The sequence below is a fragment of the Mustela nivalis genome, assembly GCF_964662115.1.
Source record: "Mustela nivalis genome assembly, chromosome: 2".
Lineage (NCBI taxonomy): Eukaryota > Metazoa > Chordata > Mammalia > Carnivora > Mustelidae > Mustela > Mustela nivalis.
In genome coordinates this window covers 112,550,066-112,622,154 of record NC_139021.1, presented here as the reverse complement: position 1 = coordinate 112,622,154, position 72,089 = coordinate 112,550,066, and the positions used below count along the sequence as shown (strand labels likewise).

Below are 72,089 nucleotides of genomic sequence, written 5' to 3'. Positions count from 1 at the left end.
GTTTTTGCAGTCATATTCTATCCCTTCATTGTATTTAACCTCATTTTTTGTGTATATATATATAAAACATATTATATATATTTTGTATCTATATATAATAAAAATAAATATTAAAAATATAAAATATTTTAATAAATATATTTAATAAATTTTAAAAATATTAAAAATATTAAAAATAAATAAATTATATATATATGTTTTTCTTTTTAACTCTAGTGTATCACTTTGTTCTAGTACTATGCATGATCACTTTCTCTCCCTTTTTAAAATTTTTTTCTTTATTTTTTCAACCAACTTCTTATCAATTCATTTTTTATAATCTTTTTAAATTTTACATTTACAGTCATATTCCATCCCTTCATTGTATTTACCCTTTGTGTGTGTGTGTGTGTGTATTTTTCTTTGGAAGGCAGTTACATCTAACAGACCAAAATACACCCAAAATCTAGTGTGTGGCTTTGTTCTATTCACCACCCTGATCATATTCCCCCCCGCCCAATTTTCCAACAGTTCTGCAACAGGTCTCTTCTGATTCATTTAGTTTATATTTTTCCTGGATTGTTTTTACCCTTTTAGAATTTCATTTTCTCATTCATCTATGCTTCTCTGGACAAATAACAAAACAGAAAAACTCACCTTAAAATAAAAAAAAAAGAACAAGACACAATACCAACTGCCAGGGACCTAATTGATACAGACATTAGTAAGATGTTGGAGCTAGAGTTCACAATGACGACTATAAATATACTAGCTGGGCTTGAAAAAAACATAGAAGATACTAGAGAATCCCTTTCTGGAGAAATTAAAAAACTTTAATCAAGACAAGTTGAAATTTAAAAAGCTATTAATGAGGTACCATAAAATATGGAGGCTTTTACTGCTAGGATAAATGAGGCAGAAGAAAGAATTAGTGATATAGAAGAACAAATGATGGAAAATAAAGAAACTGAGCAAAAGAGAGACAAACAACTACTGGATCATGAGGGGAGAATTCAAGAGATAAATGATGCCATAAGATGAAATAAAAGTACAATTGGGACCCCAGAAGAAGAAAAAAAGAGAGAGGGGGGCAGAGGCATATTGTAGCAAATTATAGTGGAGAACTTCCCTATTTGAGGGAAGGAATCGAGCAACAAAATACAAGAGGCACAGAGAACCCCCCTCAAAATCAATAAAAATAGATCAATACCCTCTCATCTAATAGAAAAACTTACAAGTCTCAAAGACAAAAAAAAAAAAAAATCTTGAAAGCAGCTAAGTACATGAGGTCTGTAACCAAAATGGCAGAAATATTAGATTGGCAGCAGACCTATTCACAGAGAACTGGCAGGCCTATAAAGACTGGCATGATATATTCAGAGCACTACATGAGAAAAATATGCAGCCAAGAATACTATACTCAGTTAGGATTTCATTGAAAACAGGAGAAGAGAGAAAGAGCTTCCAGGACAAATAAAAACTAAAAGAATTTGCAAACATCAAACCAGTCCTACAGGAAATATTCAAAGGGATCCTCCAAACAAAAAGAGAGCCTAAAAGAAACATAGACCAGAAAGGAACAGATACCATACACAGTAACACTCACTTTACAGGCAATGGCACTAAATTCACATCGTTCAATAGTTACCCTGAACGTAAATGGCTAAATGCCTAATCAAAAGACACAGGGTATCAGAATGGATAAAAAACAAGATCCATCAATATGCTGTCTGCAAGAAACTCATTTTTTACCCAAAGACACTTCCAGATTTAAAGTGAAGAGGTCAAAAACCATTTTCCATGCCATTGGACATCAAAAGAAAGTTGGGGTGGCAATCTTTCATGTCAGAAAAATTAGATTTTAAACCAAAGACTATAAGAGATGAGGAAGGACACTATATCATGCTTAAAGGGTCTGTCCAAGAAGAAGTTCTAACAATTCTAAATATCTATGTCCCCAACATGGGGTCAGCCAATTATATAGGCCAATTAACAACAAATAAATACATTCACAGATAATCAAATAATCAAAGAAACATTCACAATAATACAATACTAGTAGGGGATGTTAAAATCCCCCACACTGCAATGGACAGATCATCTACACAAAAGATCAACAAGGAAATAAAGGCTTTAAATGACACACTGGACCATATGGACATCACAGATATATTCAGAACACTCCATCCCAAAGCAATAGAATGCACATTCTCCTCTAGTGCACATGGAACATTCTCCAGAATAGATTACATCCTGGGTCACAAATTAGGTCTTAACCAGTACCAAAACATTGGGATCATTTCCTGCATAATTTCACACCACAGCTTTGAAACTTGAACTCAATCACAAGAGGGAAATTAGAAAGAACTCAAATACATGGGGGCTAAAGAGCATCCTACTAAAGAATGAATGGGTCAACCAGTAAATTAAAAAAGTATTAGGGGCACCTGGGTGGCTCAGTGTGTTATGCCTCTGCTTTGGCTTAGGTCATGATACCAGGGTCTTGGGATCAAGTCCCATATCAGGCTCGGGAGACTGCTTCCCACCCCACCCCCTGCTTCTCTGCCTACCTGTGCTCTATCTCTCTCTGTCAAATAAATAAATAAAATCGTTAAAAAAATAAAGAAATATTTTTAAAAATTGTGGAAACAAATGAAAATGGAAACACAACTGTTCAAAATCTGTGGGACACAACAAAGGTGATCCTAAGAGGAAAGTATATAGCAATACAAGGCTGTCTCAAGAAATAGGAAAAGGTCTCAAATACACAACCTAACCCTACACCTGAAAGAGCTGGAGAAAGAACAGCAAAGAAAGCCTAAATCCAGCAGGAAAAGAGACATAATAAAGATCAGAGCAGAAACCAATGAAATAGAAACCAAAAGAATAGTAGAAGAAATCAATGAAACTATGAGCTGGTTCTTTGGAATAATTAATAAGATTGATAAACCCCTGGCCAGACCTATCAGAAAGAAGAGGGAAAGGACCCAAATTAATAAAGTCATGAAGGAAAGAGGAGAGATCGCAACCAATACCAAAGAAATACAAACAATTATAAGAACATAGTATAAGCAACTACATGTCAGCAAATTAGACATCTGGAAGAAATGGATACATTTAGAGACATATAAACTACCCAGACTGATCCAGTAAGAAATAGAAAACATGAACAGACCTATAACCAATAAGTAGACTGAAGCAGTAATCAAATATCTCCCAACAAACAAGAGATGGGAGACGGGCCAGACAGCTTCCCAGGGGAATTCTACCAAACATGTAAAGGAGAATTAATGTCTATTCTCCTGAAACTGTTCCAAAAAAAAAAAAAAAAAAAAGGAAAGAAATGGAAGGATAACGTCCAAACTCATTTTATGAGGCCAGAATTACCTTGATCCTAAAACCAGACAAAGACCCCATCAAAAAAGAAAATTACAGATAGGGGGGAGGAGTCAAGATGGCGGAGAAGTAGCAAGCTGAGACTGCTTCAGCTAGCCGGAGATCAGCTAGATAGCTTATCTAAAGATTGCAAACACCTGAAAATCCATCGGCAGATCGAAGAGAAAAAGAACAGCAATTCTGGAAACAGAAAAACAACCACTTTCTGAAAGGTAGGACCGGCGGAGAAGTGAATCCAAAGCGACGGGAAGATAGACCCCGGGGGAGGGGCCGGCTCCCGGCAAGCAGCGGAGCAACCGCACACAAAATCAGGACTTTTTAAAAGTCTGTTTCGCTGAGGGACATCGCTCCAGAGGCTAAACCGGGGCGAAGCCCACGCGGGGTCAGCGTGGCCTCAGGTCCCGCAGGGTCACAGAAGCATCGGGGGTGTCTGAGTGTCGCAGAGCTTGCGGGTATTAGAACAGGAAAGCTGGCTGCAGAGACAGAGCCGACAGTAAGCTCACAGCTCGGTGTTACCTTGAACCAGTCGCAGGCTCGGTGAGCTCGGGGTACGGCCGGAGGTCAGGCAGATGGGAGTGACTGGGCGCTGTTCTCTGAGGGCGCACTGTGGAGTGGGGCCCTGGGCTCTCGGCTCCTCCTGGTCGGAGACCAGGAGGCCGCCATCTGTATTCCCGTCCTCCGGAACTCTACGGAAAGCGCTCAGGGAACAAAAGCTCCTGAAAGCAAACCCGAGTGGATTACTCACCCCGGCCCCGGGTAAGGGCGGTGTAATTCCGCCTGGGGCAAAGACACTTGAGAATCACTACAACAGGCCCCTCCCCCAGAAGATCAACAAGAAATCCAGCCGAGACCAAGTTCACCTACCAAGGAGTGCGGTTTCAATACCAAGGAGAGCAGCAGAATTCCAGAGGAGGAGAAAGCCAAGCACGGAACTCATGGCTTTTTTCCTGTGATTTTTTTTTTAGTCTTGCAGTTAATTTAATTTTTTCTTTTTCATTATTTTTTTTTCTTCTCGCCTTCGGGTAAAATTTTTTTTTTTTTAACTGTTACCTTTTTCTTTTTTAACGATTTTTTACTAGTTTATCTAATATATATATTTTTTCTTTTTTACATTTTTCTCAGGTGTTTTCTTTCTTTTAAAAATTTTTTTCTTTTCTTTTTTTTCCTTTTCTTTGTTCTTTTTTTTCCCTTTCTTCCTTTTTGAACCTCTTTTTATCCCCTTTCTCCCCACTTATGATTTTGGATCTCTTCTAATTTGGTTAAAGCATATTTTCCTGGGGTTGTTGCCACCCTTTTAGTATTTTACTTGCCCCTTCATTTACTCTTATCTGGCCAAAATGACAAGACGTAAAAATTCAACACAAAAAAAAGAACAAGAGGCAGTACCAAAGGCTAGGGACCTAATCAATACAGACATCGGTAATATGTCAGATCTAGAGTTCAGAATGACAATTCTCAAGGTTCTAGCCGGGCTCGAAAAAGGCATGGAAGATATTAGAGAAACACTCTCGAGAGATATAAAAGCCCTTTCTGGAGAAATAAAAAAACTAAAATCTAACCAAGTTGAAATCAAAAAAGCTATTAATGAGGTGCAATAAAAAATGGAGGCTCTCACTGCTAGGATAAATGAGGCAGAAGAAAGAATTTGTGATATAGAAGACCAAATGACAGAGAATAAAGAAGCTGAGCAAAAGAGGGACAAACAGCTACTGGACCACGAGGGGAGAATTCGAGAGATAAGTGACACCATAAGATAAAACAACATTAGAATAATTGGGATTCCAGAAGAAGAAGAAAGAGAGAGGGGAGCAGAAGGTATACAGGAGAGAATTATTGGGGAGAATTTCCCCAATATGTCAAAGGGAACGAGCATCAAAATTCAGGAGGTTCAGAGAACGCCCCTCAAAATCAATAAGAATAGGCCCACACCCCATCACCTAATAGTAAAATTTACAAGTCTTAGTGACAAAGAGAAAATCCTGAAAGCAGCCCCGGAAAAGAAGTCTGTAACATACAATGGTAAAAATATTAGATTGGCAGCTGACTTATCCACAGAGACCTGGCAGGCCAGAAAGAGCTGGCATGATATTTTCAGAGCACTAAACGAGAAAAACATGCAGCCCAGAATACTATATTCAGCTAGGCTATCATTGAAAATAGAAGGAGAGATTAAAAGCTTCCAGGACAAACAACAACTGAAAGAATTTGCAAACACCAAACCAGCTCTACAGGAAATATTGAAAGGGGTCCTCTAAGCAAAGAGAGACCCTACAAGTGGTAGATCAGAAAGGAACAGAGACTATATACAGTAACAGTCACCTTACAGGCAATACAATGTCACTAAATTCATATCTCTCAATAGTTACCCTGAATGTGAATGGGCTAAATGCCCCTATCAAAAGACACAGGGTATCAGAATGGATAAAAAACCAAAACCCATCTATATGTTGCCTCTAAGAAACTCATTTTAAGCCCGAAGACACTTCCAGATTTAAAGTGAGGGGGTGGAACAGAATTTACCATGCTAATGGACATCAGAAGAAAGCAGGAGTGGCAATCCTTATATCAGATCAATTAGATTTTAAGCCAAAGACTATAATAAGAGATGAGGAAGGACACTATATCATACTCAAAGGGTCTGTCCAACAAGAAGATTTAACAATTTTAAATATCTATGCCCCCAACGTGGGAGCAGCCAACTATATAAACCAATTAATAACAAAATCAAAGAAACACATCAACAATAATACAATAATAGTAGGGGACTTTAACACTCCCCTCACTGAAATGGACAGGTCATCCAAGCAAAAGATCAGCAAGGAAATAAAGGCCTTAAACGACACACTGGACCAGATGGACATCACAGATATATTCAGAACATTTCATCCCAAATCAACAGAATACACATTCTTCTCTAGTGTACATGGAACATTCTCCAGAATAGATCACATCCTAGGTCCTAAATCAGGACTCAACCGGTATCAAAAGATTGGGATCATTCCCTGCATATTTTCAGACCACAATGCTCTAAAGCTAGAACTCAACCACAAAAGGAAGTTTGGAAAGAACCCAAATACATGGAGACTAAACAGTATCCTTCTAAAGAATGAATGGGTCAACCGGGAAATTAAAGAAGAATTGAAAAAAATCATGGAAACAAATGATAATGAAAATACAACGGTTCAAAATCTTGGGACACAACAAAGGCAGTCCTGAGAGGAAAATATATAGCAGTACAAGCCTTTCTCAAGAAACAAGAAAGGTCTCAGGTACACAACCTAACCCTACACCTAAAGGAGCTGGAGAAAGAACAAGAAAGAAACCCTAAGCCCAGCAGGAGAAGAGAAATCATAAAGATCAGAGCAGAAATCAATGAAATAGAAACCAAAAAAAAAACAATAGAATTAATCAACAAAACTAGGAGCTGGTTCTTTGAAAGAATTAATAAAATTGATAAACCCCTGGCCCGACTTATCAAAAAGAAAAGAGAAAGGACCCAAATAAATAAAATCATGAATGAAAGAGGAGAGATCACAACTAACACCAAAGAAATACAAACTATTAGAAGAACATACTATGAGCAACTCTACGCCAACAAATTTGACAATCTGGAAGAAATGGATGCATTCCTAGAAACATATAAACTACCACAACTGAACCAGGAAGAAGTAGAAAGCCTGAACAGACCCATAACCAGTAAGGATATTGAAGCAGTCATTAAAAATCTCCAAACAAACAAAAGCCCAGGGCCAGACGGCTTCCCGGGGGAATTCTACCAAACATATAAAGAAGAACTAATTCCTATTCTCCTGAAACTGTTCCAAAAAATAGAAATGGAAGGAAAACTTCCAAACTCATTTTATGAGGCCAGCATCACCTTGATCCCAAAACCAGACAAGGATCCCACCAAAAAAGAGAGCTATAGACCGATATCCTTGATGAACACAGATGTGAAAATACTCAACAAAATACTAGCCAATAGGATTCAACAGCCAATAGGATTATTCACCACGACCAAGTGGGATTGATTCCAGGGCTGCAAGGTTGGTTCAACATCCGCAAATCAGTCAATGTGATACAACACATCAATAAAAGAAAGAACAAGAACCATATGATACTCTCAATAGATGCTGAAAAAGCATTTGACAAAGTACAGCATCCCTTCCTGATCAAAACTCTTCAAAGTGTAGGGATAGAGGGCACATACCTCAATATCATCAAAGCCATCTATGTAAAACCCACCGCAAATATCATTCTCAATGGAGAAAAACTGAAAGCTTTTCCACTAAGGTCAGGAACACGGCAGGGATGTCCATTATCACCACTGCTATTCAACATAGTACTAGAGGTCCTAGCCTCAGCAATCAGACAACAAAAGGAAATTAAAGGCATCCAAATCAGCAAAGAAGAAGTCAAATTATCACTCTTCACAGATGATCTGATACTATATGTGGAAAACCCAAAAGACTCCACTCCAAAACTGCTAGAACTTATACAGGAATTCAGTAAAGTGTCAAGATATAAAATCAATGCACAGAAATCAGTTGCATTTCTCTACACCAACAGCAAGACAGAAGAAAGAGATATTAAGGAGTCAATCCCATTTACAATTGCATCCTAAACCATAAGATACCTAGGAATAAACCTAACCAAAGAGACACAGAATCTATACTCAGAAAACTATAAAGTACTCATGAAAGAAATTGAGGAAGACACAAAGAAATGGAAAAATGTTCCATGCTCCTGGATTGGAAGAATAAATATTGTGGAAATGTCTATGCTACCTAATGCAATCTACACATTTAATGCAATTCCTATCAAAGTACCATCCATCTTTTTCAAAGAAATGGAACAAATAATGCTAAAATTTATATGGAACCAGAAAAGACCTCGAATAGCCAAAGGGATATTGAAAAAGAAAGCCAACGTTGGTGGCATCACAATTCCGGACTTCAAGCTCTATTACATAGCTGTCATCATCAAGACAGCATGGTACTGGCACAAAAACAGACACATAGATCAATGGAACAGAATAGAGAGCCCAGAAATAGACCCTCAACTCTATGGTCAACTCATCTTCGACAAAGCAGGAAAGAATGTCCAATGGAAAAAAGACAGCCTCTTCAATAAATGGTGCTGGGAAAATTGGACAGCCACATGCAGAAAAATGAAATTGGACCATTTCCTTACACCACACACAAAAATGGACTCAAAATGGATGAAGGACCTCAATGTGCGAAAGGAATCCATCAAAATCCTTGAGGAGAACACAGGCAGCAACCTCTTCGACCTCTGCCGCAGCAACATCTTCCTAGGAACAACGCAAAAGGCAAGGGAAGCAAGGGAAAAAATGAACTATTGGGATTTCATCAAGATCAAAAGCTTTTGCACAGCAAAGGAAACAGTTAACAAAATCAAAAGACAACTGACAGAATGGGAGAAGATATTTGCAAACGACATATCAGATAAAGGACTAGTGTCCAGAATCTATAAAGAACTTAGCAAACTCAACACCCAAAGAACAAATAATCCAATCAAGAAATGGGCAGAGGACATGAACAGACATTTCTGCAAAGAAGACATCCAGATGGCCAACAGACACATGAAAAAGTGCTCCATATCACTCGGCATCAGGGAAATACAAATCAAAACCACAATGAGATATCACCTCACACCAGTCAGAATGGCTAAAATAAACAAGTCAGGAAATGACAGATGCTGGCGAGGATGTGGAGAAAGGGGAACCCTCCTACATTGTTGGTGGGAATGCAAGATGGTGCAGCCACTCTGGAAAACAGCATGGAGGTTCCTCAAAATGTTGAAAATAGAACTGCCCTATGACCCAGCAATTGCACTATTGGGTATTTACCCTAAAGATACAAACGTAGTGATCCAAAGGGGCACATGCACCCGAATGTTTATAGCAGCAATGTCCACAATAGCCAAACTATGGAAAGAACCTAGATGTCCATCAACAGATGAATGGATCACGAAGATGTGGTATATATACACAATGGAATACTATGCAGCCATCCAAAGAAATGAAATCTTGCCATTTGCGACAACATGGATGGAACTAGAGCATATCATGCTTAGCGAAATAAGTCAAGCAGAGAAAGACAACTATCATATGATCTCCCTGATATGAGGAAGTGGTGATGCAACATGGAGGCTTAAGTGGGTAGGAGAAGAATAAAAGAAACAAGATGGGATTGGGAGGGAGACAAACCATAAGTGACTCTTAATCTCACAAAACAAACTGAGGGTTGCTGGGGGGAGGGGGTTTGGGAGAAGAGGGTGGGATTATGGACATTGGGGAGGGTATGTGCTTTGGTGAGTGCTGTGAAGTGTGTAAACCTGGTGATTCACAGACCTATACCCCTGGGGATAAAAATATATGTTTATAAAAAATAAAAAATTAAAAAAAATAAAGAAAATTACAGACCAATATCCCTAATGGACATGGATGCAGAAATTCTCACCAAAATACTAGCCAGTAGATTCCAATAGTACATTAAAAGGATTATTCACCACAACCAAGTGGTATTTATTCCTGGGCTGCAAGGCTGGTTCAACATCCACAAATCAATCAATGTGAAACAATACATTAATAAAAGAAAGAACAAGAACCACATGATACTCTCAATAGATGCAGAAAAAGCATTTGACAAAGTACTGCATCCTTTCTTGATCAAAGCTCTTCAAATTGTAGGGACAGAAGGTACATACCTCAGTATCATAAAGGCATCTATGAAAAACCCACAGCAAATATCATCCTCAATAGAGAAAAACTGAGAACTTTTCCCCTAAGGTCAGGAACATGGAAGGGATGTCTACTATCACCACTACTATTCAACATAGTAGTAGAAGTCCTAGCCTCAGCAATAAGACAACAAAAAGAAATAAAAGACATCTGAATCTGCAAAGAGGTTAACCTCTCACTCTTCACAGATATGATACTTTATGTGGAAAACCCAAAAGACTCCATCCCAAAACTATTAGAACTCATACAGGAATTCAGCAAGGTGTCAGGATATAAAATCAATGCAGAGAAATCAGTTGCATTTCTAAACAACAAGACAGAAGAAAGAGAAATTAAGGAGTTTATCTCATTTACAATTACACCCAAAACCATAAGAATACCTAGGAATAAATCTTACCAAAGAGGCAAAGAATCTGTACTCATAAAAGTACAAAATACTCATGAAAGCAATTGAGGATGAGGCAAAGAAATAGAAAACGTTCCATGCTCATGCATTGGAAGAACAAATACTGTGAAAAAGTCTATGGTACCTAGAGAAATCTACACATTTAATGCAGTCCCTACCAAAATACCACCAACCTTTTTCAAAGAAATGGGAACAAATAATCCTAGAATTTATAGGAAACCAGAAAAGACCCCAAGTAGCCAGAGGAATATTGAAAAAGAAAAGCAAAGCTAGTGGCATCACAATTCTGCACTTCAAGCTCTATTGCAAAGCTGTAATCCTGAAGACAGTATGGTACTGGCACAAAAACAGACACACCGATCAATGCAACAGAATAGAGAGCCCAGGAATGGACCTTCAACTCTAAGGTCAACTAATTTTTGACAAATCAGGAAAGAATCTCCAATGGAAAAAAGACAGTGTCTTCAACAAATGATATTGGGAAAATTGGACAGCCACATGCAGAAGAATGAAACTGGACCATTTCCTTATACTACCCACAAAAATAGACTCAAAATGTATGAAATACCTCAATGTGAGAAGGAATCCATCAAAATCCTTGAGGAGAACACAGACAGAAACCTCTCTGACCTCAGCCACAGCAATTTCTTCCTAGAAACATAGCCAAATGCAAGGGAAGCAAGGGCACAAATGAACTATTGGGACTTCATCAGGATCAAAAGCTTTTGCAAAAGCAAAGTAAACAGTAAACAAAATAAAAAAATAACTGATAGAATGGGAGAAGATATTTGCAAATGGCGTATTGGGTAAAGGGCTTGTATCCAAAATCTATAGAGAACTTAACAAACTCAACACTTACAGAACAAGTAATCCAATTAAGAAATGGGAAGAAGACATGAACAGACATTTCAGCAAAGAAGACATCCAGATTGCCAACAGAAACATGAAAAAGTGCTCAACATCACTCAGCTTTAGGGAACCACACCGCACACTTGCTAAAATTAACAAGTCAGGAAATGTCAGGTGTCGGCGAGGACACAGAGAAAGGGAAACCCTCCTACACGATTGGTGGGAATGCAAGGTGGTGCAGCCATTCTGGAAAACAGCATGGAATTTCCTCAAAAAAATTGAAAATAGAGCTACCTTATGACCCAGAAATTGCACTACTTCATATTACTCTAAAGATATAAATGTAGTGATCCGAAGGGGCAAAGGCACCCGAGTTTATAGCAGCAATGTCCACAATAGCCAAACTATGGAAAGAGCCTAGATGTCCATCAACAGATGAATGGGTAAAGAACATGTTATATATATATAGAGAGAGAGATAGATATAGATATAGATGATATAGATATAGATATATAGATACACACACAGATATTATACAGCCATCAAAAATGAAATATTACTATTTGCAATGATGTGGATGGAACTAGAGGGTATTATGCTAAGCAAAATAAGTCAATGAGAGAGTAACAATTATCATATGCTCTCACTGATTTGAGGAATTTGAGAAATAAGACAGAGAATCATAGGGGAAGGTAGGGAAAAATGAAACAAAATGAAACCAGAGAGGGAGACAAACCTTACGAGACTCTTGGTCTCAGGAAACAAATAAGGGTTCCTGGAGTGAAGGGGGGGTGGGAGTAATGGGTGGCTGGGGGATGGACATTGGGGAGGGTATGTGCTATGGTGAGTGCTGTGAATTACATAAGACTGATGAATCACAGACCTGTAACCTGAAACAAATAATACATTATATGTTAATTTTTGTAAAATTCTAGCAGATGGAAATAAATAATGAAGTTTAGAGCAGACATAAGTAAAATAGAGAAATAAAATAATAAGAAAAATAATCAATGAAACCTAAAATTGGTTCTTAGAAAACACTAACAAGTTTGACAAACCCTTAGGAGATTGACAGAGTATAAAGAAGAAGAAGAAGAAGAAGAAGAAGAAGAAGAAGAAGAAGAAGAAGAAGAAGGAGGAGGAGGAGGAGGAGGAGGAGGAGGAGGAGGAGGAGGAGGAGGAGGAGGAGGAGGAGGAGGAGGAGAATAAGAAGGAGAAGAACAAGAACAACAAGAAGAAGAAGAACAAGAAGGAGGAGGAGGAGGAGGAAAAAGAAGAAGAAGGAGAAGAAGAAGGAGGAGGAGGAGGAGGAGGAGGAAGAGGAGGAGGAGGAGGAGGAAATTAAAAAAAAAGAAGAAGAAGAAACACAAATGAAATCCATCACAATGACAGTCATGGGGTACCTGGGTGGCCCAGTCTATTTAATGTCTGCCTTTGGCTTGGGTCATGATCTCAGGGTCCTGGGATCCAGCCCCGCATCAGGCTCCTTGCTCAGTGGGGAGTTACCCTGCTTGTGTGCTCCCTTTCTCTGTTAAAAACACAAATAAATTATATAACTAAATAAATAAATACTTTCCTTCCCAGTTGGAATGATGGTAAGCTTTGGCAGTAGAGCGCTCTGGAGTGCTCTAAAGAGACATTGCAAGAAGAAGGGGTTTCCCCTCCCAGTTATTGTATGCTCTTTCACCAGCCTAACTCTAACAGTGCCTACAGTCGTGCCCCATGTCCCTGGTTATGTGTGCCTACAAGCTTCAGCTCACCGGGACTCCAGAATTATTGCTGCTTTCCTCATGGTTTGAGGCCAGCTCTAGCTGGGATGATCCCACAAACCCCTCTGCCATCTAGGGGTCTGGAACTACACCTTTATTTTTTGTATTTTTTTTTTCAGTGTTCCAAGATTCATTGTTTATGCACCACACCCAGTGCTCCATGCAATACATGTCCTCCTTAATACCCACTACAAGGTTCACCCAACCACCCACCCCTCTCCCTCTAACACCCTCAGCTTCTTTCTCAGAGTCTACAGTCTTTCATGGCTTTTCCTCTCCCTTCAATTTCCCCCAACTCACTTCTCAATCTCCCAATGTCCTCTGTGTTATTTCTTATGCTCCACAAATAAGCAAAACCATATGATAACTGACTCTCTCTGCTTGACTTATTTCACTTAGCATAATCTCCTCCAGTCCCATCCATGTTGCTATAAAAGTTGGGTATTCATCTTTTCTGATGGGGGCATAATACTCCATTGTATCTATGTATCACATCATCCTTATCCATTCATCTGTTGAAGGGCAGCTTGGCTCTTTCCACAGTTTGGCGACTGTGGCCATTGCTGCTATGAACATTGGGGTACAGAAGGTCCCTCTTTTCACTCTGTCTGTATCTTTGGGGTAAATACGCAATAGTGCAATTGCAGGGTCACAGGGAAGCTCTATTTTTAATATCTTAAGGAATCGCTGCACTGTTTTACAAAGTGGTTGCACCAACTGGCATTCCCAGCAACAGTGTTAGAAGGTTCCCCTTTCTCCACATCCTATCCAACACACGTTATTTCCTGTTTTGTTAATTTTGGCCATTTTAACTGCTTTAAGGTGCTATCTTGGTGGGTTTTTTAAAAGATTTTATTTATTTTTTCGACAGAGAGAGATCACAAGTAAGCAGAGAGGCAGGCAGAGAGAGAGAGGGGAGGAAGCAGGATCCCTGCCAAGGAGAGAGCCAGATGTGGGGCTTGATCCCAGGACACTGGGATCATGACCTGAGCCGAAGGCAGAGGCTTTAACCCTCTGAGCCACCAGGAGCCCCTCCCGGTGTGGTTTTGATTTGAATCTTCCTGATGCCTAATGATGATGAACATTTTTTCATGTGTCTGTTAGCCATTTGTATGTCTTCTTTGGAGAACGGCATCTTATTCAACAAAGCCCAGATTCCCCTTCCAAGTTTGTACTTCCTTGGGTCCTCTCCCATAAGCCCTAAAGTACCATTTAAGGTTCTTCTTCCACCTCTAGAATTACTCTCCTATACCAGCTTAATACTTCTGTATAGTATCCCAAGTTTAAAAACTATGGTTTCTTTCTCCTGATAGCACTCAACTTGATAGCAAGAGTAGTTCCAGAAGATGGACCCATACAGAGGGGATCAGTGAGTTAGCTTTCTCGTGCCTTCAGGCTCAGTGCAGTGCTGAGCTCCTACCTCATGGAAGACAAGGTACTAGTAATCCATGGCATGCAGGGCATAAAATTTAACCAAGCCACACTAATTATCTGTGTTGAATGATGAAAAAGCACCAAGTGACACATACACTTTGGGAGCCCAAGTGGCTGCTGCCCTTGACTAGTACAGCAGTGTTGATGGCTGCAGTGTGGGATGAATAATTTTTAGTGTAATTAAATTTTTATAGAGAGAAAAAAACACGCTCAGGTCTTTTAAGTCTCAGATGACAGCCTGAGAACCAGAGGGGTTTCCACATAACCCTTAAAAAATACCTATTTTTTGCAGCCACAGGATTGACATTGCTGCAAATTAAACACAATTCTCGTGTTCTGAGTAACACAACAGTGGAATTCACAGTTTCACCCATAGTCCTCCCAGGGAGTAGTAAGGGCAGACATCACCCTGTTCCTTATCAGATGGGGAAAATACTCAGCCTTTTACCATTAAGTATGATGTTATCTGCAAGTCTTTTTGTAGATCTTGTTCATCAGCTTGAAGATATTACCCTGTATTCCTACTTGTTGACAGACCTGCTGTTGATTATTGTGAAATGGTTGTTCTGCATCATTTCATATAATCATCTAGTTTTTTCTTAGACTGTTAACACAGTAGATTACATTGATCCATCTTTGTAAGCACAAAGGAGAACAGCTAAGCCAGAAGAAGAGGGAAGGAAAAATTAATAGAAATAAGAGTGGAAATCAATGAGGGAGAAAACACACATATAGTTTTAACACTGCAAAAGTTAATTCTGAGAAAGACCAGAACATGAATAAATCCAGTGGTATTTGCTCAATTTTTCTTGTACTCCATAAACCTTCTACCAAGGGACATAGTCAGTCTGGATCTGAAAGAAGAGACACCCCCCCATCATACATGGGGCTCACAAAAGTACATACTGCCCCTTGCCTCATACTGTTTTCCATCCCACAATGTATTATTTTAGAATCAATTAATTATGGAAAATTAAGTTGCAACTCATTCATTCTGGGTTTATAAATACAAATTAGAATGTCTCAGCCACCCAAAGTAATTAGTTGTGGAGCTAGAAATATAATCCATTCCTCAAACATTCATCAGCAGGCATCACAACATTGAAGACATTCTCTTAGCTCACAACCTCTTTCCAGGGCACTCTTCCTGGTTCTAGTTTCAGCAGCTATGGCACATTTTTTTTTTTTATCTCTAATAACTGTGTCACTTAACATAAATCCTCCAACAATAACAACAACAACAACAAGGTAAATAAAAACATAAATTTAGTATATCAACAAAGCTTTTAAGTACAAAGCTATTTACTGTATTTTCCAAACCTGAACTATAATGCTGTTCAAATTAGTATGGTTTCTAGAATGAAAACTTACCTTTCTGAAGCCACTTAACTGATAGAACAAGAAAAAATGACTTTTAATTCAATAAGAGCTGTCAACAAATGGAATGTTGTTAGTCCAATGTATAACTCAAAGCATGTGTTTTGCAACTTAATTTCCGCCAGTCAGCATGGTGCAGGAAGTTGACATTCAGTGTTCTGAAAACACAAACATGAAAACTTTGCCTTTGTAATAACTGTCACATTTGTCGCATTTGTCACAAAGAGTTACAGACACACATATACGCACAAACACACTTACTTACACAAGTACACTCACATATGCATGAACGTGCATGCAAATACATACAAGTACAAATAAGGAACATACACATGCATAAACACATACACACATAAGCACACAAACACACCCACTTACACACCTACACCCCCATTTATATACATGCATGCATTTACACATATACACACCAACTTACACACAGATACCCATGCATGCATACACATACCTACACACAAACACGCATACCTACAGTCATACATACACATACCCAACCACACTATAGAGTGTGTGTACGAGATCCAAAAAGCCATTTTTAAAAGTGGGTTTAGAAAATATGAAAGCATCATAATAAATCTAATAAATGCTGCATAAAACCAAATAAAATGTGAACCATGCTTATTCGGGCAACAGAACCTTTAGCAAAAGAAATGTCCTTGAAAATTTTGTGCTTATTATTAACCACGGGTACAAATGTACCCTATTATATTTAGCTCAAATATTCTCATTTGTAAATCTGCTCCATTTCACCCCAGCCTCTTTTCCTATTCCTTCTCTGCCCTAATTTTCTCTTCTCCTCCCATCATGTGATGCTCCAACCCTGACTTGAAAGTAACATAAATTTAATGCTGAAAGTAACCAGCATCCTATAGGCTGATTGGAATTGCTGGGCTATTAGTAGGAATAAAAATGGCTCAATAATTTCTAGTATTCCAGTCTCGTTAATGTCACCCCAGGTGTAGGGAGAGATAAAGAATATTCAATATCTTCATTGTAAGAATATGGAAACAATCTACTGTGTTTTGATTCATCATTGGAAACAAGCAGACAATTCCATTAGAGGCAAGCTTGAGAAACATTAGGAAAATGTTTTTGAATACTTCCTCCTGTTCCTTTTTGAGGGAGCAGGCTCTGTTTAAGGAGATAGACTGCTGCCCCAGAGCCCCATCTTAATTGACTTCAGCAAAGACCATCCCTGGCTTGTCATGGTTCCCTCCACTCTGTAAAAGAAGCAGACCCTAGGGCGAGGAGACACAGAGAGCACCAGGCTGGGCCACTGCATGCCACCACTGGACAACCAGTGATTGGGAAAAATGGCTAATTGCTCTAATAATCAACAATCCTTAGTCCCTTGTGTTCCAGACATACCTCACTGTGAACTGAGATGCGACAAGGAAATGCACAATATTAGCTTCCTTAAGAGGGATGGCCTTGGGCCTGGACACAAATGCACTGTCTTATGTCATTCTGCATCAACCCACAGCACTCAGAGCAGACCCCTGAGCAATTAAAAGACACGAGTAATCTTATTTTTAATTTGAAAATTCTAAAATTCTACCCGTGTAGTATGACTAATAAATTGGAAAAAGAAACAAACATATTCTTTTTTTCCCCAATACTGCAATGTTCTAGAATAATTTTTAAAAGAAAAATTCCTCCCTCTTTGGAATCTTAAATAGACGGTACACTCCTATAACCACTCTTTATCATGTAAGTTGACAAGACATTTATCAGCTTGAGTTGAAATAACAGCCTGCTCTAAATTCAGACTTGAACACAGGTGAAAAGCTCGACTTTGGGGCCATTCATGTTGGAGATTGAATTCAAGTAGAGCAGAAGTGGCAGATGTGTGGTGGGGGGGAAGATAGAAGTGAGCAACAAGTCCTAGCAATGCAGAGGAAGAAGAAGCTCCCACATGTCTTGCCCTGTCCCCTCTATCCTCCTCCAACACACCTAGACCAACTGAATGCCACCATTTTGCACCCAGATGACTCATCCATCCCACAACTTCCTCCTTGGTCAATGATTGGTGCCACTGCTATCACATTCACCCAAGTCACGGGTACCCTCTTCTTTATGTGACCTTTTCATATTCTTAGCAATCCTACATGCAAGTCAGTTTTATTGATAATTCAGGATGAACATGGAACTTGGTGGCTGCCCAACAATTTCTAGGGATGATTCATATTCTCAGTTAATTTTTTGTGTATGTATTCTAAAAACATTCTACCTACTGGGGAAAAAAAAAAAAACAGGAATAATCCCCAAGCCGTTTGTTGGCTATCTGATGGTCTCCACTGAGGAATGTACATAGGCACAGTCATCTGCTTTGTGAGGGTCATGGGACTTGATCCCTCATCTAGGCAGAAACATATCACCCCAATTTCAGAGAGACTGTAACAGTATTTAGAGACCTTTCCTTCTGACAGCATAAATTGGTAGTCAGATAGAAAGAAGTGGTGATGAACATGTTCATTTTTTTTTAAGGATTGAATAAAATGGCTTATGACAACAGCCATTTGGGACACAAAGAAAAAGTTCAGATGACTGTCATCATCTTACAAATGAAATGTCAACATCTCATCAATTGATTAAATAAAAAACACAGATTTGAAGCAGTTTCCATGCAGTTGTGAGAATACAGTCATTCTCTAAAATGTGATAGAGAGAAGATGGCTTCTTCTCCATCTAGGATATGCACCACAAGCCTTCCTGGCAGCCCTTTCCAGGGATCTGTGGGCAGCTCTCCCACTGCCCCACAGCCCTAAATCCAGAGAAATCACATCTAGAGTAAGAATGAATTTTTATTTTCAAGATTTCCTTATTAATTCTGGGTCTCTTCTGATTCCATACAAATTTTAGGATTATTTGCTCCAGCCCTTTGAAAAACACCAGTGGAATTTTTATCGAAATGATATTAAAAGTATAGATTGCTCTAGGCAGTATAGACATTTTAACCATGTTTATTCTTCTGATCCAAGAGCATGGAATGGTCTTCCATCTTTTTGTGACTTCTTCAACTTCTTTCATGAGTAAAACTGGTGGCATCATGTTACCTGATTTCAAGCTTTACTACAAAGCTGTAATCACCAAGACAGCATGATACTGGCATAAAAACAGACACATAGACCAGTGGGACAGAGTAGAGAGCCCAGATATGGACCCTCAACTCTATGGTCAAATAATCTTCAACAAAGATGTTGATGTGGATGTTCCTCAAGAAATTAAAAATAGAGCTTCCCTATAACCTGCAATTGCACTCCTGTGTATTTACCCCAAAGATACAGATGTAGTGAAAAGAAGGGCCATATGTACCCCAATGTTTATAGCAGCAATGGCCATGGTCGCCAAACTGTGGAAAGAACCAAGATGCCCTTCAACAGACGAAAGGATAAGGAGGATGTAGTCCATATACACTATGGAGTATTGTGCCTCCATCAGAAAGGATGAATACCCAAGTTTTGTATCAACATGGATGGGACTGGAGGAGATTATGCTGAGTAAAATAAGTCAAGCAGAAAGAGTCAAGTATCATATGGTTTCACTTATTTGTGGAGCATAACAAATAATGTGGGGGACATAAGGAGATGGAGAGGAGATGGGAGTTGAGGGAAATTGGAGGGGGGGGGGTGAACCATGAGAGACTATGGACTCTGAAAAACAACCTTAGGGTTTTGAAGGGGCAGGGAGTGGGAAGTTGGGGGAGCCAGGTGGTGGGTATTAAGGAGGGCACGTATTGCATGGAGCACTGGGTGTGGTGCAAAAACAATGAATTCTTTTATGCTGAAAAGAAATTTTAACTAAATAAATAAATAAATAAATAAATAAATAAAAATAGGGCTACCTGAAAAAAAAAAAGAATGAATTTTGATCAATTTTACCATTTCCTTACTCCATTCAGCCACTTCTTTGTTGAGCCCTTCCAAAGGCTGAACCATATGTATGGAGGACTATGGCATTAGCACAAACAACCAAATTATCATTTATTCAAGGTGACAAAGATTTTCCTCCAATACATTGGTTTAAGCAAAATTATTTCCACAAAGAACATTCATCCACTGTTTCATTCTTTGGAAGTACTCTGTACTAATGAAATCGCCTCTAGCTTCACTGAGATAACATTTAGTTCTGGACATCATATAGTTGTCACTCAGCACCTGGGGCAACCCAGGCACTGGAGAAGACAAGAGAAGAAGAAAAGATTTGTAGGGTATGGACAGAATGAAACCGAAGTAGCACTATTGTCACATTCATGATCCTGCATTTTTCTAGCAACCTTTTTTCTAATAACTTGAAGCTTTTCATGAATATTTGCTGCAGAAACACCATGAGATACGGTTTATGAATTGAGAAGAGGTCAGGATCATTCTAACCCCAAGATTCCACCTGAGCTTTGGCTCCTGATCCCCTGACAGATAACTGTATGAGAAGGAAAGGGGTAGCAGCCATGCACTGAGCACCTCAGAAGCCCACATGTTTCCTCCAGGATCACCTCAGTTAACCTCTCCCCTGTGAGGCAGCTTCTGGGAGCATTTTATGGAGGTTCCCATGGGTCAACAAAATGACCCAAAGCATTCTGCCTTGATGATATTGGAAGACTAATGAGCTCCAAGTGAATGCCTATTTCCTTCTCCATTCATGCCTACCCCTCAAATGAAATATAAGAGGGGTTCCTGGATTTTTCAGTTGGTTCAACGTTTGACTCTTGGTTTCATGTAGGTTCATAATCTCAGGCTCATGGGATTGAGCCCCACATCAGGCTCCTTGCTCAGCCTGGTGTCTGCTTAAGATTCTCACTCTCCTTCTGCCTCCTCCTACCACTCATGCTTGTGCTCTCTCTCTCTTTCTCTCTCTCTCAAATCAATAAATAAACAAAACCAGGAAGGAAGGCAGAGAGGGAGGGAGGGACACCAAACTGCCATTTGGGGAAGGCGGAAGGCAGACAGGCCAAAATGACAATGCTCTTGGCATTATAGAACAGTGACTTATAAGGCAAAGAATTCTGAAGTAGATGCCAATTCCAGAAGAATTAGAGGGACCTGAGAGAACACCCACACTGACCAGCCTAAGGTGATCTGGACACGTTTGTGCCATGGGTCAATGTGGAAAAATGGTATCACAATGTTGAAACATGGTATTTTGGTACCAAAGGCACGGACTAGTGACTCCTTTCCACCCCTCAACAGCTCTGCATGTCCATAAGCCCCTCACACAACAGTTGCATAAAGAACTTGCAAAATTTCCACAATAAACTGAGAAATCTGGAATTGATGAGATGATTTACTATCAAGCAGAAATAGGATTTCATGATGGAAAATGAAATATTTTTAAAATTTACACTTTTGTCTTCTTTGGTAGATTTTTCAGATTGCCACTATGAAACCTTAAAATGGCTTTAGACATTATTTTCAAAACAGGAATGTTTTTAAAGCATTGTTGAAATAGAATTGATTTTTTCCAGCTGCCAAAGGAAAGTATATGATCTTCTCCTTATCCCTTTGTTTTTCTGTTTTCACCTTGAAAACTGGAACCCCCTCCTCTTGAAGACTAAAGCATTGTACTGACCAAAGCAGAAATCATTAAAAAAAACCCCTCATCCTTTTTAATATTATAAGCTTATGGCTATTATAACCTTTTTTTTTTTTTTTTGGCTTGTCAGAAAGCTTTCCTGTGTTATTCCATGTCCTCGGATGTAGGAACAGGATATTGTATCAAACAGCCCCACAAGGAGACAGGACATTCATTACCAAGATAGGAAAAACCCTGGCCTAATTATCAATTAATCCCAGTCCATCTTTGTTCTAGAAAAGCAGGAGGCTGTAAAGGTCAGAGAGCATGGGTAAAGTGGATGACACTCCCAGGCTGACATGAGCTTACTGGTCCCCATCATTTCCATTATTTGGCAGATCCTCTAAAATAGTTTTCCTTTTGTTTTTCCAATATTCACACCATAGTTAAAGAAAGGATAATCAGTGCCAAAGTTTTCATTTGTTTTAGTTAAGACCAAAATCGGGAACAAATCTAACATTTGAATAATATTTTGTTCTTCCTTTCTTTTTTTTTTAGTATAAATACTATATTTATTAAATATCTTTACAGTTTATTTAAATGTATTTACAGAACTATTCCTGCATAAGTTATATTTCAGACATCCAATTCAGGTCATTGCCTCTTGAGTAAGACAAATAATGATAGTCTCAACAGAAAAAAGCAGCTCATTAGTATGCACAAATTAAAATTTGTTTCAGTATTTAGCCATCTTTGCCACAAACTACCTGCTAACAGTTAAAATTTTGACATGGACACTGCCATTTTTTAGTTGAGAAATTCAATTTTGCAAAGAATTTTTTTAAATGAATAGAATCCAAATGCTTTTCTGCTTCATAGTTTCAATTTTATAAGCAGATTTGGGGGATTTTTTTGATCTTGTGAAATTTGTTAACTGCAAAAATGTGATAGTTTCTAGGGAAATTGGATGCTATAGCTTCTAACAAAGATAGCTGGCATAAGGTGACAAGGAACCATGAACTTATTCAAAAGTACAAACATTTACAGTTCTAGCCAATCTTGTTTACAATCTCCAAAATGATCAAAACTGACTCCATGAATTCCCACAATTCTGCCTTGTTACTCGATGTGTAGGTTGGTGGTACTAAAGGTGGTCCTGAAGGCGACTGTTCTATCTGGAACAAATGCAGCTGCTAGAAGAGGACACTCTCCTATCATGCAAAGCTTGAAATCTGGTTTCTACTCTAGACACAGCCCACCCCCCCAGACATGCATACCTGGAATGGATTCTTTTGTGATTTAGTACGTATCAACCATGTCAAGCCAGTACAGTAATTCAGGACAAATAACTTGTCTCCCATACCCCCATTTCTTCTTTCAGTTTTTAAGAGCCCAATGGACTCTACTGCATTATCCAATCAGTGAATTTTTTTTGTGCGCAGGCAGCTTAAGTTCACAGGAAGAAATAAGGTTCTGATATGTTTAGAGTGCACATTTTAAAACAGAATAAAATAAAAATTTCAAGCATGTGATAAAAATATTGATTTTTATGATACAGTATTGTTTTATAAATATAGATGGAAAAGCTATAAACTTTACTGGTCTTTGGTGCATCCAGAGAGGGATAATTTGCCATTTGTAAATTAGAAATCCAAATTCTTTTTGTTATAAAAGTCCATTACATGAGGCAAATGTGTGTGTTTTATTCTGCTTGATTTAAAATGCAATTAACACACATCAAGTTCAGAATCCGACCCACCAAGTGGTATATCGCAGTCACACCCCACAGAGACTTAGGTTCTGTGACCTGGAAAATTCCAGTATGGGTCCAGCATAGCCTCTAACTACTGGGAGTGGAAGGCGTGTTACTTGTTAAGCAGCACTCCAACTGACCACCCCCCCATCACTCCCTGGCAGTCATAAAATTAATTGTGTCACACACAAAGGACAGGGCAAAAAGAAAAGCGAGAAAATATTCTGTGTCACTAATCTATAGGCGAGGTCCAAAGTCAGCTCCATTGTGAAACTCAAATTCTTTTCCAACTATTTTTGTATCACTGACACCAACATTGTTGATTTCTAATGGTCATTTCTCAAAAAAGACGAAGTTGATTAAATGAGTCATGTAAAACATCACCAATCTAGCTTTATAAAGATTGTGTTTGATGGGTTAAATGAGAGCAGAGAAAAGCCAGTGACTTGACCAGCACTGCTCTTACAAGGAATTAAATGTAGGCATTGGAAAATTAATGCAAAATATATCCAGATCATAAGGCTACATACCTCTGACCAGAAATAATTAAAAGCCCAAACAAAAGAACTGAAATTGTCAGCCCAAATATAAATGTATTCCTTCTAACAAAACCCTTCTGGATGCAACTTTCTTTACTTTTTAAATACACAGAGACTGCAAACAGTTTGTGCAAAATAAATACCCCGCCACTTGCCACTCACGCTTCCATGTTTTATCGGAGCACGATGGGTACTCTTTATTTAAACAGAATGTAACTCCACCCAGCCCTCCCTGCCCAGTCCCCTATCTCTTCTACCAAAGAATTCTGTTTTGTCAAGTTAGGGTAGTTAAGGCATTCTGACATGTAATTAAAGGTGATTCAAAATAGATATCTAACATTATGCCAATTTAGGAATAGTAGATAAATTACTGAATGGCTTACAAATGAATAACTCATTCTTATTATAAATGGAATGCCTGTTACAAGCATGATGCATTGAAATATAGTAATGACATGTACATGGTACATGTTAAACAATTTTAAATAAAACAAAAGCTTGACAGTTACTCAAATATACAGTACAAATTCACAAAACAAAAATCTTTTAAAACAAGTTGAGGTAACCTCAAACATAAGTTTTAATGCAATAAACCAGTGAATAAGTATCTCCTTTAGAGAAAGACACTTTCCGTATTCTCCTCCAGTAGATTCTCATCAGGTTTAATTGCATTCTCATCTATACACCAATGTTACTTGACTTATAAATAAAACATAGCTTTAATTTAAGGATTTCTAAGTATATATACTTTTCTACCACCAAGTTAATGAAGGAAAAAAACTGACCCAAAAATATATATCTTTACAGCAGTTGACTTGTACATAAACCTTAAAAATAAGTTTGAGCTTGCAGATAAAGGGAAAACTGAATGCAGGGTAGTTTTATAAGAAAACTATACACTGCAAGATGGCTATTCGGAAACTGTAAACATTAAGCTTGATTCGGACCCCTGAATTTCTGTGTAGGGCAAATGCAAATGTCAGATCATCACCAGGAGTTTTCCTCGTGGGCTCTTGTGCTGCTGCCACTGCCCACAGTACTCTTTTCACACGGACTCCCTGAATTTGGTGCCTGCTCTACGGAAAGCAAGGCTAGTAATGAAAGATCTGAGAGGGAGACTATGAGTAGCATGAACATCAAAACCCAACCAGATTCAAAGTTACAGCTGTCCACTCTCAACCTATTAGGCCTGTGGGCCTAGAGCTCCCACATAGGGATCTCCTATCAGAAAGCTGGGAGGAATTTCAGCTATAACATTAAAATTCCTAGGATTTGAGGAGTTTTATAATCTTGGGTAATATTTCTATTGAAAAAATCTGGTAGGGAGGCTCCCCAAGGCCTCCTGCAGAGGAGGCAGCCTTGGGGCCACAAGCCTATAATTTGGACTTATCAATAAACTGCCAGAACTTTCCTCATAGGAGTGCAATTAAGCATCTTTTAAAAACCAGAAAAATATTTGCATCCATAGAACTAAACTAAATTTTTCTTCCAATTTTTAACGAAAAAGCTCCTGGGATGATGATTTCACAATCCAGAGCAATGTTTTAGAGCAGAATTATAAGCCCCTGAAAAATAGGAGTTTATAATGAAAACATAAAGCCACACCAATCATCATAACAAAGACTGTATAGTACATGTGTAACATTTCTTTTGATGATAATGTATGTTTCTAGTAGATGTACCATAACATACATTTTGTGTTAGACTTTTAAAATCCCCTTTACACACTGTAATTTTGAATTCACTCATTTTCAATACTTAAACCATTTTTAAAACACAATAGCCATTCTGGCATTGAAAACCTTCATTCCATCATAGAAACGACAGTAAGAAGTGAAGGTCAATCTTCAAATCTTGATTCTCTTCAAAGTTGCTGGCAGATACGAGCTAGTGAACGACAGTAGTGGTTCTCCACAAAGATCTCAACCAGGTCTCAAAAAGACAGGCAAAGGCTTACATCACTGGCCATCAAGATCAGTGGCAAAGAAACAGTTCTGCCAGCAGGATCAGCACACATGGCAGGGGAGAATTTGGGAAGATGAAAGGAAAGGCCAGAGTTGACACCTAGGCGAGTCAGTCTGTATACTCAGCCACTAATGAAAGAAGGACGGTGATGTCATCAGGCTTTCCACCTCTCACATTCAATCCGTTGTCACATACAAACTGTGCAAAAGGTGACATATAAATTGGGTCATAGGCCAGCTCATGGGCTTGCTCAGCAATGCTTCTTGCCGTCTACTGTATACTTTCATAATTTGAATTCTTTATTTTATTTTTTTTTTTTTAGCTCCTGAAGAATCATATAATCAGGCATGTTGTCAAAAAGTCCATCTGTTGCCATCAGAATAATGTCTCCTAACTGGACATCAAAAGATGTGCTATCAGCAGCATCCGGGCTGTCACTCAGGACGACTCCTTCGGCTTCAGGTGGTGCAATTGAGAGCTGGAATGGAGTGTTGAAGTAATGCTGCTGCTCATCTGATCGGTGCACAACCTCACCACCCCTGACAACCAGAAAGCCTGAATCACCCAGGTTTGCTGTGTGTAAGCGGTGACTAGTTCTGTCCAGCACCACGATGCAGGCAGTACTGCTACCAAGCAAAGGTACTTTATTTTGCAGCAACTCACAGTAGCTTGTGGTGAGGATTCCGATGGGATTATTTGGGACGAACCGTCCGTATTAAGTCCCTGAGAACTGCGATGGATCAACTCCATAGTGTCTCCACCCTCCTTCACCATCTGCAACCCCGAGCACGTCTGCCGAGCGGTGCCGGGCCACGAAGCACGCGCCGTCCCGTAGCACGCGCCCTTCTTGAGAAGGCCCTTGCGGAAGTCTTTGCTGAAGCCACAGCCGGCCGTCACCAGCTCGTAGTCACCGCCACCGCCGCCAGCGGCCCTGGGGTCGGTCTGCGCGAGGCCGCCGAGCACAGCGCGGGCCACCAGCCGCCCATAAGAGAGGACCTAGAACATCGCCGCTGCTGCCCGCCCCCCCCCCCAGGAGGCGGGGGGCCCGGGGAGCAGGAGGACGCGGAGGCCGGGAGCCCGCTTGCTCCTCAGCCGCAGCAGCGCCGCCGCCGGGGCGCTCCTCCGGGCGGCGCAGAGTCGCCGCCGCCGCCCTTGCCCGACGCGCGGGGCCTCGCACACGCTCCACCGAGCGCACCGGAGCCCGAGCGAGGTCAGAGCCGGCGGCTCCTCCACCTCAGCCCAGGTGGGGTCCCAGCTGCAGCCACCGCTGCCGCCGCCATCTTCGGCTCCACTAGCGTGTTCCGGGACTTCCTTTCTTTTTTTAATTCAAATGATATTTATACAAATATTCTCCCATGGAAGGTGATTATTTCTGCCCATAATCTGGATCATTTACACATTTCAAAACGAATAAATGGAATCTTAGCTTTAAGAAAAGTCTTGGGTTTAAATCCAAACACTGATGACCACCTAATGGTAGCGACATAAGCCACAGAAACTCTCTGAGTTGTGTTTATTCTTCCACAGAATAATATGATACTGCCTATTATAAAGCTCTATGAGGACAGGTAACTTGGGCCATTTTGTTCACTACCATATGACTGGTGTCAAGAATTGTGCCTGATGTATGGTAGGCACTAAATCAATAATAGTTGAATGTATAGAACAAACAGCAACCATAATAATATGACCACCTTTGTATGATTTATTATACTAGGCTAGTTGATCAGCAATAGTATTTAACTCTCCATTATTCAGAAAAATTTTTTACCCGGAAGAGAGTGAAGTAAATTGTGCTTCTGCCACTGGAGAATTTGGAGGGAATGACTTCCAGGGAACCAAGACCCTGGGATCACATAGCCCACATGAAAATCTATCCCGAGGAAGTAAGTACTGTTCACATCATCTTTTCCAGTTGTCAAATAACCGAGAGCCACTCCTCAGGGAATGATCCCCAAGCCCATTCTAGTAAAGCGGTCAGGACACAGGGCTTGAAGCAATGTCCAAATCACCCAACGTGTGGCCAAAACCATAACTGAAATGTCTTCCCAATTTCAGGGTAGAATTACTTATAAAGATGGAAAGAAGAGAGCACAGAGACATCCTCAGGAGAAACAAACAAACAAAGAATGAAGCCATGAGGTGGGTCTTGCTGGGTCTAGGAGTTTATAGGTAGAAACATGGCGCCCCTTGAATGAGTTTTGTCCAGCATCTTACCGCTTCTTGAAACTTCTGTCAGTTCTCTAGCTCATACAGAGAGTAGTGGTTCAGAATGTGCAGTGGACTCAGGAATCAACAGAAATCATGGCCCCAACCCCTCACCAAAGAACAAGGCAGCAGGTACCAGCACCTTGAAAAGTCTAAAATGCCTTCCTGAAATGCAGCAGGATGACAGCTTGGAATCAGCTTTTGATGGTGCATATTCTTCTATACATGTTGTTTTGCGGGCATTCTATTTGTAAAACATTGGGATAAGGATCAATGAAAAGATATGATGAGTAGACCAAATCAATAGACCAAGAACCCCGGTTCTGTCACCGGCCTGAACCCCTGAACTAGGAAATTTCTAGTAGAAAGTTCTGCCTAGATATCAATGTTGCCTGTGAGAACAGAAATGCATTTGAGGAAGACTCATCACCCAGATGAATCAGAAAGTGCCAGAAGTGACCAATAGTTCCCTCAGCCTCATTATAATGTTAAAATCTGCTCCTGAATAGTCATCCCTGACCCTAACAAAAGGGGCCTGCTTTCCCTTGTTTGGGGCTTTGGAAATGATTCCCAGGATCTCTCTGTTAGTACAAATAAAGGCAACCTGGTGAGGCATGAAGACTCTGCCTGTATCTCACTGGAGAGCAGATTCACCCTTACCCTTGTTCCCAGAACAAAGCCTGGGGAGCTGCACTGAGTGTTACAGGATGATGGTAAGTCTCCTGGCTCCCAGGAGAAGTTCTGCCTACAGGTGCCACATTGCCAAGCACTTCTCTTACTCCAAAACTTGGAGCAGCTCTGGCCTGGTTGATTTTTAGGAGGTCTTTTTACTCTATATACCTCCGAGGGACCCAGACTCTCTGCACAAGTGAGATAAAAGGGAATAACAAAAACAAAAACAGGAGCCTCTGTCTCCTGAAAAACTGCTATTCCTGGTGCCTGCCTTTATCCCCCGAAGATGAGAGAACCCAGTCACTGGGGCACCTTGCAAAGTAAAGTGCTTTCTGGGATGCCTGGCTGGCTCAGTCCATTTTTTTTTTATTATTATTATTATTATTTCTTTTTAATTTCTTTTCTTTTTTGTGTGATTCAAAATTTTTTTAAAATTTCTTTTCAGCGTAATAGTATTCATTGTTTTTGCACCACACCAGGTTCTCCATGCAATACATGCCCTCCTTAATACCCACCACCTGGTTCCCCCAAGCTCCCACCTCCCACCCTTTCAAAACCCTCGGGCTGTTTTTCAGAGTCCATAGTCTTTCATGGTTCACCTCCCCTTCCAATTTCCCTCAACTCCCTTCTCCTCTCCATCTCCCCATGTCCTCCATGTTATTTGTTATGCTCCACAAAGAAGTGAAACCCTATGATAACTGACTCTCTCTGCTTGGCTTATTTCACTCAGCATAATCTCTTCGAGCCCTGTCCATGTTGCTACAAAAGTAGCAACAAAAGTTGGGTATTCATCCTTTCTGATGAAGGCATAATACTGCACAATGGCTCAGTCCATTAAGTGACTGCTTTCAACTCATGTCATGATCCCAGTGTCCTGGGATCAAATCTCACATTGAGCCTCCTTGCTCAACAGGGAGCCTGCTTCCCCCTCTGCCTCTGCCTGCCGCTCTGTCTGCCTGCACTCTCTCTCTCTTTCTCTCTCTCTGACAAGTAAATAAATAAAATATTTTTTAAAAGAGAAGTAAAGTGCCTTCTATTTTTATAGAAATATTTGAAAGACATTTACCCTTCTAAGTTCCCTTCTGCTCTCTCCCCACATTCTCTTCCATGCTCAGGGTGTCCACCCCCAGGTGCACATGTTCCAGAAACAGAAGTGAGGGGAGCCAACCCCCCTGTGTCCACAGTGCTGCAGGTCGGACCCAGATTATGCCTTCGTGCATGAAGAAACTGATCACCCAGCCATGTTCACATGAATCCTGATGAAAGCCAGGATTCCCTTCAAACCTGAAAAATGTTTTTCTAAGTTTTTTTTTTTATTATTTTTTAAGTTACTTTTATTGTTTTAGTAATCTCTACACCTAATATGGGGGGTTCAAATCCACACCCCGGGGTCAAGAGTTGCATGCTTTTCTGGTTGAACCAGCCAGGCGTCCCTAGTGTTTCCTCTTATCAGGCACCTCGTTTTATCGCTGTGTGCATGGCCCACTTTTGCAAGGAAAGACAATTCTTTCTTGATTACCATATAGTAAATCTTTGTACTTCTTCTGTCAATGGGGTTTAACTCATACCAACCTTCCAAGGCAAATACTATTATTTCTGTTTTAAATATGCAGAGGCTAAGACTTGGGAGATTAAGGGAGTTGTCTCTGGATACTCCAGTGATGAAGAAGAGAACCAGGTCTTTCCAGTTCTGAAAACCCTCAATCTTTCACTACACAGGCAGCACAGGCATTAATCTACTAAATGATCTAGAACAAACACAACTAAGCCAGGACCGAAAAGGGCTTATAAATGGACTAAATAAATATCTCATCTATATTGTACAGTCATAATTGGTAGAAAAAGGGTTTTTAAAGTCACAGGAATAGAACTTCCAAAAATAACAAACTCATAAAGCCAGGTGATAATTTTAAGGAAAGTTTTCCTAGCCAATGTACATTGTTATTTGAAGTTTTTTTTTTTTTTTTCTTCTTCTTCTGAAGAAATCTCATTCGGTCTTTTAATTAGTGGCAAACAAGATAAAAGATCATCATAAAGACATCATACACCCTGTCCCTTCAAACTTTAAATCCAGAAGTGTTTTTATTTTAATAAGCAAAGTGAATAATATTGACATTCTTAATTACACTGAAGGAAGTGAAGGCAAGTCCATTAATTAGCTCTAGAGCTTTATCTACTTTAGAGTTGATGAAATAACTCATAAAATAATCTAACACATCTTTAAAGAACTTTAGAAATACATGTCTGGCACTGGCAGAAAGACACTCACTAAAGGGCTAGTACAGAGCAGCTTTGCTCTGGACCTCCGGGTGCAGCTGGAGTTGAAGATCCTGATCTGTTACCAGTAAGAGCACTCCATGAAGTAATCTAAGAAAGTGCAGAGCAAACAGTTCTAGGGACAAGCAAAAAGGAAAGAAAACACCATGTCTTAGCAAATCTTATGATATTTACCAAGGGAGATCTTTTATTTTATTGGTATTCCATAACCACCTGGTCCATTAAGTCTCCACTGCATCTATTAACTCCAGAGGAGGCAAAATCCCATCTGGGACAGAAAAAACAATGAAAGCAAGACATATTTTCTGTCCTTAGAAACCCCTCTCCCCTGGAGAGGCCACTTGTCAACGTACTTTCCAATGTAACAAGAGGTGGTTGCTTGCTAAGGAGGGTCAAGAACTTCTCATTTAAGGAGATTCTATGTTAGAAATGATAACCCATGGATCCCAGCTGTGTCCAAGGCTCAAGATCACTCAGACCAATTGTTCATGGTATAAACTGTTATCAGTGAATCCTTCAATAGCCACCAGCACCAACAGACACAAATAGAAATGCTCACCATGAGACACATTGGAATTTTCACTGCAGCCTGTTTTGGAATAGGCAAAAATTGGAAACTATGAAATGCCCATCAGAAGCATAAAGGAAAATAAACTGTGAATGCAAAGTGAGCAATAAGGCAGCAGTTAGCATGCATGAAGAAACCGCAGACATAACATTGTGTGAAAAAAGTCCATGACAAACGAGGACATGCTTCACAATGCCACTTTTAAAGGACAAGAATGGGAAAGCAAGCTATACACTGCTCAAGGACAAAAGGACAATCCGAGGAGGAGCCAAGAACTTGCACAGATACTGTTCCAAAGAAGACTTACAGATGGCAAAAAGCACACAGAAAGAGGTTCCACATCATTATTATTCATTAGGGAAATACAAATCAAAACCACAATGAGATACCACTACACACCTACTAGGATGGCTATAATCAAAACAATGGAAAGTCACAACTGTTGGCAAAGATGCCAAGAAATCAACACCATCACCCACTGCTAGTGGGAATGTGAAAATGTTCAGTCGGTGTGGAAAACAGTTTGGTGGTTCGTCAAAAATTTGCATGTAGAATTACTGCAGTTCTATTCCTAAGGCACATACCCTAAATGGCTGAACACAGGCATGTAAATAAAAGCTTTCATATGGAGATAATGGCAACGCTATTTACAATAATCAAAAGGCAGGAACAACTCCCCCAAAGAGGTTGGAAGTACTATTCTTAATATCAGTCAAAAGCAAACACCTGTGAGATTTGGAATTCTGCTTTACTCCCAGTATTCTGGGGTCAGCAAACTGTACTCTCCTGCATACACAACAAAAATCTGTGCATATGATGCTTATCCCCTCAGCACATAGTGAAATTAGGACATCAGATGAATTTATAATTTTCCTATTTCAAACATCTAAATCTCACAACCTAAGAGAGTCTGACAACATATTTTAGGCTTCCAGTTATACTGATCTCATAAAAGGGATGCTTTTCCATTTTCCCAGGTATCTTCTCCAACCTCGTCCTCCACTGGCCTGATGCTGATGCATCATGTGCATACATTAGCTTCTTAGGGGGTCCCCAGTACATGCAAACTGCTAGAGAGAGCATCTGCTTCTCGATCCTTCCTAAATCTCCACCACTGACACCTTTACTTCGACCCCAATGGTTAAACCACATAAAGTGTATGACACCTAAAGGGCATGTGGGCAGTCTCTACCTTACATGTCACTCACGGTCCTCCCTTCTTCAAATCAGAGGTCTGTTTTGTCACTTTAAAAAACGTAATAGTGAATCCAAGAAGGCCTGATGGGATTTTGTTGAGCACAATAAGACAGTGTCTAGAACCCAAGAGCCCTGCTGACTCTCCCCTGCTGCTTGGCTGTGCCTCTGCTCGCTCTCAGAGCTGAACTCAGGCAACGTGTCCCCACATCTCCCCTGCAGTTCTTCTGTTCCATGCTACTGTCACAGCGGGGGTGTGGGGTTCAGCTTCCTGAAGTACCCTGTTCTGATAAAGACAGAAAGGACACTGATGAGTACTAAGGGCAACATGTCTATTTATCACAGAGCAGGAAACACTTGCCTTCGTAAGAAGAAGCCCACTTATTACATGGGGATCCCTTTCAAATATATGCAGGAGTTGAGGGTTTTAAGGGCGTCTTCCATTTCCCTATCTCTGAAATGATGATGAAGGCGTGAGGTACTTATAGTCTCTTTAGTGTCTCCCAGGCAGTGGTCTGAGCTAGGAACTCATTGAGGGTGATAGATTCACACAGCACTTTCTTGGCACCCACAATAGTAAAATCATTTATTTTTTTATATAGCTTTCCTCTACTTGACACAATCCAAATATACTGACTTCCTACAGAGATCTCCCAACTCTGAACATGCTAGTTTTATCAATAAATGTGTTTATAATAGCATTGTAACTCCACAGAACTCATTAATATTATTAATAACTTAACCTTTTCACCTCACAGGCTCAGTACAAAACTCTTCACATGTGGATTGTTAAAATACATAATGACAACGATAATGAGAAGCGTATTCCTCATTCCCAAATTACTACCTGCTCCAAGGACCAGCTTTTGAAGACTTCTGAGGAATGTAACACTTTTTTTTTTAAGATTTTATTTATTTATTTGACAGAGAGAGATCACAAGTAGACAGAGAGGCAGGCAGAGAGAAGGAGGGAAGCAGACTCCCTGCTGAACAGAGAGCCCGATGCGGGACTCGATCCCAGGACCCTGAGATCATGACCTGAGCCGAAGGCAGCAGCTTAACCCACTGAGCCAGCCAGGTGCCCCAGAATGTAACACTTCTTATATTTGATAACAATTTCAAAGGCATCAGCTAAAATTATGAGTCATATGTAATCAAGTTTGATCAACTCCCTGAAACACATGAGAGAGACTATGTGGAGACCCTCATCAGATACTTGAAGGTATGTGACCAATGGGAAAATCAGTTGTTTTGATTTGCACAACAGAATGTGCATTTGGGTTCCCTCAACAGGAGAGATGGGGGGAAAGTCATTGGAATGAAGTGTTTTTTTTTTTTAAATATCCTGATTGAATGAAGAAAGACAACTATCAAATGATCTCCCTGATATGAGGAAGTGGAGATGCAATGTGGGGGGTTTGAGGGGTAGGAAAAGAATAAATGAAACAAGATAGGATCGGGAGGGAGACAAACCATAAGAGACTCTTAATGTCACAAAACAAACTGAGGGGGGCAGGGGGTAAGGGGTTGGGAAAGGGTGGTGGATTATGGACACTGGGGAAGGTATGTGCTATGGTGAGTGCTGTGAAGTGTGTAAACCTAGCGATTCACGGACCTGTACCCCTGGGGATAAATATACATTATATGTTTATTTAAAAAATTAAAAAATTTAAAAAATAATAATAAATTTTTTAACTCTTAAAATTTTTTTTTAATTTCCTGATTGAAGAAAATCTGTTTTGCTTTTCTTTATAACTTAAACTGGCTATAGTATTTCAAGCATAATGCATACCCTTACTATTGAACAAAAGATGGTTATACTAAAACAAACCGACAAACGACCTTCAAATGCTCTTCTTAGCCCATTTTATCACACTTGCTTCTGCTGGAAAAGAGGGAAAGTTCAGATGACACACTCAAACCATCCATTAGGAGACCCAGCCTGAATAGTATCCTATCACCCCATAATGGCTATGAACAGACAGACACCTTTGCCATTCTGCCCAACACAAGGTCAATGGACAGGGTTCTGAGACAGCCCTCCCTGATTGCCCTTGGCAGACTGAGGCAGTTTTTCTATTCTGTGAGTGATTGCAGCATTACCCGGATAAAAGGGTAGTCTAAGTCCAAATTCTTGGGTGAAAGTCTTGAATAATTTGCAGCTCCTGCCATGAGCTCACACCCAATCTATCATATGCCATTAACACAGCTGTCTGTCTGTGGATCCTGGCAACAGGTAGCAAGAACACACTGAGTGCAGGGAGAAACCTAGCCCCCATCCCCACACAAAATCCTCAACAAGATGGACAGGGCAATTAGATTCTGTCACAAAGACTCCAAAGTAAGCACAGCAGCTCTGCTGTTAGCAACTTAGTGCTGACCCAACCAAGCCTCCACTCTTTTTTCCCCACACTCCTCCCTTTCTTTTATAACCTCTCTCTCACCTTTCTTCTACCAAATGCTTGAGTAAAATTATCCCCCTCTTTGTTCCATTGCAAATAACCCCACTTGGAAATGAGCTGAAGACAAAAAACCACCCAAACAATAGAAGGATGGAAAAGGGCAAGACCTGTATTCAAGCCAGTGAGGAACAATGGCCAACACTCATTCAGAATTATCTATGAAGTGTTTCCTGCCAAATAACCTGGACATCTAGCTCACGGAGTAAGAGTTCCTGTGTTTGAGCTAGTGGGGTCACAACCACTAATCAACTCCCATTATGTGTGAAAGATTACCACATATTCTCTTTCATCACAGTTCTGTTTCATTTAAGAGTAGCCTTCCCACAAAACTTGCAAAGGGATTCTGCCACTGAATTGTACACCTGAAATGGATTAATTGTATGACGTGTGAATTATATCTCAAAAAAAAAAAAAAAGAGAAAAAAGTAAGAGAGAGAGAGAGACTCAGATTGCTGTCTGCCACCTATCTCCAGGTGACAGGAAGTGGATTTTTAGAGGGAGGTGATCAAGGCTTTCCCCAGTGTGCAGGAAAGAAAATATAGCCACATGACTGTTTCTCCCCATCATTCATTTTATCAGTGAAAGGCATGACAGCACTTCCTTAGTGAGGTGCTGAGCCCTGCGGAGGTCTGTAACCAAGAGAAGGAGGAGGGAATAAGATAGAATGACCAGATGTTTAAAGCACTGTCAAAAGGAAAAAAAAGTGATCTAAAGTGATCATTATGACAGGACACATCTCCCAGGAAAATGCCTATCACAAAGAGCTTGCATGGGGGCAGAAAAGGAGTTCTGGCTTGAAGCCACAATGAAAGGTCTATAGCAGTAATTCTCAGACAGAAGGGAGATAGAATTAAAGGTGAGCCCAACACCCAACACTGAGGTAAGAATGTGCCAGGTAGTACAGGGGTGGGCAAGTGCCTGCATCAGCAAGAAATGGGGGATTCGCTGGTGATAGAGGCTGAGCGGTTGGTTGGGTAGGATGTGAGGGTTCTCAAATGTCACGCTCAGGACAGCAACTGCCTCTGGCATCACGGATAAACACCTTGGAGGCTGGCAGCTTGAGTAGTGCATCAGCACATCTGATATCTTGCCCGTATAAACAGCACCCAAGCAACGGGTCTCGGAGGAAAAAATAATGTGATTAGATATGTGCTTTAGAAGGACAACCCCCCGAACAAAGCATAGCATGGTGGAGCACAGAAAACTGTAGCAACATTAACAGTTTGGGGGCCCCCAGGGAAGTTTTGATACCTCCATAGAGTGGAAATGTCAAGGCAGTCATTAAAAATCATGATCTTCAAAAAAATGTAATGTGACTTGGGAAAAGAACATGTACACAATATTAAAAGAAAAAAGCAGAATACTGAGCTCTATTAGATGTTTCCAATTTTATTTTTTTAATTACTCAGGATAAACATAATAAAGAGGTTAGTAATAAATACACCATATAGAGTTCCACTTCCAGGACGACTGTGAGAAGCTCCAAGGACCCACTCCCCAGTGAAGCCAGCAAAGCTGGTGGAAAAAGGATTTTAAAAGTAAAGATATCTAGAAATTGTCCTCAGGGTGGTAGCAAATGAAGAAACTTTGATTCAAGAAAACTTTTTAAAATGGTGTATGAATATTATGGCATTTGAGCCACAAACTATTCTTTCCCTCATTACCAGAATCGCCAGATGGGCTTAGCAGAAGGTCTTCTGCAGATGGGCATAGCCAAGAAGATAGGGTCCCTTCTCCCTCTGCTCTCAATCAAGGCTTAGTGTATCTCATCAAGAGGGATAGGCAACCCACATTCCTCATTTCCTTCAACCCCAAGTTAAAAGGGTTATATTCCTGCTAAGTGTAGCCAAGAGGCCATGACCTCCCTTCTCTGACACAGCCTCTCCCCACAAAATGGAGGCTCCAGTGAAAGCATGGCAGACTGAGAATCCTGGGGCCCTAGCCACCCTCACTACAGCTCACCTGGGGACCAGCTTTCATGCTTCTGAGAGGCAAGCTGAAATGACCAGAGTCTACTGTCTCACCTGGTGCCCAGTGTGGCTCAGAGAGTTTTTCTAGGGTGAGCAGAAGTCCATAAGAAAAGCGAGCTCCAGAATTCTCCACAAAGGGTGTGGGCAATTCAAGTGAAAGGAGCTCAAGACAGTAGTCTCTCTTAGCTCATATTGACAAGCTGAGCCATTGACCAGCTCGTTTACCAAAGACCCAGGGAAAGAGGCCATTGAGAGCCCTCCTAGGGTTCAAACAGATGCTAAAGACTAGCCTAAAAATCTACCTCTGCCCAGATGTAATTGAATCAGACAGTTGAAGAGGTGATGCCCAGCACACTGGGGAAAAAAGTAGATAAATCACAAGGTAACTAACGGGACCATGGGTATGGTGGGTATGGGTATGATTGGGCAGATGAGTAACACGAAAATGCAGCAGACAGCTTAACAGTGATGATGGAGAGACAAAACTACACCACCCCAGGGTGACTGTCTACATGTCCAGCTGCACCATCTGAGGAAACCTGCTGCTTCACACTGTGGAAGAAAAAGACTTCAGAACAGCCAACCAAGTCACACAACAAATAAGACAAGTTAATAACAACAAGCCTGGAAACATGGAGGGGACTCAGTACCCACAGTTGCTACAATATATTATCCAAAATGTCCAGTTTTCGACAGTAACAACAAATATAAGTGCGAAGAAATAGGGATAGGAACACATATTTGGGCAAAAAAAAAAAAAAAAAAACAGGCAACAGAAATTGCCTTTGAGTAGGGTAACGCCAGATTTAATACACAAAATTTTCAAAATAGCCATGAAAAAATACATTCAAAAACGGATGTGAATCATACTTAAAGAAGGAAATCACAGTATGAAGACCTCAACTCACCAATAGAGAATGCCAATCCAGAGGCAAAAATTGTTTAGAAAAAAAATGAAAATTCTGGTGTTGAAAGTACCATAAATAAAATTATAAATTCATTGGTTGGGCTCAGCAGTAGATTTGAACTGGTAGAAGAAATAATCAGAAATCTTGAGTATAGATAGATAGATAGATAGATGATAGATAGATAATAGAGATTCTATAATCTGAGAAATAGAGCAGAAATTGAATGCAGAAAAATGAACAGCACCTCAGAGAAACTTGGGACACCATTAAGTATGCCAACATGGCCTGAGCTAAAACCAGAGTCAGACTCTCAACTGAAGGTGTCACCCAGGCAGCCCAGCCATCTGTGATTTCTGTCCACAGTCTCTGTAAGGCTCATCCCATGCTTCAGTGCTGCAGCTGCACTCCGTTTTTCCATGGAAGCTTTCGGTTTGAGGTGCCCCAATTGGCACCTCCATGAGTCCTTGTGTTTAGGCTCTGCAGGTCTCACTGGGTGTTGTTGTTACTGCCTTTATTACACAGATGGTTGCCTCATGAAATAGTTTCAGGTATTATTCTTGCAGTCTCTTCTAAGTGTTGACATAAATCTCAAGTATTGTTGCATATGTTCCAATGTTTCCATTGGAAACAGAGAGTATAATCTTAAGAGCATAAGAGAAAATCAGGCAGACACACAAACATCAGTAATTTTTTTTGCTCTGAGTTCTGCCTCCCAAGACATGTGGTCCTTTTTAGGGATTCCAACACAAGCTTGTAGATCAGATTCAAGAGATTGGAAAACCTGGTGAATTTTGTGTGCAATTGTAGGTGATTGTGTGCGGATAAGTGAAGTTCACTTTTATGTGCTACATTCTGTGACTTTCATCTGATCTCAAAAAGATTCATAACCTGGAAAGACCAAGAATTGTAGCTCTATAATGAACTCTATAATAAACCCTTCTATTTATAAACACATCAAGTTATTTAGAAAGAGAGAATGGTTGAATTTCTTATTTAAAAGAGTCTTAGAGGGGTGCCCCAGTGGCTCAGTGATATAAGCCTCTGCCTTCGTCTCAGGTCATGATCCCAGGGTCCTGGGCTCGAGCCCCATGTCAGATTCTCTGCTCAGCAGGGAACCTGCTTCCCTCTCTCTCTCTTTGCCTGCCTCTCTGCCTACTTCTGCCTGCTTGTGATTTCTCTCTCTCTCTCTGTCAAATAAATAAATAAATAAATAAATAATCTTTTAAAAATAAAAATAAAAAAGTTAAAAAGTCTTAGAAAACAGTTTGACTATCTTTGTAGTTTTATGGAAGGAATCCAATTTTCTTTGCTGGGTGTTCCAATACTAAGCATAAATCTTTTTCCACAGACACTTTAAGGACCTGAGAGCACTCAGGTAATAAAAAATTTTCTACCTTGAGAGCAACAGAAGGCTGTAGGTGTAGTCTTAGTTCCTTGGTGGTAACTAAGACCAAATCTTCAGAAGCACAACTCCATGATCTATAGTCACATGAATACTTTAATATCTTCCCCATATAGTTCAGAACTGGTACATTGCAGGGAGTAAATGATTGTCATTGTGTTTTATGACATGTCCTCTCTTAATTTGCTCATTATGAATTTGATTTTTGGTCTTTGTAGATGTCTTATTTCTCTCTTTTCTCTGATCATTTGTCCTGAATGTAGGCCATTCTATTTTTCTCTTTGTACATCTGCTACCTTTGATTCTTCCTTTTCTCATTTCCAAGTCTCATTTCCCTAATCAGTGTGTCTCCTGCCTTGATCATGAGATCTGTTATTCTCAAGAGACTTTAGGCATCTTCTCTTTTGTTCTGTCCGAAGGCTGGAAGAGGCTCTTGGTTGTTGTTTTTGGTGTGTGTGTGTGTGTGTGTGTGTGTGTGTGTGTGTGTGTGTGTTTCTAAACTGCACAGTCATAGAATGAGAATCTAGAAAGAGGTCTGTGAAACTCTGTGCTTGTTTTCTTTTTTTAAGGATTAAATTTTCTGGTGTTTCTTTGAGGGTTTTTTTTTTCCCCCCAATTTAGAACTATCCGAAGGAGAGTCCATCCTGCCCAACATGCTTCCTAAGTCTGCAGGAGTTCAGTAAGTGATTGTTGACTGGCTCACTGATTCTTTAAGAGCAACCTTAGTAACAGAAAATTAATCTTGACATCTAACCTAGAATTGTTTCTACTTCAATTCTTTTCCCTCTAATTACTTTGAGTACTTTCCTTCTCAACAATCTAGTACATGGAGCTTTATTCCCCACTATCTCATTCCCCTTTATTTCTGTTCAGTTAAATATTCAAGTGCCTCATAAGCCCATCATGTGATTTATGTGCTTTGCTTTTTATTTTTATTCTGTTCTCTGTTCTGAAGACTTGTCTTTACAAACCATAAATCTCTGGTTCCCTGAGGATCAGCTGACATACTGACATGGTATTAGGGATTGAAATCTCAAGGAAGCAGAAGAGAGGGAAAGCAGGGAAGGAGAGAGATCATGTAGGGAAGGGAGCACTGATCATCACACCAACCCGCGGCAGCAAGTGCAGCCAGTGCTCAATCATGGAGGGTCATTTCAGAGATGCTAGTCATACCACCAGTTCTTGGGACAGTACGGGGCTGCAGGCGGGAAAAGAAGGATTTATCTCTTTTTTCTCACTCTCCAATTTTCCAGTAAGAGCACCCAGTGGTTACTGCAGCCGCAAGAGCTCAGAGCTCCCATGGCTCTGGATCCAGCCCTGCTTGTACTCAGTGAAGTGATCTCTCTTACACAGCTGGCACCACAGTGCAGAGCCTCCCCACCTCTGCTGATTGATTATGGTGACAATATCCGCAACCTGGACCATCACTCTGGGGACTGCAGAAGCCATGACAAGTCAATTTCCTCAGCAAGCAGAACCAGTGCCCATTAACTGGGCCCCATGTAATACCCTTTATAGAGAAAAATAGCTTATTATATCCTGGCATGCTGCTCCTATCATCTTCCATGAGGAGCCAAACACATTCTTCAGTATCAATAGTGTGTGTGTTTTTTTAACCTCACCCACACACCTCTCTTCAGAGAGAACCCTCTTCCCTCTCATAGCTCTGGCTCCATCCCTACCTCTCAAAATCATCTTCTTTGAAGTCCATGGTATTCACCTACACTTTCCTTTCTCCTTTAATCTGTGCTGGCTTTCTGAGATTAAATGCTGAAAGGTTTTGTGGTGTTTCTTAACTATCTTCTCCACACTCCCCCTGCCCTGTGCCCTGCTCTGCCCCTGAGGGATCAGACCTTGACTGCCTGCCAAACATGCCATAAATCAGCCTATAACTGTTGGACACTTGGGGCCACTTACCATATTTCACTCTTATAAATAATGCTTAAAATTTGGATCTCTCTATGGTTGTTTCCTTAGGTATGTTCCTAACAAAGAAAGTACTATGCAACTGGAAGGTTTAATTGATACTGAACTTTCTCTCAAAGAGTACTAAAGTGTGTGTTTATTGACATTCTTAAAAATATGAATGACCTTGCCCAAGTATTTAATAAAATAGAAGGATAATATATATTATAGTGATATATAACAAATGCTATATAATGCAAAAATATAAGGGATCTTATTCATTCATTCATTGCCTGACCTTTATTTTTCAGAGTTTTCTGTAATAAACATAACTACAAGGAGACCTATTTTGTAAATGACATTTAGACACATAGCAAGCAACCTATATGTGTAAAATTTAATATCATATGTACACTTCACAAAAACACTAAATGTTTGCATCATAGACAAGAAAAACAGTGAATTTCACATTACTTACTGGGATTCAGAGCATTATGAACTCTCTGTGCATTGGGAGAGATAAGTTTTATGACCTGATTTTCTTTTGTGGTGCTTAAGAAAAGTCCATAAAGATTCTCCTTCCTGAAAATTTACTCTTTTGGGGTGATGAAGCTACCTTCTGTGTAATTTCAGAATTCTCTTGATAAACTATGCTTACTGCATGAATCATCCAACAGATGTGCTAGTACTTAGAAGCTGGCAATGAATATGGATCCTATGGATTTAAATTCTTAAGTTTTTAAATATGGGATTTTTAGTTTATATTTACCTTCCAGCACAGAGGTATATACCAGATGTTTACCATAGTTCCATTCTATTTTGCTTTCTCTAATCTCTACCAATATTTTAACACAAAATTGCATCCAAATAATTTGGAAATATTTTAATCATATTAGACCTATGTGTTAAGAAAAATATAAGTCATGGGGCGCCTGGGTGGCTCAGTGGGGTAAGCTGCTGTCTTCGGCTCAGGTCATGATCTCAGGGTCCTGGGATCAAGCCCCGCATCGGGCTCTCTGCTCAGCAGGGAGCCTGCTTCCTCCTCTCTCTCTGCTCTCTCTCTGCCTGCCTCTCTGCCTGTTTGTAATATCTGTAAAATAAATAAAATCTTTTAAAAAAAAGAAAAGAAAAAGAAAAAGAAAAATATAAGTCATAAAAAACAAAAGTGTTGGAGCACCTGGGTGGCTCAGTCATTATGCATCTGCCTTCAGGTCATGATCAAAGAGTCCAGGGATGGAGCCCTGCGTGGAGCTCCCTGCTCAGCAGGAAGCCTGCTTCCCCCCTCCCTCTTCCCTCCTTGTGTTCCCTCTCTCTCTTTCTCTCTCTCTCTGTCAAATAAATAAATAAAATCTTAAGCAACAACAAAAAAAAGTGTTCCCTAAGATATTTGTCATGAATGCATAAGCGTAAATATGACAAATCTGAAGGCTTTGTTATCAAACAGGTCATAATACAATCAGATAAGTTCTTGGACAATTCCTGGAAGACATTCAATCATAAATTATTTTTTAAATTTACTAGTGAGGGGGAAGGGAGTCAAGATGGCGGAGAAGTAGCAGGCTGAGACTACTTTAGCTAGGCGGAGATCAGCTAGATAGCTTATCTAAAGATTGCAAACACCTGAAAATCCATTGGCAGATCGAAGAGAAGAAGAACAGCAATTCCGGAAACAGAAAAACAACCACTTTCTGAAAGGTAGGACCGGCGGAGAAGTGAATCCAAAGCCACGGGAAGATAGACCCCAGGGGGAGGAGCCGGCTCCCAGCAAGCAGCGGAGCAACGGCGCACAAAATCAGGACTTTTAAAAGTCTGTTCTGCTGAGGGACATCGCTCCAGAGGCTAAACCGGGCCGAAGCCCACGCGGGGTCAGCGTGGCCTCAGGTCCCGCAGGGTCACAGAAGGATCGGGGGTGTCTGAGTGTCACAGAGCTTGCGGGTATTGGAACGGGAAAGCCGGCTACGGAGACAGAGCCGACAGTAAGCTCGCAGCTCGGGGTTACCTTGAACCGGTCACAGGCTCGGTGAGCTCGGAGTACGGCCGGAGGTCAGGCAGACGGGAGTGACTGGGCGCTGTTCTCTGAGGGCGCACTGAGAAGTGGGGCCCTGGGCTCTCGGCTCCTCCGGGCTGGAGACCAGGAGGCCGCCATTTGTATACCCGTCCTCCAGAACTCTATGGAAAGCGCTCAGGGAACAAAAGCTCCTGAAAGCAAACCCGAGCGGATTACTCACCCCGGCCCCTGGTAAGGGTGGTACAATACTGCCTGGGGCAAAGACACTTGAGAATCACTACAACAGGCCCCTCCCCCAGAAGATCAACAGGAAATCCAGCCGAGACCAAGTTCACCTACCAAGGAGTGTGGTTTCAATACCAAGGAGAGCAGCAAAATTCCAGAGGAAGAGAAAGCAAAGCACGGAACTCATGGCTTTTTCCCTGTGATTTTTTTAGTCTTGCAGTTAATTTAATTTTTTTCTTTTTCGTTTTTTTTTCTTGTCTTCTGGTAAAGTTTTTTTGTAACATTTAGCTTTTTCTTTTTTAACGTTTTTAACTAGTTTATCTAATATATATATATATATTTTATATATTTTTCTTTATTAATTTTATTTTATTTTAATTCTTTTCTTTTCTTTTTTTTTCTTCCTTTTTGAACCTCTTTTTATCCCCTTTCTCCCCGCTCACCATTTAGGATCTCTCTGATTTGGTTAAAGCATATTTTCCTGGGGTTGTTGCCACACTTTTAGTATTTTACTTGCTCCTTCATATACTCTTATCTGGACAAAATGACAAGATGGAAAATACACCACAAAAAAAAAGAACAAGAGGCAGTAACTGAAGGCTAGGGACCTAATCAATACAGACATTGGTAATATGTCAGATCTAGAGTTCAGAATGACAATTCTCAAGGTTCTAGCCAGGCTCAAAAAAGGCATGGAAGATATTAGAGAAACCCTCTCGGGAGATATAAATGCCCTTTCTGGAGAAATAAAAGAACTAAAATCTAACCAAGTTTAAATTAAAAAAAAAGGCTATTAATGAGGTGTAATCAAAAATGGAGGCTCTCACTGCTAGGATAAATGAAGCAAAGAAAGAATTAGTGATATAGAAGACCAAATGGCAGAGAATAAAGAAGCTGAGCAAAAGAGGGACAAACAGCTACTGGACCACGAGGGGAGAATTCAAGAGATAAGTGACACCATAAGACAAAACAACATTATAATAATTGGGATTCCAGAAGAAGAAGAAAGAGAGAGGGGAGCAGAAGGTATACTGGAGAGAATTATTGGGGAGAATTTCCCCAATATGGCAAAGGGAACGAGCATCAAAATTCAGGAGTTTCAGAGAATGCCCCTCAAAATCAATAAGAATAGGCCCACAACCTGTCACCTAATAGTAAAATTAACAAGTCTCAGTGACAAAGAGAAAATCCTGAAAGCAGCCCGGGAAAAGAAGTCTGTAACATACAATGGTAAAATATTAGATTGGCAGCTGACTTATCCAGAGACATGGCAGGCCAGAAAGAGCTGGCATGATATTTTCAGAGCACTAAATGAGAAAAACATGCAGCCAAGAATACTATATCCAGCTAGGCTATCATTGAAAATAGAAGGAGAGATTAAAAGCTTCCAGGACAAACAAAAAATGAAAGAATTTGCAAACACCAAACCAGCTCTACAGGAAATATTGAAAGGGTCCTCTAAGCAAAGAGAGAGCCTACACGTGGTAGATCAGAAAGGAACAGAGACCAAATAGAGTAACAGTCACCTTACAGGCAATACAATGGCACTAAATTCATATCTCTCAATAGTTACCCTGAATGTTAATGGGCTAAATGCCCCAATCAAAAGACACAGGGTATAAGAATGGATAAAATAAAAACAAAACCCATTTATAAGTGGCCTCCAAGAAACTCATTTTAAGCCCGAAGACACCTCCAGACTTAAAGTGAGGGGTGGAAAAGGATTTACCATGCTAATGGACATCAGAAGAAAGCAGGAGTGGCAATCCTTATATCACATCAATTATATTTTAAGCCAAAGACTATAATAAGAGAGGAGGAAGGACACTATATCATACTCAAAGGGTCTGTCCAACAAGAAGATCTAACAATTTTAAATATCTATGCCCCCAACGTGGGAGCAGCCAACTATATAAACCAATTAATAACAAAATCAAAGAAACACATCAACAATAATACAATAATAGTAGGGGACTTTAACACTCACTGAAATGGACAGATCATCCAAGCAAATCAGCAAAGAAATGAAAGCCTTAAACGACACACTGGACCAGATGGACATCACAGATATATTCAGAACATTTCATCCCAAAACAACAGAATACACATTCTTCTCTAGTGCGCATGGAACATTCTCCAGAATAGATCACATCCTAGGTCCTAAATCAGGACTCAAACGGTATCAAAAGATTGGGATCATTCCCTGCATATTTTCAGACCACAATGCTCTAAAGCTAGAACTCAACCACAAAAGGCAGTTTGAAAAGAACCCAAATACATTGGAGACTAAACAGCATCCTTCTAAAGAATGAATGGGTCAACTGGGAAATTAAAGAAGAATTGAAAAAAATCATGGAAACAAATGACAATGAAAATACAATGGTTCAAAATCTGTGGGACACAACAAAGGCAGTCCTGAGAGGAAAATATATAGCGGTACAAGCCTTTCTCAAGAAACAAGAAAGGTCTCAGGTACACAACCTAACCCTCCAACTAAAGGAGCTGGAGAAAGAACAAGAAAGAAACCCAAAGCCAAGCAGGAGAAGAGAAATCATAATGATCAGTGCAGAAATCAATGAAATAGAAACCAAAAAGACAATAGAGCAAATCAACGAAACTAGGCGCTGGTTCTCTGAAAGAATTAATAAAATTGATAAACCCCTGGCCCGACTTATCAAAAAGAAAAGAGAAAGGACCCAAATAAATAAAATCATGAATGAAAGAGGAGAGATCACAACTAACACCAAAGAAATAGAAACTATTAGAAGAACATACTATGAGCAACTCTACGCCAACAAATTTGACAATCTGGAAGAAATGGATGCATTCCTAGAAACATATAAACTACCACAACTGAACCAGGAAGAAGTAGAAAGGCTGAACAGACCCATAACCAGTAAGGATATTGAAACAGTCATTAAAAATCTCCAAACAAACAAAAGACCAGGGCCAGACAGCTTCCCGGGGGAATTCTACAAACATTTAAAGAAGAACTAATTCCTATTCTCCTGAAACTGTTCCAAAAAATAGAAATGGAAGGAAAACTTCCAAAATCATTTTATGAGGCCAGCATCACCTTGATCCCAAAACTAGACAAGGATCCCATAAAAAAAGAGTGCTATAGACCAATATCCTTGATGAAGACAGATGCAAAAATTCTCACCAAAATACTAGCCAATAGGATTAAACAGTACATTAAAAGGATTATTCACCACGACCAAGTGGGATTTATTCCAGGGCTGCAGGGTTGGTTCAACATCCGCAAATCAGTCAATGTGATACAACACATCAATAAAAGAAAGAACAAGAACCATATGATTCTCTCCATAGATGCTGAAAAAGCATTTGACAAAGTACAGCATCCCTTCCTGATCAAAACTCTTCAAAGTGTAGGGATAGAGGACACATAAATCAATATCATCAAAGCCATTTATGAAAAACCCACCGCAAATATCATTCTCAATGGAGAAAAACTGAAAGCTTTTCCTCTAAGGTCAGGAACACGGCAGGGATGTCCATTATCACCACTGCTATTCAACATAGTACTAGAGGTCCTAGCCTCAGCAATCAGACAACAAAAGGAAATTAAAGGCATCCAAATTGGCAAAGAAGAAGTCAAATTATTACTCTTCGCAGATGATATGATACTATATGTGGAAAACCCAAAAGACTCCACTCCAAAACTGCTAGAACTTATACAGGAATTCAGTAAAGTGTCAGGATATAAAATCAATGCACAGAAATCAGTTGCATTTCTCTACACCAACAGCAAGACAGAAGAAAGAGAAATTAAGGAGTCAATCCCATTTACAATTGCACCCAAAACCATAAGATACCTAGGAATAAACCTAACCAAAGAGGCACAGAATCTATACTCAGAAAACTATAAAGTACTCATGAAAGAAATTGAGGAAGACACAAAGAAATGGAAAAATGTTCCATGCTCCTGGATTGGAAGAATAAATATTGTGAAAATGTCTATGCTACCTAAAGCAATCTACAGATTTAATGCAATTCCTATCAAAGTACCATCCATCTTTTTCAAAGAAATGGAACAAATAATTCTAAAATTTATATGGAACTAGAAAAGACCTCGAATAGCCAAAGGAATATTGAAAAAGAAATCCAATGTTGGCGGCATCACAATTCCAGACTTCAAGCTCTATTACAAAGCTGTCATCATCAAGACAGCATGGTACTGGCACAAAAACAGACACATAGATCAATGGAACAGAATAGAGAGTCCAGAAATAGACCCTCAACTCTACAGTCAACTAATCTTCGACAATGCAGGAAAGAATGTCCAATGGAAAAAAGACAGCCTCTTCAATAAATGGTGCTGGGAAAATTGGACAGCCACATGCAGAAAAATGAAATTGGACCATTTCCTTACACCACACACAAAAAATAGACTCAAAATGGATGAAAGACCTCAATGTGTGAAAGGAATCCATCAAAATCCTTGAGAAAACACAGGCAGCAACCTCTTTGACCTCAGGCGCAGCAACATCTTCCTAGGAACAACGCCAAAGGCAAGGGAAGCAAGGGAAAAATCAACTATTGGGATTTCATCAAGATCAAAAGCTTTTGCACAGCAAAGGAAACAGTTAACAAAATCAAAAGACAACTGACAGAATGGGAGAAGATATTTGCAAACGACATATCAGATAAAGGACTAGTGTCCAGAATCTATAAAGAACTTAGCAAACTCAACACCCAAAGAACAAATAATCCAATCAAGAAATGGGCAGAGGACATGAACAGACATTTCTGCAAAGAAGACATCCAGATGGCCAACAGACACATGAAAAAGTGCTCCATATCACTCGGCATCAGGGAAATACAAATCAAAACCACAATGAGATATCACCTCACACCAGTCAGAATGGCTAAAATCAACAAGTCAGGAAATGACAGATGCTGGCGAGGATGTGGAGAAAGGGGAACCCTCCTACACTGTTGGTGGGAATGCAAGCTGGTGCAGCCTCTCTGGAAAACAGCATGGAGGTTCCTCAAAATGTTGAAAATAGAACTGCCCAATGACCCAGCAATTGCACTACTGGGTATTTACCCTAAAGATACAAACGTAGTGATCCAAAGGGGCACATGCACCCGAATGTTTATAGCAGCAATGTCCACAATAGCCAAACTATGGAAAGAACCTAGATTTCCATCAAGAGATGAATGTATGAAGAAGATGTGTTATATTTACACAATGGAATACTATGCAGCCATCAAAAGAAATGAAATTTGCCATTTGCGACAACATGGATGGAACTAGAGCGTATCATGCTTAGCGAAATAAGTCAAGCAGAGAAAGACAACTATCATATGATCTCCCTGATAAGAGGAAGTGGTGATGCAACATGGGAGCTTAAGTGGGTAGGAGAAGAATAAATGAAACAAGATGGAATTGGGAGGGAGACAAACCATAAGTGACTCTTAATCTCACAAAACAAACTGAGGTTTGCTGGGGGGAGGGGTTTTGGGAGAAGGGGGTGGGATTATGGACATTGGGGAGCGTATGTGCTTTGGTGAGTGCTGTGAAGTGTGTAAACCTGGTGAACACAGACCTGTACCCCTGGGGATAAAAATATATGTTTATAAAAAATAAAAAATTAAAAAAAAATTTACTGGTGAGGGACACCTGGGTCACTCAGTCAGTTAAGCATCTGCCTTCAGCTCAGGTTATGATCAGTGTCCTGGGATAGAGCCCCACATTGGGCTCCCTGCTTGTGCTTTCTCTCTCTTTCTCTCTCTCTCTCATTCATTTTCTCTTTCACAAATAAATAAAAATCTTTTTAAAAATAATTATTAGCAACTCCCCACTTTACCCAAAAGTTTAATGTTTAATAGTAAATTGTTCATCCTTTCTTCTTTCCTCTTAAGCCACCATATTATCTTCGACTAACTTTCTTCCAAATTTTCTGAGTGAATGTAAAAAGTAAAAGCTTTTGTCAGAGGTAAGACTTATTTTTTTAATAATTTATTTAATAACATAAAACAAAGGATTTGTAGTAACTTATTCTGGCAGCAAATTAAGTCTTGTTACCAGGCTCTCTCTTTTCTAATAATAAGAATATATTAATGTTCCTACACAATGGATTAAGTAAATTTGCATCAAAACAATGCTAAAATCTGGTTTTAAAGTGGTGGAGTAATAGAAAAAAATTCTCAATAGTCTGTATTTTTTTTAATTTTTATTTTTTAAAACAGGCACATAGACCAGTGGAACAGAGTAGAGAGCTCAGATATGGACCCTCAACTCTATAGTCAAATAATCTTTGACAAAGCAGGAAAAAAGATACAGTGGAAAAAAGACAGTCTCTTCAATAAATTGTGCTGAGAAAAATAGACAGCTATGTGTAGAAGAATGAAACTCGACCATTCTCTTACACCACACACAAGGATAAACTCGAAATGGACAAAAGGCCTCAACATGAGGCAGGAATCCATCAGATTCCTAGAGGAGAACATAGGGAGTAACCTCCTCAACATTGGCCACAGAAACTCTTTCCAGATATGTCTCCAAAGGCAAAGGAAACAAAAGTGAAAATGAATTTTTGGGACTTCATCAAGATCAAAAGATTCTCCACAGCAAAGGAAAGAGTCAACAAAACAAAGAGGCACCCCATAGAATGGAAGAAGATATTTGCAAATGATACTACAGACAAACGGCTGATATCAAGGATCCATAATGAACTCCTCAAACTCAACACACACAAAATAGATAATCGTGTCAAAAGATGGACAGAAGACATGAAGAGACACTTCTCCAATGAAGACATACAAATGGCTATCAGATAAATGAAAAAATGTTCATCATCACTGGCCATCAGAGACATTCAAGTCAAAACCACATCAAGAGATCACCTTACACAGTTAGATTGGCCAGAATTAACAAGACAGTTAACAACATGTGTTGAAGAGGATGTGGAGAAAGGGGAACCCTCTTACACTGTTGGTGGGAATGCAAGTTGGTGCAGCCACTTTGGAAAACAGTGTGGATGTTCCTCAAAAAATTAAAACTAGAGCTACCCTATAACCCTGCAATTGCACTATTGGGTATTTACCCCAAAGATGCAGATGTAGTGAACAGAAGGGCCATCTGTACTCCAATGTTCATAGCAGCATTGGTCACAGTCACCAAACAGTAGAAAGAACAAAGATGCCCTTCAACAGACAAAAGGATAAGGAAGATGTGGTCCATATATACAATGGAGTATTATGCCTCCATCAGAAATGATGAATACCCAACTTTTGTATCAACATCGACAGGACTGGAGGAGATTATGCTGAGGGAAATAAGTCAAGCAGAGAGAGTCAATTACCATATGGTTTCACTCCACAAATATGTGGAGCATAAGGAATAACACAGAGGACATGGGGAGATGGAGAGAGAAGGGAGTTTGGGGGAAATTGGAGGGGGAGATGAACCACGAGAGACTGTGGACTCTGAAAAACAATCTGAGGACTTTGGAGGGGTGGTGGGTATTACGAAGTGCACATATTGCATGGAGCACTGGGCGTGGTGCATAAACAATGAATTCTGGAACACTTAAAAGAAATTTAAAGAAAGAAAAAAAGAGAATAAAAAGTCTGCATTTTCAAATGTAAAAATTTTAATCTAAGTAATAGTTGTTTATAAAAAATAATTCTGTAAGGCATAGAGGCTTGTTGCAAATAATGAATTTTCAGATTAATAATATATCTGAATATCTTCTAATATCTAAAGTAATAATATTCTACATTAAAAGCTTCCTTGGGGACGCCTGGGTGGCTCAGTTGGTTAAGCAGCTGCCTTCGGCTCAGGTCATGATCCCGGCGTCCTGGGATCGAGTCCCACATCGGGCTCCTTGCTCAGCGGGGAGCCTGCTTCTCCCTCTGCCTCTGCCTGCCATTCTGTCTGCCATTCTGTCTGCCTGTGCTCGCTCTCCCCACCCCCGATAAATAAATAAAATCTTAAAAAAAAAAAAAAAAAAAAGCTTCCTTGGGCTAAAATATTTCCTGGACCTACCTGATGTGCTCTTAGAGTTTTATGAGAGAAATCATAGGTTCTTGAGCTATCATTAAGGAAATGATAACAAAGAAAATGTTTGAGTTTTCTCTTTTTCCTGGATCTTTTGATTACTGAATTTGCCATAATAAGTTAGCAGCATTGTTGGGTATATGTTTGTACATGCTAATGTTATTGAGACAGGCTTAGTTTCAATTGTGGTAACTTTTTTCTCTGATGAATAAAAAGGAGGAAATTTTAAATAAATAAATACATAAAGTGATAGAGTAAGATGATACTGCCTCTTCTCCCACAAATGCATTCCATATAAGAGAGAATAGGACATAGAAGATATATACTAGATGAAATAAGTCAGATAGATAAAAACAAATAGCAGACAAATAGGAAGACAAATATGAGTTCACTATATGTGGGATCCCAAAAAAATTAACAAATGAATGAAAGCAGAATCAATCCTATAAATACAGAGAACAAACCGATGGTTGCCACATGGAAGGGGGTAGGAGGATGAGCAAAATGGGTGAAGGCTTCCAGTTATGGAATGAATACATCATGAGAATGAAAAGTAAAGCATCAGTAATATAATCAATGATATTGTAATAGCGTCATATGGTGACAAGTGGTAGCTACACTTGCAATAAGCATAATACAGTGTAAGCATAACATAACATTATATGTTGAATCTCTATGTTGTGCATTTGACACTAATGTACTGTTGTGTCTCAACTATACTACAATTTTTAGAAAGGGAATAAGAAGCAGAAATATATATCTATCTTCAAAAAATAGAACCATCTCAACTGAAGCACAAAACATGAGGATTAGCTACCACACATGGTGAAAATCAAACAAGAGAATGAAAAGAACATTCACCATCTGTAACCCAATGTTCATAGCAGCCATGGCCATGGTCGCCAAACTGTGGAAAGAACCAAGATGCCCTTCAATGGACGAATGGATAAGGAAGATATGGTCCATATACACTATGGAGTATTATGCCTCCATCAGAAAGGATGAATAACCAACTTTTGTAGCAACATGGACGGGACTGGGAGAGATTATGCTGAGTGAAATAAGCCAAGCAGAGAGAGTCAATTATCATATGGTTTCATTTATTTGTGGAGCATAACAAATAGCATGAAGGACATGGGGTGTTAGAGAGGAGAAGGGAGTTGAGGGAAATTGGAAGGGGAGGTGAACCATGAGAGACTATGGACTCTGAAAAACAATCTGAGGGTTTTGAAGGGGCAGGGGGTGGGAGGTTGGGGGAACCAGGTGGTAGGTATTAGAGAGGGCATGGATTGCATGGAGCACTGGGTGTGGTGCAAAAATAATGAATACTGCTATGCTGAAAATAAATAAAAGAGAAAAAAAAGACAAAAAAAAGAAAGAAAGAAAGAAAAGAAAAGAACATTCACCTCAGAGACATAGAGTTAGAAAGCTATTGTTCCATTCTTAAAAGACAAAACCTGAACAAACTCCATATCAGTGACTTTCTTGACCGCATCAGAAATGGTATTTTCATGGCAAGCAAACAACTCAAAAACTGGAAAAGACAAATGCCTGAAGTAGAAACAGGACTCACTTAGTCTTCTCTGAGACATATAATGCAGAGCTCCATATAATCCAGAGGAAAGGCCTCAAAATCATAAGTCTCAGATGTTAGTAGGTACACACTGGAAACAAAGGAACAAAGTGGGGAAAGTAAAAGATACTCTACCCATGTGGAAGGACAAAGAATATTTGTGAAGACTGGGACTACTGCCAAGGACTGAGGATGAAAGCAGCAAGAGATGCAAAAAGACCACCTCTCCAGGAAGTATAACACAGGAAGGACCCACAGTCAAGCACAGAGACAAAAACAAGGTCATTCAAGGCATTTTTCTTGGTGTGAATAAGAACAACAACCATCAATTTCAAGCTGAAGTGAGAAGACACTGAATGGTAAGTCAAGGCCATACAAATAGCTCTGGTAATGGTAAATATGTAGGCCAATATAAAAGTTAGCAGTATTGTATTTTTAGTTTACAATTTCAGTTTATAATTGTTCATTTTAATTCCTACATATTTAAAAGACAAATGCATAAAACAATGATTATAAATATATCTAAATCAGTGTACAATGTATAAAAATGTAATTTTAGACAACAACAACATAAAGGAGAAGACAGCACAGGATCAGAGATTTTTTAATCTGTTGAAACTAAACTGGCATCAATTCAATTCAAATTAGAGCATTTCATGTCTATAGTGTTAATTGTAATTCCAGTGGTAACCACTAAAAATTACCTAAAAATGTATAGAAGTTGAAATGAGAAGGAAATCAATATGATACACTACAAAAAGAAAAATCAATTAAATCCCCCAAAAACAGCCATCATAGAAAATGAGGTATAGAAAAGGAAAAAGACATAGAGAAAGTAAATAACAAAATGACAGGAGTTAAGTCCTTTATTAATATAAATATAAATAGATTAAATTCATTAATCAAATTTAAGGATTGGCTCAGTGTATTTTTTAATTATTAAATATGCACTTCTTACAATAGATTCACTTGATATTAAAAGATACAAATATATTGAAAGTGAAAGTATGGAAAATAGGGCGCCTGGGTGGCTCAGTGGGTTAAGCCGCTGTTTTCGGCTCAGGTCATGATCTCAGAGTCCTGGGATCGAGTCCCGCATTGGGCTCTCTGCTCAGCGGAGAGCCTGCTTCCCTCTCTCTCTCTCTCTCTGCCTGCCTCTCCATCTACTTGTGATTTCTCTCTGTCAAATAAATAAATAAAATCTTTAAAAAAAAAAAAGAAAGTATGGAAAATATACTTCATGCAAATAGTCACCATAAGCAGGAATTAATGAAATACAGGATGGAAAACAGAAAGGACTAATGAAACCAGAACTTGACTTTTGAAAGGATCAACAAAATTGACAAACCTTTTAGCTAGACTAAGAAAAAGAGATAAACATCAAGTAACTGAAATAGGAAATTAAAATGGGGTCATTACATCTGAACTTACAAAAATAAAATATGATTATAAGAGAATAATGTGAACAACTGTACACTAACACACTGGATAACTTAGATGAAATAGAAAAATTGCTAGAAACACACACTACCAAGACTGACTAAAGAAGAAATCGAAAATCAGAATAAATATGTAACAAGCAGAGATTGATCAGTAATCAAGTGCTGATCCATTCTGCAATGTCAATGAACACTGAAATCAAGCTAAGTGAAAGAAATGAGTCACAAAAGTTACATTTTGTGTACTTCCATTTATGCAAAATATCCAGAATAAGTAAAGACAGACACAGAAAACATAATTATGGTCTTTAAGCACTGAGGAGCAGGGAGATAGGAGAATGCTTAATAGGTATGAGATTGCTTTTTTGAGTGATAGAAATATTTTTGAACTAGACAGAGATATTAGTTGTACAACACTGTGAATGGACTATATTCCTCTGAATTTTTTGCTTTAAAATCACTTTACATTTTATGATTTAATTTTTATCCATTAAAAACACATAAGCAAAACTCATAAATCTCAAAGAAAAGGTGTAAAAACATAGGTTTAGGTAGAGATTTAAGTATTCCTCACTCACTAATTGATAGAAAAAAAAAGTCAGAAAATCAAATATGTTATGGGTGAACTGAACAGCACTTAGAACCAGCTTGAGCAATGGATGCTCACAGAACATTCCCTCTAAGAATAGAACCCAAGTTATCTCAAATGCACATGAAAGACCACATTCTGGACTACAAATCATAACAAGTCTGAAGTAATAAAATTTAAATCACAAAAAGTACATTCTCAGTTGATAATATAATTAATAATAATAGAACAGTAGCTGATATATAGGAAGAAAGTTTCTGCCAACCCTTTTAGGGTCTCCAGGTAGGTCTAAAAATTAAACTATCAAGGACAGATTAAGAGAAGAGCATGCAAATTTATTTAATAAAATGTTTTGCATGGCACAGAATATTTCATAAGGAAATTAAGACCCAAAGAAGAGTTAGGGCTCAGTATCTTTGCTTAGATGAGAAAGCAACCCAAGTGAAAAAGATGTGAGATATGTATCTAGATGTATAGATATATATAAAATCAATATTACTCAGCCATAAAGAAGAATGGAATCTTGCCATTTGCAACAACATGGATAGATATAGAGGTATAATGCTAAGGGAAATAAGTCAGTTAGAGAAAGACAAAAATACATATGATTTCATTCATTCATTATTTAAGAAACAAAATAAATGAATAAAGAAAAAATGAAACAAACAAACAAAAAGACTCAAATACAGAAAAACAAACTGGTGGTTGTCAGAGAGGAAATTCATGGGGAATGAGTAATATAAAGGGAATTAAGAGCACACTTATCCTCGGGCACCTGGGTGGTTCAGTGGGTCTGCATCTGGCTCTCTGCTCAGCAGGGAGCCTGCTTCCCCCCTCTCTCTGCCTACTTGTGATCTCTGTCTGCCAAATAAATAAATAAATAATCTTTAAAAATAAAAAAGACACACTTACCCTGATGGGCACTAAGAAATGTATAGAATTATTGAATCATATTGTACACCTGAAATGGATATAAACTACATGTTAATTGTACTTCAATTTAAATAATAGACATAAAAATGAAAACAAATATAATAACAAAAGCAAAATCGCAAAATTCGCTTTCAGACAGAGACACCAGAGAAAAATAATTCCTGTGATTCTCTGCAACTATTGACCAGAAAATCACGCATGTGCCACGTTGGATCCCTTCCTCCTGACTGCCCCCCAGCTGCCCTGGCTCTGCCCTAAATCAGCTGGGCTCAAGAGCACAGTAGCCACAGTGAGCACCACTCATTGCTATCAGGCAGCACACACGCCGCCACACACCCTCAAGCACAGTCAAATCTGAAACCACGCAGTGATTAAATCTGGAGGGGCAGGCAATCATCCTCTGAGATGACTCGCAAGCATCGGACAAGCAGATCAACCAGTGACAGTATGTCCGATAACAGCTGTCCTCCTGTGATTTCAGAAATATTTTTAAATACTAACGTAATAAAAATAATAAGAAAAAATTAAAAATTAACTCTCAGAACTATTGTCAAATGACCAATGGGATCTTCTGTGACAGAACCCCAGGTCTGGGCCCGTGTTGTGTTGATGATATTTCTTGTCACCACTCTCCCCATTGAAGAACAGTGGCCATCGACACCCAACAAATACACTCGTTGTACAGCCTGAAGAAGACACACCAGACAAAAGAAAAGGCTGTCCTAAGACTGTCTTTGTGAGCCCCTAATCGGTGCATTTTCATTCGCTCCAGTGACAGGACAGATGACTTTATAGAACCAGATAACATGGGTAATGATTACTCACTCTCACTCTCATATTTTACCAAAACTAAGGTTGTGCCTGATGCACAAAATAGACACAGCCAACTACCTTTAGCACACAATGTCGCGTCTGGTGACACAAGGTAACTCCTGCTCAGTGCTGCTGTTAGAGCATGGCTCCCATGAGGATGTTGAGGATGGCTACTCCAAACTTCGGGTCCTCTGGAATCATGCCATGTCTCCACTCCTGGTGTCTTCCAGCTCCAAATACAAAACAGGTTGGCTGGTCCCCCCAGGAACCAGTCCCTAAACTTCCATGGAGCTTTAGACTCTATTGGATTCCCTAAAAGCAACAGGTCCAGTACCATCCTCTGTCAGCCTTCTAGGTGGAAGCCATTCTTTGGAACATAAACATTATGAAAAGAGAGGTCTCTGTGGAGTAGATGTCACACATCGCAGGACACTTTGTCGACATTCAGGGCAGACATGAAGGGCTCAGGAGCAGGCAGCTATTGCGCTCACTGGATTTTCACTCAGAACAAGTTAGTTGAGTGTGTGAGATAGCAATGAGGAGCGAGGAAAACTTAGATATATAAATTTTTTTTCTTCACATAAAGAAACAGATTCCATGAGTGGCCCCTTGGAAAACAGGTTCCAGGAAGATCAGGTCACTTGGTCATCTAACTGGTTACAGTCTGACATATAGGCAAAAAACACACTTTGGTTGTGTTGAAGAGTTTACTCAGTGACTTGGGGATGGCTTGTTCAGACAGTAACAGTGCGCACAACCATCTGTGTGATATTCAGAGCCCAATGCACGTGAGGGCACATGGCATAGCCTCGCACCTCTACTGTTGGCCAGGCACAGTATAAGTTTCTCTGACTCATCTGCTCTGTGCCATGGGCTGCCGTCCACTGTGAAATGGGAGCATGCCGACATCCTCCCTCTCTGGGATTTCAGAACAACTGAAAAACAAATCAACAGAAGAATGTTCAAGTATAATTGGATTCTTTTCAAATACTGGAAGATATTTTAAATGATCTCTCCCTGTAACTTTAAACATGGACATGATGGTCACAGAGCAGGGACTCTGGGATCAGTCAGGACTTTATGGTCAGGACATACGTACAAACTGGGTGTGTGGGTAAAATAAAGTTAGTAGGCTGATGAGGTGGCCTTGGTCTTTACCTAGAGATTAGAGAACACCAGTTAGTGTCTAGAATAAAACAACTCTAAGTAAATATTTGTAAGTCTTACTGTGGAGAATATTCTCTTAAATACAGTGCCTTCTAGCTAGCTATCTCTGGTCTGAAATGGGCTAATTAAAACAAATTTTTTTTTAAAACCTGTAAAATAAGGCAAAATCTATAAAAATAAGGTTCTCAAGTTTGCTTTTACAAGGTAAGGAGAACCCCAAGAATTATGTCCCATTTTGCAGAATCATTGAAACTTTCCAAAAAGGAGCTACACAGACGTAGATGGCATCCCAGTTTCATAGTGGCCACACCTCCCAAGTAGAATTTCCACCTTGTCGGTGGCCGAACACAACTTTGCTGGGGAGCAACATATTTTCTGTGATTTTTCGAAATCCTCCCACCTCCTTCTTCCCTTCCCACAACAGTCTCCAGGATAACCCCTGCTCAATCTCCCTAGATCTCTCCACTGCTGATTGCCTTCTTCATTCACTGCATCCTCTCAAAACCCTGCACACACCCCAGGCAAAATTCAGCCCCCAGAGAATGTAGAGCAAGCTCTGTTCATTACACACATGCCTGCTTCCTAGAGCAGCTGACCTCATGTCTGTAAAGTGGGAATTGATTAAATAAATATGATATACCCAGACCACAGAATATCTTGTATGCATCGGTAAAATAGCTGAATTATGTTAATCCATAAAACAGGCATGTGGTGTTAAGTACCGAAAGTAGACTGCAAGTAGTCCGATACAGTGTGTACATATGTGTTTGGAAAGCAAGGTAAATGTGACATACAGTTCATCGCCATGAGGGGTGCTGAAAATGAACGTGCATTTACTGATTATGTATTATCTATCATTTATTATTATTTCTTTTTTATTAATTATTTTTATTAACATATAATGCATTATTTGCCCTAGCGGTACAGCTCTGTGAATCGTCAGGCTTTCACATTATTTCTGTTTGAGTTTTGTACAAGTGTATTTTCTAGTCACAAATAGTAGAAAATGAACAAATTTATTTTATAAGAAAGATAACGTGCTGTAATTTGGTAATACAAAGAAGGGATATATCAAAACTAAAAATTAGATTATGAGATTATTTTCTCCAAAAATGAATTCTTCTTTTTTGGACAATTTAGTCATCATAATTTATCTTTTAAATGGTGCTTTATGTGCCTGCCTGTTTATGTGGGCCCAGATATAAACTCCTCGCTTGGGATCCTGGAACAAAAATAATAACACAACAACACAAAATCAGAATATTAGAAGATACTCAGTAAGCTATTACCTGTCAGTGAACATACCCCACCTACAAGAAAACCCCACTTAAGCGTAAGTTGTATAAAATTGCATTTGTATTGCTTTTATTTATTTATTTTTAATTTTTCATTTCTTTTCAGCGTAACAGTATTCATTGTTTTTGCACCGCACCCAGTGCTCCATGCAATCCGTGCCCTCTCTAATAGATTCGCCTGCATTCCGGCTTGTTTGGAGGTCAGCTCTCTCTTTCCAGCACGGGACGCTCTCTTTCCTAGGCCAGGAGGACCTTCAGCCTCCTCCAGGCAACGACCCTGTCTTCCAGCACTTAGTACCCGCACAGAAGGGCGGGTGGGAGGCTTCGCTCTGGGCTTCCGCGCTCCCTACATTGTTACACTGTTCAGTGATCTTTTTGCATCTTTTGAGGTTTGGGCTCCCTCTTCCGGACAACCTGTTTCACATCGCCAGTTTGTTTCCCTAAAAGCGGAGCACGTAGATGATGGAGTGTTCTGGGCAAAATGAAATCAAAACATAATTTCTGACAGTTTGGGGTAATCTTATTTCTAAAACCCGAGGTAAGTTGTTTGTTGAGTTCCCACAGGAGTCAAAGAAGGGTTTGTGGGCTTTAGCAACAAGAGCATCTGAAATTACAGGACACCCCTTCGGCCCAGACCTGAGAACCATCAGCTCCAGGCTCTGCAGTTAAGCATCCCGCTCTGAGTAACACCGAGAGGGGGCAATGGGGCCCTCAGGCAGCGTATCCAACGCAGCTGCTCCTGAGGGATGTGAGGTCTGGTGATGTAAACAGGCTGGTGAGATCCAAATTCAGAGCACTTGGGACTGTCTGGAGCCCTTACACACATACCCGGTTATTCTACAACCACACAGGGGCTTCTCAGTAAGCCCAAACGAAGGCAGGCATCTTTTCTGAAATGCCAGGGCAATGGGCTTTGGAGAGTTGTTTGGGGGGTAGGGGCACCCTGGGTATTGCCGTTAGAGCTCTGGTCCCCAGGCAGGAAGGCTTGATTCCCTTTCAGACTCTGCCACCAAGAGGGTGCTAGGCCCTGGTGGATCTGCGCTTCACATGTAACCTAAGAGAACCGGTCAAGAGAAGTACCTTTGGCTGCCATTGGCTCCTGCTGTCCACAGGCTGCTCAGGCGGATGACTGAGATAAAACACACTCCTCTGTCTAAAAAGCTGGGCTGTATCAAACGTCTGTCCCTTTTCCACATGGCTCCCAGGGACTGGGTTCATCAGGAGGAATGAGCTGAAGCAACATAGGCAAACACAGGACATCTCCTGCATAATTAAAATTGTTCACCACCAAACTCTTAGATTAAAAGTTTGGCTTATCATATGATCTCCCTGATAAGAGGAAGTGGTGGTGCAACATGGGGGCTTAAGTGGGTAGGAGAAGGATCAATGAAACAAGATGGGATTGGGAGGGAGACAAACCATAAGTGATTCTTAATCTCACAAAACAAACTGAGGGTTGCTGGGGGGAGGGGGTTGAGAGAAGGGGGGTGGGGTTATGGACATTGGGGAGGGTATGTGCTTTGGTGCATGCTGTGAAGTGTGTAAACCAGGCGATTCACAGACCTGAACACCTGGGGATAAAAATATATTATTTGTTTATAAAAAATAAAAAATAATAATTTTTTTTTAAAAAGAGGTTAAAAAATAAAAAAAATAAAAGTTTGGCTTAAATATGATTTGGGAAAAGCAAGTCTTGTTAACAGGGTAAGGAGGAGGCTGGTACTAAACTTCGGCTCTTCTGATTTTGGCAGATGTTGCAGACATCAGAAGTCCAGTGGGGATGTGGTAATGCCAACACGACACTGTCATTAACAGCCTCCTTATAAGCAGTCTTATTGTTCTTGTCAATGGGTGATGGCACTCCTGTAGGTGTCAAGTGAATCTCATTACAGTTCTGACTTGCATTTCCCTAATAACTAGTGAAGCCCAGCAACTTTTCAACTTTTCACGTACCTGTTGGTGATTCATTGATAATTTTGGGGGAAAATGTCTATTCAGGTCCTTTGCCAATTTTTTAGTTTGATTACTTGGTATTTTTTACTGTGCATTGTATGAGTTCTTTATATATATTGGATATTAATCCCTTATCAGATATATAATATGCCCATTTTTCCCATTCCATAGGTTTTCTTTTCATTTTGTTGTCTGTTTTGATGCCAATATCATATTCTTTTGATTGATAAAGCTTTGTAATATAGCTTGAAATCAGAAAGTATAATGCCTCCCACTCTTTTCTCAGGATTGCTGTTTATTCAGGGTCAGTTCATGGTTCCATATATATATTTTAAGGTTTGTTTTTTTGTTTTTTTTTTACTTCTGTAAGAAATGCTATTGGAGTCTTGATAGTGATTATGTTGAATCCATAGATGGATTTTGGTAGTACTGATGTTTTAACAATATTAATTCCTCCAATCTATGAACACAGAATAACTTTCCCTTTATTTGTATCCTCTCTCTCTCTTTTTTTTTTTTTTCACCAACATTTTATAGTTTGAAGGGTAGAGAAATTTCACCTCTTAACTAAACTTAATCCTGAGTATTTCATTGGTTTGGATGCTATTATAAAGGAGATCTTTTTAAAAATTTTTTTCAGATAATTTGTTGTTAGTGTATAGAAATGTTACTAATTTTTTATGTTCTGTATCCTACAACTTTACTGAATTTATTCATTATATTTAGTAATATTTTGGTAGAGTCTTCAGGATTTTCTGTACATAAAATCATGTCATCTGCAAATAGAATTTTACTCTTCCTTTCCATAATTGGCTATATTTTCTTTCTTTTTCTTTTCTGATTGCTCTGGCTATGTCTTCTAGTACTATGTTTAATAGGAGTGGTGTGCATGGGAACCCTTGTCTTGTTCCTAATCTTAGAGGAAAAGCCTTAAAATATTGGTGTCAGGTGTACTCTTAACTATGGGCTTGTCAAATATGGCCTTCATTATGTCAAGGTATATGCCCTCTATACCCAAATTATTGAGAGTTTTTATCATGAATGACTGTTTAATTTTGTCAAATAAATATTTTTTGTGTTGGAAATATCTTGTGATTTTTTTCCTTTCTTTCTATTCATGTGGTATAGGATATTGATCGATTTGTGTGTGTTGAATCATCCTTGCATTCCAGGTTTAAATCCCACTTGGTAATGGCGAATGATCCTTTCACATGCTGCTGAATTTGGTTTGCTAGTATTTCAGGCAGAACTTTTGTATCTGTATTCATGAGGGATGTTGATGTATGGTTTGTTTTCTGGTGATATCCTTTTCTGGCTTTGTTATCAAAGTAATTCTTGTCTCAGAAAATGAGTGTGAGAGTTTTCCCTACCCTTAATTATTTTTTTGAGAATATGAGAAAGATTAAAATTAAATCTTGTTTAAATATTTGGTAAAATTCACCAGTGAGGCCATTTGGTCCTGAGTTTTTCTTTTTGGAGAGATTATTGATTACCAATTCAATCTCCTTTCTATCAATTGTTCAGTCAGATTTTCTATTGCTTCCTGATTCATCTTGGTAGGTTGTATGTTTCTAAGAATTTTTCTATTCCTAGATTTTCCACTGTGTTGATGTACAGTTCTTCCTAGCAGACTCTTATAGACCGTTTGTATTTCTGTGATATCTATTGCATGTCAGTTTCTCATTTACAATTTTATTGATTTGATTCCTCTTTTTTTCCCCTAGGTTATTTTAGATAAAGGTTTATCAATTTTGGTAATCTTTTCAAATAACTAACTCTCTTGGTTCTCTGATTCATTGGTCATTCAGAAAACTCTTCCATTTCCATGCATTTGTGAATTTTAGTTTTCCTCTTGTAATGGACTTCTAGTGTAATGCCACTGTGGTCACTAAGGTTAATTGCTAGATCTTAATTTTCTTGGATTTGTTAAAACTTGTTTCATGACCAAACCTAAGGTCTATCCTAGGAAATGTTTCATGTGTACTTGAGAAGAATGTGTATTGTACTGTTCTCAGAGTATTTTGTACATCTGTTGGGTCTGTTTATTCTACAGTGTTGTCCAAATCTGCTGTTTCTTTATTGATTCTGTCTGGATGATGTATCCATTGTTGAGTGGAGTATTAAAGTCCCCAACTATTATTGTACTGCTGTTTATTTTTCCTTTTTAGTTCTGTTATGGTTTGCTTTATATATTTAGATGCTCCAATTTGGGGTACATAAATATTTACAATTGTCACATATTCTTGATGTGTTGATCCTTTTATCATTATATAGTAGCCTTCTGTACCTCTTTATTATTTTATTTTAAAGTCTATTTTGTCTTATATAAGTAGAGCTACCTATACTTTCTTTTTTTCTTTTCTTTTTTATTTTTTTTTTGGTTGTTGCCATTTGCTAGAAATACATTTTTTCCATCCCTTCACTCTCAGTCCGTGTGTGTTTTTATTTATTTTTTCTTTTTTTAGAGAGAGAGAGAGAGCATAAGTAGGCAGAAAGCAGGCTCCCCGCTGAGCAGAGAGCCCGATGTCGCGCTCGATCCCAGGACCCTGAGACCATGACCTGAGCCGAAGGCAGAGTTTTAACTTACTGAGCCACCCAGGCACCCCCCTGTGTGTGCCTTTAAAACTAAAATGAGTCTCTTTTAGGCGGCATGTCGTTAGATCTTTCTTTTAAACGTCAGCTGTTCTATGTATTTGAATGGAGAATTATTTGTTTATATTTAAGATAATTAATAGGTAAGGACTTATTATTGCTATTTTATTAATTTATTTTCTGGTTGTTTTGTAGATCCATTGTTCTTTGTTTCTTAACCTACTATCTTTTTGTGTTCTGTTTTGTTTTGTTTTGTTTTGATGTCTTTAGGTATCACTGTACTTGACATCTTTATCATGGTGTGTGTGTGTGTGTGTGTATAATTACTACAGGTAATTATTTTGTGCTTACCCTGAGTCTTACATAAGGTATCCTGAAATTATGCACCCTATTTTAAACTAATAACAACTTCTCATTCTGGGAATTATTTATTTTCATGTCCTTTGTTCTCTTCAAAATGTTGCAAGTTAAGGAGTGAATATCAGATATATTGATTACATCAGAATACTTGTTCTTGGAGTAGGGAAGCCAGAGAAGTAGTACACACTCAAAAACCTGTCAGTTACAACTTACTTCTCTTGAGGGCGGCACAACATTACCCCTTCACATATATTAGCTCATTAGGCCCATCCAACCAGATGATATTGCCATTCTTTTATGAGAAGAAATATTTAAGCTTACACATACGAATAAATGATTTATTATTCAGGATTTATCAGACTGAAATGTCACTGAAACATGGGTCATCTACTCCTAATTCAGTAGATAAATGGTGTCTGGAATAGTGTGTTATGACACTCTGAAAACATTTGTTAAATATATTAAAATTAATAAAATGGACAATTGCTGCTTAACATTAAAAACTAAATAAAGTTTCAATAAAATAAAATAAAATAATAAAATAATAATGACTAAATTTTAATAGAATCCCTAAGCTTTACACTTCTACTTCTCTTTCCCCTCAAATTTTAGATTATTGATGGTAAAATTTATGTATCTCTTATGTTGTATAGCTAATAACAGATTATTGTTGTTATGGCTTTTTTTTTTTTTTTGCTATTTTCTTCTAAGTTTTAAACTGGAGTTATAAGTGAATTATACAACATCATTTTCATGTTGTAGATTTTAACTTTGACTACATGTTTACCATTACCAAGGAGTTCTACACTATCGCCTGATGTTTTTATGAAGTTAATTAACATCATTTTCTTCCACTCAAAGAACTCCCTTAACATTTCTTGTAAGACAGGTCTCACAGTGTTGAATTCCCTCACTTTGGTTTGTTTGAGAACGTTTTTATCCCTTTTCATTTCTGAAGGACTACTTCACTGAGTGTAGAGTTCTTGACTGACAGGTTTTTTGTTTCCACATTTTGAATGTGTCATCCCTTTCTCTCCTAGTTTGAGAAGTTTCTGTTGGAAATATTCATCTATCATATCCTGGGGATTTCCTTAAATGTAATTTCTCTCCTTTTTCCTTTTCCTTCAAAATTTCTTATATTTGGCTTTTGAAAATCTAGTTCTAATGTGTTTCTGGGTAGCCATATTCAGGTTCAGCCTATTTGGGCCTCATGGATTTTGATGTCTGTTTCTCTCCCCAGACTTGGGAAGTTCAATTGCTTTAAATATATTTTCTATCCCTTTATCCTTCTCTTATCTTACTAGAGTTTCCATAATGCAGATATTGTTGGGGTTTTGTTTTGTTTTGTTTGTTTTTATCGTGTCTTATAAATCCCATAGGCTTTCTTCACTCTTTTTCATTCTTTTCATTCTTTTTCCCTGTCTGGATACTTTCAAATGTCTTCTCTTCCAGGACATGGTTTCAGTCTGCTTTTGAAGCTCTCTGTTGAATTCTTCAGCTCAGTTATTGTATTTTTCAACTTTAGAATTTCTGGGATTTTTTAATGGTTTCTATTTCTTTGTTGAACTTTTTGTTTTGTTTATGTATTATTTCCTTCATTTCATTTAGTTGTCTCTTTGTGTTCTTGTAGTTCACTAAACTTACTCTGAACTTTTTGTCTGACAGATCATAAATCTCTATTTCTGTGGGGTCAGTTATTAGAGCTTTATTAGTTGCATTTGGTGGTGTCCTGTTTCCCTGTTTTTTTGTGATCCTTGATTCCTTATGTTGGCATCTGGGCATTTGAGAAAGTGGGCTCCTCTTCCAGAATTTACAGGTTTGCTTCTGCAGAGATAGTCCTTTACTTTTGAAGCTCAGTTTGGGTGTTTAGACATGTCTGCTGGTAATATTCTTGAACAGGTGGGGCCTGCTATTAAGGTCTATTTTGGGGCAAGCTCAGTTTGGGTGTGATTGTGCCATTGACTTATAATAGCTGGATTGGACTGCTGGCTTGCTTGCCTGCCCACCTATGGCTATAGTTGTCTGCATTTGTATATCAGGACTGGGTACTGTATTTAGCAATAGGTGGAGCTATAACTTAACTTCCTGGGTCTGGCAAGGTAGCAGGATAAAACAGGACCTACACTACTTGTTGTTTAGGGACCTGAATCAGGCAGGAGTGTGCCCTGAGTTCCCTGGTCAGATGAGGCCACGAGTTTTGCTCTGCTGAAAGAGAAAGCCACAGGCTGTGCTCTCTGTTAAGTGTCACTGTAAGCAGGGCTGATGGCTGGGCTATACAGCTTCTCATATATACTCTGGTTAGGTTCCCTAGGCAGGCAAGCTGAAGGCTATATTCAGCAATGAGTTGGTCTACAGATTAGTTTTTCTGCACATGTGCAGCAAGAGAAGCAACTCCAAGGCTGCTAAGGTTCTTTGCTTGTGGTCTTAGCTCAAGCTGAACTGTGCCCCACTTTCCCTGGTCAAAAAGGGCCATAGAGTTTGCTCTGAGGGTGATCAACTCTGCCCTTCCACCTCTTGGCTCCAGACTGGCTGAGTTACACAGCTTTCAGGTATTTCAACAGCTTTCAGCTCTCATATTTACCAGGGACTGGGAGCCATGCCCCAGACCAGATGGCTCTATGACTCAGGTCCCCTACCTGGGCATGGGCAGACTAGGTTCCAGACCAGCAAACTGCTCATTCAAGGACCTGAATCAGGCAGACCTGCACCCCTGGTCACACTGCACTACTGACTGGTTCTGCAGGGGAGCAAAGCTACTGATTGGAACTACTATTTAGGCTCTGCAGGCAGGAACTCAGTCTGCCAATACCTGAGTGCAAGTTGTTGGAAGCCCCTCTCCCTTCTCTGTCACAGAGTCCCAGTTTTGACCTGAAGATTCCCCTGCTATTCCTGTGAGACCAGACCAGAAAAGAGGCCCTCACAAAGTGCCTGCAACACTGGAGGGGCCGGATTCCACCCCTGGGCTCTCTTTTCCCACTGGAGATGTAGGCTCAGAAGAAATCCCTGTGCTTGGTGCCATGCCAGCCTGGGGGAGGGGCAATACAATCAGTATGTATCTCTTTCCCTTACCCCTCTAAAAGTCTGTCTTGTTCTCTGTGGTTCAGGGGATGCTTCAGCCTCACTCCTATGTTCTAGAATTCTGTCAAGTGGCATCTTGTTCATGAATAGTTGTGAGTCATTCTTTTGAGAGGAAGTGAAGTCAGAAATTACCTATGTCACCATCCTGGTGACATCACTCTTATGCATGAATTCCTTTTTTATTTATTTATTTATGACAGAGATAGAGGGAGAGGGAGATAGAAAACGACCAGAGGGAGAGAGAACCTTAAGCAGATTGCACTCTGAGCATGTAACCCAACATGGGGGTCAATCTCATGACCCTCAGATTACAACTGAAGCAGAAACCAAGAGTCAGATTCTTAACCACCTGAGCCACTCAGGTACCCCTGGTTATGAATTCTTAACAGAAATTGGTTTTCTTCCTATTTAACACCAACTTGAAGATATATATGTTCCATTTTGTCTCCTTCTGTGCAGTAAATTTAATTATTGTTCACATTTGTTTCCTTTTTCATATGGAGGTAACATTTTAGACTCCCCACATCTACTGTGTCCTAGATTTTATATTTTTGTATTTCCTGTATCAAGGAATCTTCAGTAACTACTGTGCTTGCATTGGTTCAACAGAGCCATTGGGAAGAAGTCCATGTTTACTACTTGCATATATCTCAGAGATCTCACCTTCTCTCATCTTAGGTCCCTGCACTTCCACAACCTGAGGAATATAATCTTTTAAATGTCACATTTCTTATAAAGATTTATTTATTTATTTATTTATTTATTTGAGAGAGAGAGAGAGCATGAGCAGAGAGAGGGTCAGAGGGCAGAGGGAGATGGAGAGAGACTCTCCAGCCCCACTGTGCTAGGAGCCTGACTTTGGGCTCAATCCCATGACTGAAGTCATGACCCAAGCCAAAACCAAAAGTCACTCAACCAAATGAGCCATGCAGGCACCCCTAATATGTTACAATTTTTTCAGTAATAGTAGTTCCAATCAGACTATGAGTCTGGCTTTAACATATTTATTTAGACATATTAAAGATTTTTTTTCTATATGGTATTCCTATTATCTACAGTTTCAATAATGTAATATCTGCTCTGATTCTATTCTTATTTTCATCTTGTAATTTTCATCACAAAGTTTTGTTTTGTGGTATGTTTTGTAGAAATTGACTGTTAAAACACATTCCTTATTATTTTATCTATGACAATTCTTTCAGTTTTGCTTTTAAATTAAATTATTGTGCAAAGAAGCTTCATTCATTTTTGCCAATCTGGTGAGCAGATTTGGGGTTTGTTGTTTGGAGCCATGCATGTTGTGTGAATTATACTGATATATACATGTAATTGTAGGTTTGTGGTTTGGAATGCTGTTGAGAAAAATTAGGCTGGAATATCTATGTTTGTACTATGTAGGATAAAATAGTTTTCCATTTCTTAACTTCTAAAGCTATTTTCTTTAAGAGAGGTATTGAATTTATGAAGAATCTCACATTGAATAGCTCACCATTTTAGAGAACCACCAGGCTTTGTCTCTGTCTTCCTCAAATATTTACCTCATAAACTTCAAAGTCTAGTACACCAGACATGTGCAAATTCTCTAAGTGGTGAAAGTGACTTCAAAGCTTATTAATATTCCTATACTCATTCTTTATAATGTCAGAATTTCAATTAATTTACTACTAGTTTACACATAAATTTAGGAGTTAATTTTATTTTATCCAAATTTTTAATGTGTTCTCCATTTGGAGAATGTTTCTGAACACATAAATTCTGTCATAATGTGGGGAATAGAATCCAAAATCATATTTTTTATTTTAAAACATGTTCATCAAAAAAATTTCCATTTGTATGTACTTTTCAATTTCTTGGCATATAATTTTCTACATTATCCTGTTACTAGTTTTGAATCTGTACTGATCATAAAATTTTATCTCTGTGTGTTATTAATATTGTTTGTTCTTTTTCTACTTTTCCTAGTCTTAAAAAACACACTCTTACTCAATTTTATTGGCAAACACTACTTGATATTTTTGTTTCGTTTTATCCTTTAAAATTGCTTATTCAAATTATATCAGGGCCTACAATTTATATGCTTTGGTTAGCTCTGTTCTTTTTAACTCCTTATCTTCAAGTGTTTATCTTATTTAAGTTAACACATTTTGTTCTTAAATATAAGACCTTATGTATACATTTGACTCCTGATTCAGATGGAGATCGCATGAGATTTGTACTGAAATCTTTCAGGATTTGTACTGAGATCTCTCGAAATTTGGAATAAGTCCTCATCTCATGGTATTTGGAAAGAGTTCTCATGATATTTGGGTAAAAATCTCACGAGAACTGCCTGAGTTCTCATGAGATTTGGACTAAGATCTCATACTTCCAGTGGCAGGAACCAACACTGCCACTCCTTCCAGTGGCTGGCACTGCAACTGTCTACTGCCTCCAGTGGCAGTAATCAGCACTGCAAAGCATTCTGGCATCCCTCACACCGCAGCTGACCACTGCCTCCAGTGGAAAGAAAGACATGGTTTCTTCTTCCAGGAAAAAAAGACATAGTTTCTTCTTCGTCGTCCTGAAGCTCACCACTTCTTCCAGTGCTAGGTAACTAGACTGCCACTCCTTCCAATGCCTGAAAGTGCAGCTCAACCTTGTCTCCAGTAGCAACAAGCTGCTCAGCAGAGCCATTCATGGTCTCAAACTGCATCTCAACACTGCCTCTAGTGACTGTATGCAGCACTGCAAAGCCTTCAGACATCCCTCACACTGCTGCTGACCCCTGTATCCAGTGGTGGGAATGGACACTGCCTCTCCTAGGGTCTTGCCCTGCAGCCCACCACTGCCATCAGTGGTTAAAAAAAAAAAAAAAAACAAACTTCACTACCAGGCCTTGCAGCACCTTAAACTGCAGCTCACTACTGCTTCCAATGATAGGAAACTGCATTGCCACTCTTTTAGGGTCTCACACTGTAGCTCAACACACTGCATGTCAACATTGACTCTAGTGGCCATAAGAAGCACTGCAAAATCTTCAGGTGTCCCTCCCACTACAGCTGATCTCTGCCTCCAGTAGCAGGAACCAACACTACCACTTCTTCCAGTGTCTCCCACTGGAGCTCACCACTGCCTCTAATTGCAGGAAACTACACTGCCACTCCTTGCAGCATCTCACCCTGCAGCTTAGCCACTGCCTCCAGTGGAGACAATGTGTACAGCAATGCCAGGCACGGACTCCCACTGCATATCAACACTGCATCTTTGGCCATAAATGATACTGCAAAGCATCCTGGCATCCCTAGCAACAGGCAGCTGACCTCTGCCTCCAGTAGCAAAAATCAGCACAACTTCCTTTTCCAGCATCTCACTGTGCAGCCCACCACTGCTTCCAGTGCTAGGTAACTAGATTGCCACTCCTTGCAGCATTTTGAATTGCAGTTCACTGTTGTCTCCAGTGGCAGGAACTGACCTGGCAACTTCTTCCAGGAATTCTCACTGCAGTTCACCACTGCCTCGAGTGGTAGGAACCTGAGTGGCCACTCCAGTAGCAACAAGTTGCAAAGCCATGCTACCTATGGTCTCCCACTCTTTCTCACCACTGCCTCTAATGACAGTAAAGAGCACGGCAAAGCCTTCTGGTATGCCCCAAACGGCAACTGACCACTAGCTTCAGTGGTGGGACACTTCACTGGCACTCCTTTTAGTGCCTCGAACTGCAGCTCAGCATTGCCTCCAGTGGAGACAAGGTGCATAGCCATGCCATCCATGGCCTTGCACTGCCACTAGTGGCTGTAAACAGCACTGCAAAGCCATCAGGCATCCCTCACACTGCAACTGACCACCCCCTCCAGTGATGGGACTGTCACTGCACTTCTACCAAGGTTTCACGCTGCACCTCCACACTGCCTCTAGTGGCCACATTTTGCAAAGCCACATCATTAACTGTCTCACACTGCAGATCATCACCACCTCTCATGGCATTAATGAACACTGCAAAACCTTCTGGCATCACTCACACTCTAGCTGACCACTGCCTACAGTGGTGGGAAATGACTTTCCCATTTCTTCCAGGGTCTCACAATGCAGCTCACAACTGCCCGAAGTGGTTGCAAGTTGACTGGCACGTCTCCCAGCTGCTCTCACAAACCAGCTAAGCATTGCTTCCAGTGACAGAATTCTTCACTGCCATGCCACCAAACAACTCTCATTATTCAGCTTCCCACCACTGGAGGCAGTGCTGAGCTCCAGTGCAACAGATGCTGAAAGACAGGGCACTTCAGTTTGCCACCAAGGGAGGGAGTGATAAGCTGCAGTGGGCGAGACACTGGAAGATGTGCTGCTGGAACTTCCTGACAATGGATGCAGTGGGCAGGCACAGTGCAAGGCATGGGAAGTTGAAGCAGTGTGGATTCCCTCCACTGGAGGCAGTGCTGAGTTGCAGTCTGAGGGATGGTGGAAGATGTGCCAGTGAAGCTTGAGACCAGTGGAGGTGTTGTGAGCTGCATTGCCAGACACTGGAAGGCCTAGCAGTGCAAGATCACACCACTGGAAGGAATGGTGAGCTGTGGTGCTAGAGGCACTAGAAGACATAGCAATGCTGCTTGCCACCACTGGAGGCAGCGGCAAGCTGCCATGGGAAAAGTGCTGGAAGAGGAGTCAGTGAAGCCTGTCAGCACTGAGGGCAGTGGTGAGGTGCTGGGTGACAGACCCCGAAAGGTGAGGCACTGAAGC

General features: G+C 39.7%; 1 pseudogene across 1 annotated transcript; it reads right to left on the bottom strand.

Moving 5' to 3' along the window:
- Positions 1-25,614: 25,614 nt before the first annotated feature.
- On the bottom strand, positions 25,615-71,125 carry LOC309859346 (protein phosphatase PTC7 homolog; annotated as a pseudogene). The gene is made up of 4 exons: positions 71,020-71,125; positions 30,920-31,028; positions 26,834-27,071; positions 25,615-26,752 (listed from the first exon to the last, which is right to left on the bottom strand). The product of its transcript is annotated as a protein phosphatase PTC7 homolog (transcript).
- Between the last annotated feature and the right edge of the window lie 964 nt (positions 71,126-72,089).